Genomic DNA, 72089 nt, shown 5'->3' with positions numbered 1-72089 from the left:
ATGAATGAAAGGTACATAATTCAAAATATTCATATGATATAATTCTATTTATGTGAAGTTTAAAAGTAAGCAAAACTAAATACGTTGTTAGGGCCACATACATAAGATGCAAGATCATTTATTTTCACATTGGTAAAGATAGTAGTTATTCTTTGGACTAGGAAGAGAGGGATATGCCATGAAAGGCAACTGGATCAGGGACTTGTAAGTTACTGGGGATGCTTATTTCTTAATGAGAGTTTTGGCTACTTTGATATTGACTTCATTATCATTCTCTAAAATATGCATGTAGGTTTTATACACTCTTCTAATGTATGAATATATTTCTTTTTTAAATGCCTCTGTTTCAAGGCACTGTGTACCTAATAGCTACTGTACTCAAAGGCAACACCTTTTAAGGAGATCTACTTATCATTGACAAACCTTCAGTGAAAATGAAAAATTAATTCCTAACTGTTGTGCATACTACCTGCCGGGATAAATAATATTACATTCAATTATGCATTAAAGATTTTTAAGAATATTATATGCTGGATCCTGTGATGGTTATTTTTATAATAAACATGAATATATTATACATCTGATTATAAGAAGCACAAGGTCATGATGGAAAGAAATAGATACAAATATATTGGTAGAAGTTTCACAAGAACAATGATCTCCACCTTAAAATCTCCAATAATATATATTTTTTTAATTTAATTTTTTATCTTTTTATTGTTTAAAGTTTTACATATGTCTCCTTTTTCCCCCGATTGACCCCTCTGGCCTCTCCTCCCCACCCCCCACCCAGGGCAAGCCCTCACCACCTCAGTGTCTGTGTCCATTGGTTATGCTAATATGCATGCATACAAGTCCTTTGATTGATATCTAACCCACCCCTCCCCTGCCATTTGTCTCTGGATCTAGTTTTGTTCATCAGTTTATGTTGATCATTATATCCTACATATGAGTGAGATCATGTGATATTTCTCTTTCTCCGACTGGCTTATTTTGCTTAGCACAATGCTCTCCAGTTCCATCCATGCTGTTGCAAATGGTAAAAGTTCCTTCTTTTTATATAGCGGTGAAGTATTCCATTGTGTAGATGTACCATAGTTTTTTATATAATTTAAGGTTATGGGTTCTCCACAAAAAAATTCGCTTCCAAAGAGGAGGTCTTATTAAAGCTTTTTCATACAGATTAGAGTTGGTTTTCTAGGAACGGAGACTTTGAAGGACACAGATATCATGGTTATGTACTTTATTATGGCCTGTACCCCTCACTTTTCTGTTGCCCTTGTGATAAGTGTCAGGGTCTCTTTCATAATGTGAGTAAGAAGAGGTGGTGAAATGATAGAAATTGAGGTTACAAAGTAGTTGGAAACTAAACAGTGATAGGAATTTTATGCCATTCTGTGGTATTTTGACTCTAATTGAGTTATGGAAAACCATCAAACTATTTTAAATAGTAGGCACTGCCAAGGTGAATAGTCACATGTCTATGTAGCTTAGAGTTAAAGGAAGAGAAAAGGCAAGTACAGCCCTCCGCAAGAGGTCGAGTTTGAGAACAGAAAATATTGGGAAATTGTGAAAACACGGTTGATCAGTTGGAAATTAAAAATTAAACTTTCATCAAAATTTTGAACCTTTTAAAATTGAGTATATGATTTAGATATGGATAAGTAGACGTTTTTCTCTTCCTTCTTTCTATTTGACATAAGGATCTTTGAAGATAGCTTTGAATGAACTGAGGTACAGTAGAGGTTTTTGCCTAAGACACCATATTCTTACTGCGAAACTAAAGCAAATACTGGTATTCTCTGCCTGGCTTGTTTGCCTTTGGTGCCATGGTTCCTTAAGACATAATCCATAGTATCTAAGTCCATGGTACTGTGGTTCTATGTGCTTTAGAATGTCTTCTCCACAAGAATGTTATTTCAAATGGGAGATGACATTACCAGAATTAAGCTATGAAACCAGCAGTAAAAATATCATTACTGCTATTCCAGCTTGAAGATGCAAGGGCTGATCTGTTTATTTTTATTATCTTGCTTACATTTTCAATTTGAGTCACTGAAAACGTGGTTACAAAAAATAACAAGTTGAGGCATGTAGCTAGACATTGTAGTCTCAGCAAAGAAATCTGTGATTGGCAAACTCATAATTTGTCAGTTTCAGTGTTTTCACATGGGTCTCTCCAGTTACACTGAGAAGAGGGCCTTGATTCAAACTCTGTAAATGATTCCTTGGAGAAGACTACTCAGCGTTCAAAAAGTCTGAGATCAAACCTGTACATTTCTACCTAGTTTTGCAGAATTGGTGTTGCAAAATATTCTTAGCCTTGTAGAAATAACACTTCACTCTTGAATAATCTATAATAGTAAAAGCGTTATTTGCTAATTAGACTGGACAGCTGCACAACCTTCTGGATGGCTTTCCGGACAAAGTCTCAGTGGCAGGGGCTGAGGCAGAGTGGTTAGGGGTGATGAGGCAGGCAGGCAGGCAAGTGGTTAGGAGCCAACGGTTCCAGATTGCAAAAGGGTGCAGGCCCGGGCTGAGGAAGCCCCCCCCCCCCCCCATTGTGCACGAATTTTGTGCACCGGGCCTCTAGTAATAAATAATATGCTTAAAGTCAGACACCAGTCTGGGCCATTATATGCTATGAAAATCAGCATTCTACATTTAAATTTTGGGACCAAAGAAAAATATTTCTTAAATAACTCCGTATTTTTTGTATTACAAAGTAAACATTTTCTTTACTAGAGATATTTGTTTTTTTCATTCCTGCACTGAAGAGACTATACCAGCAGAATTTCTACCTGTAATATATACTGTTCTAAAAATTCCAAGTGAAATGCATCATTGACTTGATCTCTGAGTGCTAATGTGATAAAGAGATGTGACCCTATGGTGTTTTCTACTTTGTCACTTAACCTGCATTTTTCTTAGTTTCCAAATTGATATAGTCATATGTATCTTTGTACTATTAACTTATTTTGTGATCAACTTAAATAAGAAAAATGTAAAACTTTGCTATATTTTCAAAAATCAAACAGGAACTATCATTTAAATCCTCTAAAATTTCTAAAGTACAACAAAATATATTCTTTATCTCCTTGCTCCTCAATGCATGATCTGAAGATCAACAAGCATCAGCATTATCTGGAGCTTATTATAAATGCAAAATCCCAGGCCCCACCCCAGAGCTACTGAATCACAATCTGCATTTGAACATGGTTTCCAGGTGACTAGAAGGCACATCAAAGTTTGAGAAGCCCCTCTCTGGCTGAACTTTACAAGTGTACTACTGTAAAGATTTGGTCATATAAGTTGTAACTTTATACAAAGATTAGAATTCTAGTCATGTGAATATTTTGCAGGAAATATTATGACTGTAGTTTGACAATGATCTAATTTGTGATCTCTTAGACGAAATAACTTAGCTGAGATAAATTGTACATAAGTGGAGAAGTAATATCTATAGTAACCTAGGTCTCCTAGATGTTTAGAATTAGAAAATTGGAAAGTAATTATAGTGTCGCTAAAGCACAACCATAATGGATGAAACTCTTTGCCAAATGGCAAATGATTGAGTGGCTACCATTTGGCATCAAACTGAGATTCCTGCTGTTTTTTCAATGGTAACACATAAAGAACTTGCTACCAATTTTGAGATTGCTGTGACATAACAAAATATGAAAAGTCTTCTCAATATCTGAGAGAAAAATGTTATCCAAACCGTCCATATTTGTAGCACAAGGCTAAGAGTCTCCTGACACACAACTAATTTATAATGACCGAGAACCCCTAATGATGATATCCATCTTAAACATGCAAAAACAATGTTTAGAATAAAAAATATCCTAGGAAGAGATCAGTCATATCATTAAAATACCACTTAGAACTTTCATACTGTTAATCAGGATATAACCATATAGTAAGGTTGTATTGAAATATTTTATTGTTGCAGTGCTAATAGATTGATTTATGATTGAAAGTTATAGGCCAGTGTAAAAAAATCTCTACTGTTAGTTCAAAATGCTTAGGCTTAAGCAACTCCCTGGGTTGTTACCCTACTAGACACTAAACTCATTCAAAAGCTAAGGACACAATAAAAGGAATAAATTATTTTCAACATGTTGAAGGGATTGTTTCTCTAAAATATACATGTCCTTCCCAAAATGTTTTGTTGCTAGTGTTTTCAGTGGCTAAAACCCCAAAAGTGTTGAGTTACATTGAATTTGGAATGTCCTCACATGTTCTCTGATCACTAACAAAAATCCACTTGTCAAGCTTTCTTGAGTCCCTTGTATGTGCTGTTCTGGAGAGATAAATCAGAGTCCCTGCAAAGAAAGAATCTTAGCATTTGTCTCTGCTTCCCATGCATTCTCTGTATGTATTTAAATAGTCTGATGTCCAGGTAAATCAGCCATACTGCTGATACTTTCCAACTATTTGCAATATCAATTCTCCAAAATTGGGTTCTGTCCTTGAAATTTAGTTTAACAGGGTCTGAGATCTCCATCTACCTTTTAAACATTCCCATTTCACCTTTCAGTGCACCTATAAAAATCTTATTCTTCAAAGCATATTTTTAAAATTTCATTTCTTTCATGAAAAATTTTGTAATAACTTCCTTGAACATCCCTAAATTTTCAGTGTTATCTCCCGCATAGGTACTCCCATTACACCTTTCTCTTATGTCCCTCTATTAGTTTATTCCCTCCTTAGGGATAAAGTGTGTCCTATTCATCTTTGCATTTGCATTTCAGTTCCCAGTGGCTTGTACATAGTTACTTGTGAAATATCTATAGCAGCGACTTTCATCTGGTGTGCTGCAAAAGGCACACTGGTGTGCACAAGAATTTTTAAAACATGCAATTCCTATTTAGTCAGGGGCACTGACCTCTTTTCCCTTAGACTGTCAAATAAAAATACAACAACAGCCAACACAATAATTGCCACCCATGAATGAATCAAAATTATACCAATTTTATTTTGTCAGATCAGCAAAAATATGTATTTTGGTATTCCACTAAAGTTTAGTAATTAGTTTATGTGTGCCATAAGGTGAAAAAGGTTGAAAATCACTGATCTATAGGATATTATTTAACCTAATCTCCCAGTGTCCAACACCGTGCATCCCAATTGTTGGGTTACTGCACAGTTTTCATGCACGAAGCACCTCTGTTGATTCTGGGTTCTTTGGCTCCTGACACTGATTCCTATAATATCCTAATTCAGATTACTTAAAGAAAATAACTGCTTTTCACCTACCTGGTGAAATCTTTATCTCACTGTAACTTTATTTTGACTCATGACTTACACTTGAACTGAACTCTGGCCTTGAATCTATCTGAACTCACATCTCCCTTGCCTGTTCCTTAGCTGTGCTCTTGTCTCTGCCAATGTTCAAGACCTTAAATAACCTGGAACTGACTGATCTTCTTCCCCCATCCTAGTTATAATAGTGTGTCAAGGCCTAAAATTTAGGGAAAGAACCAAAATTCTATCTTTTCCTAGGCTGCCTTGGCTGATTATTTGATGAAGTATTTGAAGTAGATTATAGGAGAAAAAATGTACTGCCTCATACATGTAAGACACTCATAGTCCATTGTGTTCAATCAAGTGACCTTTTACAAAACCACTGTTCTAGAGTAGATGCTTTTCTAGAGGGTGGAGGTGGGAGCAATAGGAAGAGGATGAGATTGAAAGATGAATAAGATACTGACACTACCATCAATACATTTTTTAGCATCAATCAAATATCCTGGCTGTGCTACTTACTAGTTATGTGATTTTATTCAAGCTACTTAATCTGTTAACCAACTTTTTCTATTGTCAAAAGAGGATAATTATTCCTACCTCACAGTTATGTTTTAGAGAGTAGCATAGTGCATATGCATACATACATGTTTAATAAATGGTAGCAAAAAGCTTACCCAAGTCTTCTCTTCTTCATTTGATAATTCTACTGATATTTACCTTAACACACATTTTAGATATTACTTTTGTACATTTCTCAAAACTTGGTTTTCTACACTGATGGATCATTAGAATCACTTGGGAAGGTTTTCAGGTTCCCATCCCCCTAATTCTGATTTAATTTGTCTGGACTGGAAATGAAGAAAAAAGTCGGTAATTTTTCAAAGCTGTCAGGTAATTCAAATATACAGCCAAGGTAGAATAACTTTGATAAGACACTTAAGTTCAACTTCATTCTCTCGTTCTTGTCTGCAAATATTTAACTCACCTGTGTACTCTGTCACAAATCTTTCCTTATAACCTTTTCTCTGATTCAGGAGATGACACCAAACATGTCTACCACAGTATGATGCCACGGTCTAGAAAATCTGGATAATTACCATCAAGTACAACTGGATGACATTTTCCTTCCCAGAAACATTTTAAATTTTCTTTAGAACTAAGGGCCATGATTTCCCTGGTAACTGCGGTCGGGGGATGTTGGAACTTCTGATATAATAAAATTACCAACAAGGATCTAGATATAATTTTGAGGACCATATTGTATGAGTTCCTGACCCAGATATATTGACAATATGAGTATACTTATTGGGATAATGCAATAGAATATTTGAAATTCACCTGACCCTTAACACCTGGAATATATGATTACTATGCACAGATCTTTTAAATCTGTTGGTCTTACACATGGTCAATCAATCTCACTTTAATCTGAAAGGCAAAATCATTTTTTTACTCCTATGATGCCTGAATTTTCAGTACCATGAAGATTTCCCAGGTGTTTCTTTACAATCCATTGTCTGTCCAAAATTTTTGAGCTAATGTTCTTGAAGTAGTCCCTAAATCAGTCTCTGATTTCACTTAAATTACCAAAGACTGAACATGAAAAGATGCTATCAGGGTCCCAATAGAGATCAGTCAGAACCTGCACTAAACTACAATGTGATGACCTCGAAACCTATAAAGAGAGAAGTGATACAGTCAAGGGTAATACAAGGTCCTGTCACTTCCTGAGATTCTGTGTCTTCCTCCAAGTTTTGAGAAATGTTTTGAAATTTCTTTGAAAGCTACATTGCAGGAGATATCATTCAGTGGATGGCTCTGGGAGACATTTAATAAGTTTAATGGTGGAAAAGAGATAGGATGAACAGATGATAAAGAACATGTTTAAATAGAAGATAGCAAAAATTTTCCTTCCGAGTGAACATAAATTTTTAATTTAATAAGAGTCTCTTTTGATCAGCACCACTTTCTCATCTTTAATCTTTATAGTTCAGGTGGGGTTGACACCACTTACAGCTCCAGACACCAGCTCCATGATGAGCCAAAGTCCTCCCCAGGACTTCTTTTGGAATCATTGTAAAAGTGGCACTGTCTTCCTCTGGGATGGCTATCTGTAGGATGATACAACCTAAAGTTACCATGACTTTACTTTACATTGTGTGAGGAATTTTTATCCAAGAAAAAGTCTACCTAGAAGTAAGAAAAGCTCAGAGGTTGTAATAAATAAACAGTGTCATGATACCAGCTTCCTCTTGTTCTACTCTGTTTAAAAAACTTTGATTTCTTTATTAGATGGGAGATAAAGTTATTTATTTCAACGGTGAAAGCCTAGGTTTTCATTGTAACATTTACATTTTACCCTTAAACAACACAGGTTTGAACTGTGAGTTCACTTACGTACATGAAGATTTTTTTCAATGAATAACATAAATATATGTTCTCTTCCTTATGATTGTAACAATTTATTTTATCTAGCTTACTTTATTGTAAGAATACAGTATATAATACATGTAACATACAAAATATATGTTAATCAACTGTTTATGTTACAGATAAGGTTTCCAGTCAACAGTAGACCTTTAGGAGTTAGGGAATTAAAAGTTACATGGGGACTTTTGACTGTGTTGTTCAAGAGTCAATTTTATATAGCTATCTAGTCAATTAGTTGTCATCTAAAGTAGCTATCCCTACCCTACTGCAAAAAACATTTGAGATAGTCAGTACTAGTACTAAGTCTCCAAGATAATTCATTGAGATGGAGATGTAATCTCTTATAATTTATCAATGACTGAAATCATTTTTTGTTGATCTCCAACCTAATTTCAGGGAAATATTGATAGGTGAATAAAAAAATAGAAAGAAATCTTTCATACCTCTGGATACTGTTTTTCAAAAACTATCTCAAAATTTTTCTCCAAATAAAAGACTGTATCTGCTGCAATAATTGTCAGAGAGAGAGGTGTCAAGGGAAGATATGTTGAATAATAAAATAACAGCCATCTGTTTAAAGATGGCTTGGCAGTCTTACCCCATAAAGGAAACACTTATTTCCTGTGCCAGAATTGGTCCCAGGGAGTCAAACTAGACCTAGAAGTACTGTGGCTTTATTTCACACATTAGATGCAAAAGATCTAGCACTATTAAGGCTTCTGTATACCCAGATCCTTGTGTAATGCAATAAACTTAAACCCAGTCTTCATATTTGATGATTATGACCTTATTATAAATGTAACTGGCTTATTGAATTAACTGGACTTCATAGGAGTAGAAAGTAATTTTCCAATACAACTCCTTTAATCTACTCCTTCAATTTAAACCACCATTCATCAACTCCTAAGATAAAATCTCTGCCATTTCCCATAGATTTCCTTGTCAGCCCCTTCTACCCCCCCCATCTTTCATTGTGGGGGAACGGAAATACCCATTTTAGTCTCACTGAGAGACTGAGACCTAACCATAGGACTAGAGAAACATCTCTGCCCATATTCACACACACACACACACACACACACACACACACACACACAACACACACACACACACACATCCTATATAATAACAGGGTATTACAGCTTAAAAACTGCAAGCCTCAAATACTATTTAAGGAGTAGCTAGGGAAACTGATGGACAACCTTGGAAAACAGCATACTAGAGAAAATTTTAATTTCTGACACCAGCAAACAGGCACCTCTGGCTATAGCAAAGAGGAAACACAATCTAACTCACTAGAAAAAACATAAAACCCTCATACTAAAAGCCTATCTACCTCAATTCTTTTTACCTAATACATCATGTCTAGTTTTTAACAGCAAAATACAAGGCATGCTAAAAGGCAAAAAAAGCACAGTATCAGAACCCAACTTAGATACAATAGATATTTTGAAATTATTAGACTAGAAATTTAAAATGTCTATGTTTAATATATAAAGGCTTGTTGTAACTTTTAAAAATTAACATTTGTTAAGGGCACACAGGATACTGATGGTGAGCAGCAATTTAAAAAAAATGCTAGAAATAAAAAATACTGTAATAGAAATAAAGAAAGCCTTTAACAGAATTATCAGTAGACTGGACATAGCCGAGGAAAGACTCAATGACATGAAGATATGTCATTAGTAATTTCCAAAATAAAATGCAAAAAGAAAAGGAATAGAATAGATGGAACAAAATATCCAAGAACTGTGGAATAATTACTAAAGTGTAATGAGAATACTAAAAGGCGAAAAAGAAAGAAAGAGAGAAAAAAAATAAAGAAAGAGAAAAATACTTGAAGTTATAAGGACAGAATTTTTCCAAAGTAATGATAGAGCCAGGAAACTCAGACACAAGAACCTCAGAGAACATTAAGCTATAAAATATCAAAACATCTACACATAGGTATATCATATTTGAACTGCAATAAAAAAGAAAATCTTGAAAGAAGCCAGAAGAAAAAAAATACCCTACTTATAGAGAAACAAAGATAAGAATAACATTAGGCTTTTCATCAGAAATCATGCAACGGAGAATAGTGGATTGAAATATTTGAAGTGTTGAAAGAAAAAAAAACACCAACCTAGAATTCTGTATCCAGCATAATTGCCCTTCAAAGGTGAAAGAGAAATACTTTCTCAGACAAACAAAATTGAGGGAATTTAGCACCAGTAACACCAACCTTGTGAAAAACGTAAAATATTCAGAAAGAAGGAACATGTAATAGAAACTAGGATCTACATAAAGAAGCACATTATAGGAGTAATAAATGCAAGTAAAATAAAATCTTTTGTCTTTCTTATTCTTAATTGATCTAACAAATAAGATATACAAAAGAGCTTGTTCAACTCTTTGTGTCGCGACCCACAGGTTGAGAACCGCTGATTTAGGGAGTCCTGACCTACTTGGGTAAGGCTCAGGTCCCCCTTCCTAAGGGGGAGTTGGAGGTGAGGGACTGTCCCGCTGCTGGAGCAATGTGCACATGAGCGGCTGTGCTGTGGAAGCTTCTAGAGCAGCAGTTCTCTAACTGTGGGTCGCGACCCCTTTGGGGGTCGAACGACCCTTTCTCAGGGGTTGCCTAAGACCATTGGAAAACACATATATAATTACATATTGTTTTTGTGATTAATCACTATGCTTTAATTATGTTCAATTTGTAACAATGAAAATATATCCTGCATATCAGATATTTACATTAGGATTCATAACAGTAGCAAAATTACAGTTATGAAGTAGCAATGAAAATAATTTTATGGTTGGGGGTAACCACAACATGAGGAAATGTATTAAAGGGTTGCGGCATTAGGAAGGTTGAGAACCACTGGCTTAGAGGAAATATATAATTTGGAATGCATAATTTAAAAAGATTTAAGACCAATAATCTTAGCTTAGAAAACTAGAAAAAAAAGAAAATTAAATCCAAAGTAGACAGAAGAAAAGAAATAGAGCATTGTTGTATATTACATTTGTAAGAATTACCTTTATGGAGGAAATTCAGATGAAATTGAATGTTTACTATGTGTTATAAAAACAATGTCAAATTTTGTATCTAACATTTAATATCTGAGTAGCATCAAAATATTATCAAATATCTTCCCTGGCCAGTATGGCTTAGTTGGTTAAGTGTTGGGCTGTGCACCAAACATCATGGGTTCAATTCCCAGGTTGCAGGCTTGATTCCCAGTACAGTATGTTGCAGAAGGTAACTGATCAATGTTTCTCTCTCTCTACCTCCCCCTTCCTTTCTCTCTAAAAATCAATAAAAATATTTTTAAAAAATTTATCAGATCTCTCTGAGGCTCAATTTCTTCATGTAATAGAGACAATAACACCTATTTTATGTTTATTGTGAGGATTAGGTAAAATAATTAATAAAAAACATTTAGCACAGTAACCATTCAAAAACGGTAGGACTTGTCTTTGTCACCAACCTCATTATCACCATTACCACCACCACCATCATCATATCATCATCATCATCATCATCATCATCATCATCATTATCATCACAATCAAATGCATATTGATGAGAAATATTAACATACAAGGATAAATAAAGTCTGGTAAGATAAATAGACAAATTGTAGAATCCACAAAAGAAGCTTCCTCTTTGCTAGGGATCCTGTGTAAACACCAGACTTTTTTAGAATATATTCTTATGTGAATCCATCCTAATATTGATGACTTACCTTCTCCACAGTGACTGAACATTGAGGCACTTCATCTCTTCAAGTTCTGGTAAAACATTCCACTCATACACATTTCCTTATGGGAGATTTTGTAGAAGAAAGGAGAGGCTAGTTATCATACACCTCAAAGAAAACAATATGGAAATTCTTATTGACATTTCTTTCTGTTCTATCAAACCCTTCTTAGTAGCCCTGCCAACAGTGGTTTTGCTTTCTGTCTCCTTTCCCCCATAATGAGCCAATTCCCCTGCCTTCTCTCCCCCTCTTTCATTTCCCTTTATAAACTTCAAATTCCTCTCTCCCTGTTATACAGATTAATTCAACTCTCCTTGGCTATTCATCTCAAAACATGTATAACAGATCATATAACCTGGACTCACAGAGTTTTTTCTTTTTCAGGACAACTCATTTTATTCTGTTTTGTAGACTCCTCCTTGCCTGTCCATGGATGAAAGCCTAGGCCAGTCCCATAGCCTTTCCAGGGACTTAAGTTTTTGTTAGTTTATTTATACTTAGTCCAATTTAATATCAAAATTATTCTCATAAAAATTGAAGCTTCAACCTTCCCCCAATCTAAACCTAGCTCAGATTGGCAAAAACTTCAGTGGGGGAGGATTTTGTTGTGTGCTTCTTCATTATTTTCACTCTTCTCACTGTGCAACCTCTTGGTGGAGAGGGAAGCAAGACAAGGTTCATAAAAAGTCTGGAATGTATAATGGTAATCTGTTACTCATGCCCTCCTGGAGTGATGGATGCTCAATGGCCCTTTGTGTGGGTGCATGATAATCTGACGTCATCTCAGCAATCTCTATAGGGATCTTCCACCTGTGCTCCATGGTAGGTTGATGTTTCCTGTGCTGGTTACCTACGACTCTCCATATGGTCCTGGATTCCTTTCCTCCATCCTTGTAAGGGCTGTATCATACCTTCATGCATCCCTCACTGGCAAGGCCCCTCTGAAGTGACCCAAACCTCCACCCTTCTACTGGTTACAGATGTGGCCCATGGGAATGATAAGCTTCCTTGTTCAGTTAGACTCTGGGATATGTAGACTATTCCCAGAGCAGCACTGTTTCTTAGTTCAGCACAGTACTCTGATGATAAAACTCTCTAAGAAACCCTTTCTACCAATATACCTTTATCAGTCACAACCCTTTCTATATATCCTAAAGGTGGTAATAGTCTATGGCAGTGATTGCCAACCTTTTTTATCTCATGGCACACATAAACTAATAACTAAAATTCTGAGGCTCACCAAAAAATGTATTTTTTGCCGATTTTACAAAAAAAAGGTATAATTTTGATTCATGCACACCAGATGGCTATTGTGTTAGGTGTCATTGTTTAGTTGACAATCTAAGGAAAAAAAGAGCAGTGCTTCTGACTAAATAGTCAGGTATTACATAGTTTAAAAATTCTTGTGACACACCAGTGTCTGCTATGGCACACTGGTTGGATATCATTGGGTCAGATTTGGCATCATCCTTTAGCAAATTGTGCATAGATGTTTTGGCACCATTACTAAAAAATGTGTGAGCACCAAACACCATTTGATTTGACTTTATGGCTTTATTCAAAACTAAGACAACAGGGTAATTCCCATTTTAACATCATGTTTTATTTGCATATAGAAATTCTTTGGTATGTTCAGAAAAACTTAGGAGTTATAGATTAAAAAAATTCATATATACTAGTATATATAGCAATGTAATGCATTGAGTTCCTATTTTTAAAAGCATTTTTTGTATTATTTTTTTATTTCTTGTATTTTATGTTAAATTGGAAGAAGTTCTTTAAGGGTATGCTCAAGAGATATAACCAGTGAAAGAGTTGGAGAAGCCTATTGTAGTGTGAAGAACTTTTCCCTATGGTAAATTCTCAAGAAAAAGTTCTTTGTAATGCTGTCAGGGTGAGTAGGGTAGGGTGTGTCTCATATTTTAAATTTTTCTTAACTCTATTGTTTAATGTCTAGAGATATAGAAGATACTTCTATGCACATATACTACCTTCCAAAAATTGATATTCTTTAAAAATAACTATGTAATTGAAGTGTTAAAAGCCTTCCTTTAAAATAAAAAACCTCAAAGTTGAATTAACTTTTTAAAAAATAGCTTCATTCTCTCTTTATTTGCATCATAAAATTTGAACTTAATAAACCACCAGTGGTATAAGTACATTAGAAGCTAGCTTGCCAATTAACATATTTTTGGTTGTGCAGCAATAACCAAGCATAGAAAAAGTTAAACAAGCTTGACTTTGATGTAATTATGTAGGAGACAAATTTAATCAGATATTTATTAGATTTCTCCAAGGATTCTCTGAAGCAGCAGCATTAATATTGTTTTCCTAAATATTCACCCCAGCCAAATCTTCAATGAAAATAAACAAAGGAGCTCTCTTGCAAAGTTTCTAAACTCAGTTTCTTCTGCATCTTCTCACTCTGTGCAAGCATAAAACTCCTTTTCTGGCAATGGAGCTATTTGAGTTAAGTACATTGTCTGTTTATCTCAAGTTGACCAGCTAGTGTTGAGACTGCATTATAGTAATTGCTTGTCTTATTACTCAGAGAATCCCCTAACAATCCTAGTGAGATTAGGGAAACAGGAATGTAATGGAAGGTTTGCACTAGGGTGTTAGAGAGATATGTCATCTAGTTAAGAAGAGCCTTTAGTGATACAGGTGGAAAGCTGTCCTACGATCTATTTTTCTACTTACATTGCCTTTTCAGTCCATCTTAGACATGTGAACAGGGGTGCTTGAATCATAAACATTTGTGACCATTTTGTTTCTCAAGATCTCATGTGTTAGCATTCACATAGAGTAAACAAGTTTGTAATAAAAGGGATAGAAATAGAAACGCTTGACACTTTGCTTAAACAATTTATGTCCTAATGCTGGTTTTCACCTACTATCAAGATAATTCAAGTCTCTGAAATTTAATGCTAAATTATCATTTGAATGTTTTTAAGTTCAGCTCCAACTGCAGTTGTCTATAATAAATTCTTCTCTGGAGCCAGATTTTATTAACTTTTTCAAATGTTTCCTAAATATATTATGGAACATCTTATCCTTCTTTTATTCTTCATTAAGGTTTCAAATAAAAACATGATAAATGCTGCTTTGATTGCAGTATTACAGTTCACAAATCTTACACTAAGTGGTTAGGGAGTGTGAAGATAAATGGTGCTGGCTTCTCACTTACTAATTGTGCTTTAGTGTAAGGGAAAAACAAGATGCCATCTTTCCCTTGCTTTAAAAACATAAATGAACTAAGGGAAAAAAAGTTGGAAAGAAAATGGTGAATCTGGTAATTTCCAAAGATCACATTTCGGAAGGAGGTAAAATTGAGTTTGGGGGTTTGTTTACTTTTGCAGATTACTTTAAAACAAACTTGTTAAAAAGAGGAAATGTCTTATAAAAAATGTGCTTGGGTTTCTAATACAGCTAGATGCATGCTACTGAGTGGAAGAAACAGGACAGAAAAGAATAAGAAACACTGATTTAGTGGCTACAAATAACTTTTCACTTATGTCCAGTAATATTATTGGCCAACTTATTGACTGTAGTCATTGATCACCATTTCATTTTGTATGTGTGCATTCCAGTTTTTGAGGAAATGGTGTGCTATCTGATCAATTTTCTTGCTTTTAGAGGGAAAGAGAAACTGTAAATTATTACACAAGGACATAAACATTTCTTTGAGAAGCAAGAACAGACTTTAGTGCAATTTTCCCTTGTTTACAAGGTGGCTGAAATGTCTTTTTTCTAAATAGTGTTTTGAGTTTATACTTATTACATCTGTCTATCTGCTACATTACAGTCTCATGAAATCCAAGAAAGTCCTAGGATACCCAGGTTAAACAGAAATAAAAAAATCATACTCTTTCCTACTTCCCCAAAGAAAAAAACATTCTTTTCTCACTTCACCACTTATTCCCATTTTCCAATGGAACAGCAGCTTTGTTTAGCTTGATAGGTTTCAATAAGATATAACAGATGTTGGAGACACCTATGTTAATAATAATAATCATTATTATTATAATTATCAAGAATTTATGTTCTACAGATATAGTTCTAACTTTTTAACCATTCATAATTTAAACATTTGAACTAAAAAGGATGGGTAATTCCAATTAAGATGGGTAGATTGCATATGTTCTGCCAAAGATAATAGAAACACTTTAGGTTACATTGGTTGGGAGTGGGGGGAGGAGAGGAGAGACAGTACTTTAGATATGAATGATTGATGAAAATTTATTCCATATCCTTTCAAAAAGAAAGTAATTGAGTCAACAAATATGTAGATTCATGGACAAACAGGACATGTTTACATTTAAGTTGTAAACCTACTCGAACAGTGTACTAAAGATTGTGTTGAGGTTTGAGAAAGAAAGGTGGTCTGCAAGCAACTCTCCTTATAGTTATTGAGCTATAATCGTGTGCCTGACTCACTCTCTGTAAACAGAGCCAAATGCTCTTTTTGCTCCAACTCAGCCCTCTCTATTTGTTACTGTATTGCAGAAGAGAAGAAACTAACATTTAATGAATCCCTACTATGTGCCAAGCATTAAATTAGCACAAAACCTATTTTATTTAATTTAATTCTCATTTAAATCTGTGCCTGAGTAAACTGATCTGGGAGGGTTTATAATCTTGTCCAACTACCTGGCAAAATGCCTGCTTATTAAATCCTAATACTCCTACCCTTTTTCTGAGGCTTGGCTATACCATACTATCTTTTAAAGGATCGTATAGAGGAGAGCTCTGATCGCATACTATTTGGAAGATATGTTCAGGCATGTTGGTATTAAGCTAGACCTGCATATTTCTGTTTTATTTCAATATGACTTTACTCAAATTTGAAGCGTTCAGAGATTTATGGGGAAATATCCCAAATGTTCTATTTTAGCATATTTTCCCTCTTAAAGAATAATAATAATATTTATGCCTCTTGCTGTTTCATTCTACTATTCATAAACTTTTTGACTTTTCTGAAAATTTTAACTGTATAAATTCCTTAAAAAGAAGTATTTTTTCTTTATATTTGTTGTTGAGGGTATTACAGATGTCCCCCATTTCCCCCCATTTCCCCCTTCACCCAGTTCCCACCCTACCCCAGGCCTTCAACACACTATTGTCTCTGTCCATGGATTATGCATATATGCATAGAGATTAACCAAAAGAAGTATTTTTAAAAGATTTGGCATACATGGAAATTATAAGAATTGGTCATATACATGGTTTTATTTTGGTTTGACAACTTTTATTCTGAGAAATCTAAATGAATTTAAATAATCATTAAAACCTGAATTTTTCATAAGCTTTTACATCTTATAAAATATTCTGCTACACAACTAGAAGAACTTATAGTGTCAACACAGTGTATTCAATGCATGAGCTTACATTAAGGAGATTCTTAGCTTCCCTACAAATCAGAAATGTAAGAGTTAGGCTGATTTAACATGCTCACAGCTGGGAAGTGCACATGTTTTTGCTTATTTTGCTTCTATCAAAGTTTCTCAGTCCAGATGTTTAGTGACTATAACATCCTTTTTCACTCTTCATGCACTGTGAGCTATCACCCATTAGGAGCAAGGAGGGCCTATGTTCTCTGGGAATCCAAGTAGACCATGGACACTATTGGGGTTTTTAGTAGCACCAAATGTCTTATCCATCCAGTATTTATTTATTTAAAAAATTCATTTTATAGGCTTGAAAAGAGAAGAATATCTGTCATACTTTAAAAAAACTAATAATTCAGCCTGAATTTTCATTGCATGGGGGCATTCAACATATACTTCATATTTATATTAGAATAGCATCTTACATAGTTTCAGGATAGCAGGTTCAATTCCTTCTGTAAAGCAGATGGAAAGAATCTATGAAATTCATTTGTTCTCTCTTTCTTACTTGAAGAGAAATAACAGTTTAAAGCCTCTATGTTTAGTTTCGTTTTTCTTACTATATCCCCTTTGCTTGGAAATTGCTTCTAACTGTCTACTCTTTTTTATTGGGTGACATCCTATCTAATAAAGAGATAATATGCAAATTGACCATCACTCCAACACACAAGATGGCTCCCCCATGTGAACACAAGATGGCCAGCAGGGGAGGGCAGTTGTGGGCGATCAGGCCAGCAGGGGAGGGCAGTTGGGAGGAACCAGGCCTGCAGGGGAGGACAGTTAGGGGCAATTGGGCTGGCAGGGGAGCAGTTAGGCATCAATCAGGCTGGCTGGGGAGTTGTTAGGGGGTGATCAGGCTGGCAGGCAGAAGCGGTTAGGAGCAATCAGGCTGGCTGGCAGGCGAGAGGTTGGGAGCCAGCAGTTCTGGATTGTGAGAGGGATGTCCAACTGCCTGTTTAGGCCTGATCCTGGTAAAATTGGGCCTAAACGGGCATTCAGACATCCCTCAAGGGGTCCCAGATTGGAGAGGGTGCAGGCTGGGCTGAGGGACACCCCCCATGCACGAATTTCATGCACTGGGCTCTAGTCTATAATAATAAAAGCATAATATGCTAATTAGACCAGGCAGCTGAACGGCCTCCTCAACGTCATTCTGGACGTCCTTCTGGACAAAGCTGCAGCAGCGGGGGCTGAGGCAGAGGTGGTTAGGGGTGATCAGGCAGGCAGGCAGAATGGTTAGGGGATATCAGGCAGGTAGGCGAGTGATTAGGAGTGATCAGGCATTCAGGCAGAGGTGGTTAGGGGTGATCAGGCAGGCAGGCAAGCAGTTAGGGGTGATCAGGCAGGCATGCAGAATGGTTAGGGGTGATCAGACAGGCAGGCAGAGGCAGTTAGGGGTGATCTGGCAGGCAGGCAGGCAGGCAGAGGCAGTTAGGGGTGATCAGGCATGCAGGCAGACAAGTGGTTAGGAGCCAGCAGTCCCGGATTGTGAGAGGGATGTCCGACTGCCGGTTTAGGCCCGATCCCTGTGGCAGTCAGACATCCCCTGAGGGGTCCCGGATTGCAAGAGGGTGCAGGCCTGGCTGAGGGACCTTCCCCCCGTGCATGAATTTTGTGAACCAGGCCTCTATTTAGTTAATAAAATTCTATTAGTTTCAAATGCACAATTCTATGGTATCTCATTTGTATATTGCATTGTTGAACAAACTAGAAAAACAAACAATAACTCATAGACACAGATAACGGTATGGTGGTTACCAGAGAGAGGGGTTTTGGGGAGATAATAAAGGGTAAAGAGGGTCAAATATATTATACAGTGATGGAAGAAGTTTTAAATTTCTACTGTTAATGACTTCCTTCACTTCTTGAAATCATAGCAATTATTTAGAATCCAGTTTAAACACCAACTCCTGACTAAAACCTCTAATCTTAACCCTCTAAAACACACATATGGATGCCATCCTTCCTTCCTATTGCATTTTTACTCCACTTTTTTTAGAGCATTTACCATTCTTCCACAATTTACAGTCATTTCTATTCATATTTATCTCCTTCACTATAATTAACTTTCTTGTGAATGGAATTTTGACTTGTTTATTATTCTATTCCATGTATAGTATATTTCCAGGAGGAGTGATTCATACACAGTGCTTAAGAGTTGCAGTTTTTGTTGTTTAGTTCTTAGTGGAATTAAACCCAAAGAGAATATAGACTATCATACAAGAGGTTTTCACAATCTCTTATTCAGACTTAGTCCAGATTGTCATGAAATTTGAGCATCCATTTTCCCATATACATACACAGCTTTTCATTTATTTTTCATTTCTTATACAGAGAGGACAGTGGGCACAAGGGTTTCTCTTCTCATAAGCACTAATTGAGTCTTTGCTGGATTTCATGAAACAAATGGTTAGAATACTAACCCTGTACAGAACTGAGACAACTCATAATTTTAGTTGAGATGAGGCGAGAGAGGAATCACAGCAGACTGATAAGTGGAAATAGGCTACCCTGGTTTATTCAGAAAGGCTTGAGTGAAGGAGTTGTCAAAAACTCTGATAATATGAGCAACTTTGACTTCTATATCCCATCTTTTGTTTGAACAAACTCTCTAGGATTCAGTTGTGAATATCCTTTCCATTATTCTCTGAGTTAATATACTTTATTCTACTGTCAGAATCTGAGGAATACAAAAGCTTCAGTTCAATAATGTCTTCCTTGAACACATAGAAAAAAGGTCTCAAGCATATTATGTGCTTTTGGCATTTATTTAAAGGTTGATGAAGTCTGAGTAAACTGTAGCTGCATTTTAAAACTCATTTGACATAGAAGTTGCCTAATAAATGCAATGTGAATAGAGGATGAGTGACAAATGTCACCATACTTTCAGAATGAAAACTTTTAAGAAACAATCTTTTTAGAATGTTTTTTTTAAGTTCTAGAAATTATTCATGGTCAGTTAAACCCTTCTTGCTCAATAAACATTCTGAATTCTAAAAGTTATATGTATTTCCATCTACTATACAAAAATAAATGTGGGTTTTCTTAATTTCTAAATCAAAGCAATTATAAGCAAAAAATTATTTTCAAAAGTTTTCCTGACCCATTAACGTTTCTGCACAAAACCAATACATAAAAGAAGAATTTTTGTCAGGTTTAAACTAAAGTCATGGTAACACATGTGGGGCATGGTTTATTTACAGTCCACAAACACCCTTGAAGTCTCTTCGGAATGAATGTCAGGGTGAGCTGGTGTCATCCTAAACATAATGGCTATGAATAAACTCCTTCTTTATAAAATAAACTGGAGGCCTGGATCAGGCTGAAATCGGCTCTCCAACATCCCCCGAGGGGTTCCAGATTGCGAGAGGGCACAGGCCAGGCCGAGGGACCTAACCACTGCACAACTGGGTCTGGGGAGGGATGTGGGAGGTTGGCCAGCTAGAGAGGGACCACGAGAAAGCTCCAGGGCATGTCTGGCTCATCTCACTCAGTCCCGATTTACTGGACCTCAGCAGCAAGCTAACCTACCAGTCGGAGGGTCTGCCTCCTGGTGGTCAGTGCACATCATAGCAAGAGGTTGAGCAGCCTTAGCATATCATTAGCATATTATGCTTTGATTGGTTGAACGGACAACCAGACGACCAGACACTTAGCATATTAGGCTTTTATTATATAGGATTATATAGGATAATTAGACTAAGTTAATATCTATTCTCTAACTGGTCCACTATCGGTACCTTTGAAGATGGATGTCATTTTCTTTGCCTCTATGTCAGTAATACCTGCTCATTTTGATAGGCCGATAGCTTTCAGGACACCATTTTGGGATATGTCTCAAAAGCAAAAATCACTAACATGTTTGTGCCTTTTTTCTCTAGTTTGATGCAATTGTGCACTTTTATTGGAAACAGAATGTTGTAGAGGAGATTAGAGAGGGTGGGCTGTTGGATTTAAATAGGAATAGCATTTCCTACTGCTATTTGTTCTGAAATTCTAATATATTTGACTTACATCTATTGAGCATCCAGGATGTGCTCAACACTTTCTTAAAGGCCAGGCCATGGAGAAAAACATGAGAGTTATTATAAAAGAAAGCAATAATCTAGTGATGGAGACAAATAAGTTTTCTGCAAGTTGGAGTGTGATTCATGCTGGTAGAGGTATGCACAAAGTTTGAAGGGTATGGAAGAAGCAGTTTAGGTAACAATTTTAATTGCAACTGAAAAATCAGAAAGCCTTTCTGATAATGGGACACCTGCATTGTGTCTTGAAGAACGGGAAGGTTTCAATAGGCAGAGGTGGGAGATACAGGTTTGTGGGAAGATGAAACATAGGGGCAAATGTTTAGAAACAGAAGAGTGCATATTAGATTGTATATTGAATTCGTGGACATAAAAGAATGTCTATAATTATAATTTATAATTATAATGTAATATCATTGAAGACTGATGGAACGTTCTTCCTTTGTTTTGATTTCCCACATAGTCTTTTATAGAATACAATTAAGACAAGCTAAAGAAGTTTTAGACTGAGATTGTTTTATAGAAATGCATCTCATATTTCAGTGGTGGAGATGTGGAAGTAGGGGAACTAGGTAGGATGCCATTTCACTTATTGGAGTGAGAACCTTAGGTGATAGCAATGAGAATTCAAAGGAGGAAAGCAATGTTAAATATACTATGAAGACCAAATTGAGAGCACTGAAACACCACTTGGGTGTGGAATGAGAGGGATGGAGGTGACCCAAATGTTTCTGAATAGAAACTTTCTGAAGAGAATTCCAAGATGGGGAACTTAGGAGAATTGCACACATGGGGGCTATCATTGTCAGAATTTTCCACCTCCAGGCTTGTACTTGGGATTGGAATGGGAAGGGAAGACTGTCATTGAGACAGTGGTGTAGTAAAAAAACTGAGAAAGTACACAAAACTGATAATTATGCATGAAGTCAGGGTACACAACTGCAAAGTAGAGTGCCAAAGTACCATATGAAGGTGTCAAATCTAGAGTATAAAGTCAGGAATCTAGGTCCTAGGAGAGAGAGCAAATACATGTGAGCCAAGAGTAAAAAGGGGGAGTTTCTAGGGAAAAATACTGTAATTGAGTCTCAGTGGCCAGGGTGAGTATGTAGGTCCAGCTTAAAGGACCAAGACAGGAAAAGCAACTTTACCTCTTTCGAGAAAGTTTGAGGTGATTATATAGATAAACTGCTGAAAATTGTATTTGGGAATTAAGGGAAAAGTTGAAAGCTAAAAATGGAGAGAATTTGGATTCATCTTCATAGAGATGGAGTTCATATCATGGGGAAGCATAGACCACCAGAGAAAATACAGTGAAGGGAAAAATGACACCCAATGCAACTTTGGTGGAGTGCGTTCCAGAAAACTTGAATAGAGGAAGAGTTATAAGGCCACTAGGTATGAATTTTCCAGTCAAAAAACACCCCTAAGTTTACAAAAAATGTAACTACTCACTTTTCCATAACTAAACTTAAATACTCCCCCCCCACACCTCTTTTTTTGTTTCTGTAAGCAGAAACCTTACTCTGTTGAATAAATTTCAGGATTTGCCAGATTTGCACCCACTGTTTCCCAGTTCAGTAGTTGGCAGAGAATGTGACACATGAACTAGTGATAAAATTAGGAGTAAGACAAACTCACATTTATGAGAAAAGGAAGAAATCTCTATAAGAGAACCTTGTCTTCCTTTTAACACTCACCATTTCTAGAAAGAATGATAGTGAATAAAAACAACTCACAAAAGAACCCACCAAAATAAGAACATTTCTTAGCAGTTTTTAGTTCTTGGCTTTTCTATAAATCAGTGCATCATGTCAGTATGTATTTATTGATCATATATGATGTTGCTTGTTTGATCTACAAACTTATTTGCTCAGTGAAGTGGATTTCCCACATGGAATTCTCAACTTCCTTGTTATAATTATTCTAGAGGCCTGGTGCATGAAATTCGTTCAGTGGGCGGGGGGGGGGGGGGTCCCTCAGCCCAGACTGCACCCTCTCCAATCTGGGACCCCTCGGGGGATATCGGACATTCCCCTCACAATCCCGGACTGCAGGCTCCCAAACACTCGCCTGCCTGCCTGCCTGATTGCCCCTAACCGCTTCTGCCTGACAGCCTGGTCACCCCCTAACAACTCCCTTGCCAGCCTAAGTGATGCCTAACTGCTCCCCTTTCGGCCCAATTGCCCCCAACTGCCCTCCCCTGCCAACCCGGTTGCCCCCAACTGCCCTTCCCTGCCAGCCTGTTCCCCCCCAACTGCCCTCCCCTGCAGGTCTGGTTGCCCCCAACTTCCCTCCCCTGCTGGCCCAGTCGCCCCTAACTATCCTCCCCTGCTGGCCTGATCACCCACAACTTCCCTCCCCTGCTGGCCATCTTGTGGCTGTGGGTGCCGCCATCTTTGAAGGTGTGGCAGTCAATTAGCATATTCCCTCATTGGCTTGGGTGCTGCCATCTTTGAGGGTGGGGCAGCAATTAGCATGTTTCCTCCTTATTGGCTTGGGTGCCGCCATCTTTGAGGGCGGGGTAGCAATTAGCATATTCCCTCCTTATCTTTGAGGGTGGGGCAGTCAATTAGTATATTCCCTCCTTATTGGCTGTGGGCACCACCATCTTTGTGATGGCGTGAGGGTCAATTAGCATGTTCCCTCTTTATTAGATAGGATCTTTATTTTCTTCACTAAATTCTCTTGTAATATTTTTTATTTCTATGTATTGATACCCTAATGCTACTAAAAACCCTTTAAATGTCAGAAGACTTTCTACCAAAAAAATGGCATAATGCTAGGCTCATGGGGCTTAATTAGAATATTAGATTAGCTAATTATGAGAAACAAAGTGGTTGTATGGGAAAACATCAGGAAACTTTTTATTCTTTCTGAAGTTTATAGCAGAATATAAAAAAGAAATCTCATTAAAGATTGTATTTCATTAATCATATCCAGAAAGAAAATGTCACCATGGGCTGGGATTTGGAGGAGGAGTTCTTGAAGAACTTTTAAACTGAATTTCTCTTAACAGTCCTCTCAATCACTATGAAATTATAGGATACTCCAGTGGAGCACAAGCTGGTTAAAACCCTTTGAAAATAAGTTCTAGGCAGAAAAAAATAAAACAAACAAAAAACACTGTTTGTTTGTAGCATTGCAAAGATGAGTATGTTTCTATTCTGTTTATTTAGATCAGGGGATGGTAAACTATTACAAGTAGGCCAAATCCAACCACTGTCAGTTTTTATAAATAAAATTTTATTTGAAAACAGCCACACCCATTTGTTTACATGTTGGCTACTTTTGCAATAAAATGTGAGTTAAGTAGACCACAGAACTGAAAATATTGACTCTTTGACTCATTACAAAAAATGTATGTCAACCCTGATTTAGATGCTCTTACTGACTCTACTCTCAAGTATTGATATGTGCTCTGCACACAGTAGTTGATAAATAAATACGACTGCTTAATTAACTCATTCATTCATCTGGTGTTGAATCTGCCTTATTTGGATTACATAGCAGCTTCAATAATAAAAACACAAAATTTAATAAGGTTTCAAAATCTTCTTGTACATTTTCCAAATTCAAAATGACCAGAAATTATGGGGTGGGCATAAGAGAAACCAAAGCATTAATTTGAAAATTGTAATTGCTAGAATGGCCATGAGGAATGTTATTTTCTTACATTAACAAAACAAGTATTACTTGATTGATACCATCCTACTAAGTCCTATTGTGCTCATTTACCTGGAATCAATGGATCTTTTAATAAATAAATAATGTTTGCATAATTGTAACTTACCAAATCCTATAGAAATTATAAATCCTACAAATATATTTATCAGTTCAAATACAAAAAACAATGTGGGAATAGATTTCCCTGGGCAGTGTAATGTTGATAAAAAGTGACTTCTGCCGATGAATCCCTCTGCTTCCTTTTATTGGTTCCCTTTTGCTTTGGAAGTGAGTTTGATGACCAAATGCAGTAGTTATTTTAGCTTAGATTTGCAAATATGACCTTCCCATCATTATTTGGCTATTATTATTATTATTATTTAATCAAAAAGCATCAATGCAGTTTATCTCAGTGCTTCTAATCTATGAGAATAACTTCTTAATGCTACATCAGAAGTCAATTCATCAATATTTAATTTGGAAAGCATAAGCAATTTAGCACAGGACTAGGTAACATACTAGAACAAAAACAAAAGAACACAAAATTAAAGTATGAACAATAACGGATAGACATTCTTAAACTCCAGGAGGTCAATGAACCTCCCAAAACTGTATACAGGTCCAATATGGCTGCTGATGGGCTGCAGGCTGCTAGATATTGTGAGAGTGAGAGAACAAAAGGAGAGTGCGTGGATGTGCGGGGAGTTTCAGTATTTGTGAGTGAGGGACAGCAATACTCCAAGGGACTGTTGGGGACTGACGGACCGGCCCCTGGCCTCTTAGACTGGGCAGCCTCTACTGCGACTGAAATCTCTTCCAGAGCGGCCGGCTCTGCCACAGAGGCCACACCATCTTGAAGGGGAGAGTGGCTGTGATCATCCGAGACTGACTGTGATCGGAACCCCAGCCTTACCTTCAATTGGGGAGATCTCAGATGCCACCTGGGACCTTACAAGGACAACACCCAGGGACCAGTTACCTCAGCTGTGAATCCACTACCGCTGGAACTCCAACCTCCTGGGAGGTCTGCTCAGGGGGAGACAAACGCGCGAATTGGCAGATGGCCCTGCGCCTTCTCACAGGGCAGAAGGAACAGCTGAATCAAAGAGCACCCACCTGGAACTGGCGAATTAAACACAGCTGGCATTGAGAAAGGTGAGATTTGGGATCCAGGCTAGAGGGAGATACGTGCGCAGTGGGGACTAGAGCCTCAGAGAAAGACTGTCCCCCACAAAATTCGTGGCTGTTGGGATCAGTGTAGGCCTTGAATGTGGAAGGGGGTCCACAGGGCTGCTGGTAGAAGGGGATTCTAGATATTAACCCACCGCTGGACTGGACCCAGAAAGCCTGAAATACTGTACGGCTACACAGGATCCCGCACAGAGTTGCGCATAGAGTGTGCACAGAGCCAGAATAGAGATGCCTGTTCATAGCAGCACAATTCACCATAGCTAAGATTTGGAAACAGCCTAAATGCCCATCAGCAGATGAATGGATTAGAAAACTGTGGTAGCTCTACACAATGGAATACTACGCTGCTTTAAAAAAAGAAGGAATTCTCACCATTTGCAACAGCATGGATGGAACTGGAGAGCATTATACTAAGTGAAATAAGCCAATCAATGAAAGAAAAATACCACATGACCTCACTCATTAATGGATAATAAAGACCATTATAAACTGATGAACAAAAATAGATACAGAGGCAGAGCAGCATCAACCAGACTGTCAAACTACAGCAGGAAGGCCGGGGAGGTTGGGGGGGGGGGAGGTAAGAGATCAACCTAAGGACTTGTATGCATGCATATAAAGCATAACCAATGGACACAAGATACTGGGCGGTAGAGGAAACCAGGGGGAAAAGGAGACATATGTACTACTCTTTGTAATACTTTAAGCAATAAAATAAAATTTTAAAAAATCTGTATACAAAAAGTTGTGTAGTGCATGCACTTTTCTGGGAAGAGGTCCCACAACTCCAATCAACTTCTAAAGGGGCCAAACAGCACAGAGTAGAATTCTGATTGCCTTCCCTATATTTTCTGCAATGAAAGCTGTGGAAGTTTACTCTTGGACATTTAATAGTCAATTTTCATGGAAAGAGGATAAGAAGGAAAACAAATAAAAGTAACTTGCAAGGACTAGTCAGGGGAAAACGCCAAAGTGCTTTTTACCCTCGAAGTTTACTAGGTGTACCAGTTAATAATGCAGATTTTTTTCTTTTCTTTTTTTTTTCAATAGATGGAGTTACACATATGTTGATATATATGCGATTTGATATGTATGCTATTTTGTTGTATTGACAGCAAGCTTCAAAACTTCATATATCAAATTTGCTGAAGGTGTTAACATCATAGATATTTTTATGCTTAAAAGTGTCAAATTTCATGCCAAAAAAAGAGCATTTGTGGGAAATTTTAATTCATTACTTTATTTTGAAGAAAAAGTTATCGTATACTTTGGGAAGCTTATGGTGACCATGCTCCACCTCTAGATACTTGTGAATGCTGGTTTAAACGCTTTAAAAGTGATTGATGTGAAAGACAAAGAACATCTAGGTCAACCGAAAAAGTTTGATGACCAACAACTGCAAGCATTATTGGATGAAGATGCATGTCAAACTCAAAAACAACTTGCAGAAAGATTAAACATTGCTCAGCAAACAATTTCCAATCATTTACAAGCAATGGGAAAGATTTTAAAGGAGGGAAAATGTCAACTGAACAAAAGACAAATGGAAAACCGAAAAGTCATCAGTAAAATGTTGCTTCAATGGCATGAAAGAAAGTCTTTTTTTGCATCGAATTGTGACTGGCGTTGAAAAGTGGATTTATTTTGAGAATCCCAAATGCACAAAATCATGGGTTGATCCAGGTCAACCATCAACATCAACTGCAAGGCCAAATCTCTCTTCGGAAAGAAGACAATGCTCTGTGTTTGGTGGGATCAGGAAGGTGTGGTGTATTCTGAGCTTCTAAAACCAAGTGAAACCATTAATACTGATCACTACGAACAAAAAAATAGTCAATTTAAACCACGCTTTGATCGTGAAACAACCATAATGTGCCAGAAGACTCGGCCAAGTAATTTTGCTTCATGATGATGCACCATCACACACTTTAAAACCAGTTACAGACACATTAAAAGATCTTGCCTGGGAAATATTAACCCACCCGCTGTATTCAACAGACCTTGCTCCTTCAGATTACCACTAGTTCTGATCTATGGCACACGTATTTTCTGAGCAGCACTTCGAAACATACGAAGAAATACAAAATTGGGTCTCTGAATGGTTTGCCTCAAAACAAGAAAAGTTCTATTGGGACGGTATCCACAAATTTCCTGAAAGATGGGGAAATGTGTAGCTAGTGATGGACATTAGTTTGAATAAAGCACATTTGATGTTTCTCTTGAAATTATCATGCTTTCTTTGATTACAGAAATCCGCCATTATTAACTGGTAGACCTAGTAGTAACATGTTCTGACTTAGAGAGGAGAAATAGGGATCTAAGTGTTAATATAAGCTGGAAGCAAGGAGGCTTCCATAGGATTTTTTCAAATCCTTAGAAAACTAAACTTAGTAGGAATAAAGCAATAGCAACAATTTAAAATGCAATTTAACTCAGTTTTTAGTTTCTGCATGTTAACAACTTATTTTTATTTTTGACGATCACAAACTTCAATCAGAATACTTTAAAAAATATTCCTCATGCATTTAACAAATCTGACAAAGGACAAGTATTTAATTTACTTGCATTATACTATGAAGCTTTAACTGACTAGCTAATTAACATACATTTAAAATCATTAAGTAAAGGTAACAATGAAAAAGTCAATGCATTAATCTGATGGCACCCATTACTATGCAGTGTTCATTAACACTATTAGTAATTACCCTGGAGTGTAGGCAAAATGTAGATGGAGGAATTTCCCTCAAAAACAAGTTTAAGGGATTAAATATCATCATCATCAGTATCATCACTACTAAGGATAAAGCTGTTGCCTGTGGACAGGACCCCTTCTTTCTGAATATTCCTCAAACCACTCACAGTCCCTTTCTCATCAGAATCATCAAACAACTTCTTGGAATAATCGTCATCTTTGAACATGTTTTCACCTATACCTTCTTCATCCTCCTTTGCATCTATTTATCTTCCTTTTCATCTGAATATTCAAACATCTTTTTATCTGCATCATCTTCTTCCTCCTTTTCATCAGCATCTTCAAGACCCTTTTCATCTGTATCTTCTTTGTCCTCTTTTTTTAAATGTTTTTATTTATTTTTAGGTGGGGGGAGAGGGATAGAGAGATAGAAACATCAATGAGAGAAGAAAATCATTGATCAGCTGCCTCCTGCAAGGCCCCAACTGGGGATCGAGCCCACAACCAGTGACATCTTGGTTCCTGGGTCGAGGCTCAACCACTGAGCCACACCAGCAGGGCTTCTTTGTCTTCTTGTTCATCAGACTCATCATCAAAAACTTTTTTATATGCATCTTCATCTCCTTCCTTTTCATCTGATTCTTCCTCAAACTCTCTCAGAGCCTTCCTCGTTAGACACTTCTTCAGAGCTCTCATCTTCAAATTCTGATTTTTTTCAGAGTCATTTTCTTCTCTTCTTCAAGAATTTTTTCATTAAACCCCTTGTCAGAGCCAGTCACAGTAAACTCTGTTTTCTCCAAATTCTTTTTCAGAGCCATCTTTAAGCAGCTTTTCAGAAGCAGTCTTCTTCAGAGTCTCTTTCTTACTCGTCTTCTTCAGACTCCTTGTTGGGGGCTGTTCTCTTCTACAGACTCCTTTGCAAAGCCAGTCTCTTCAAAATCATTTTTTGACTCACTTCTTTTTGGATTCTCTTCTGGGGCCATTCACTTTAGACTCTTTCATTGGACTATCCTCTTCCAACTCTTTTTTGGGACTGCCTTCTCCAGACTCTTTCAAGGTGGAGTGTGGAAACCACACTCCGACCTTCTTTCAAGGCAGCCTTCTTCAGCCACTTTATGAGGCCACTCAGAATGCTCCTCCATCTTCTGTTTTTGCAAACTTCTTTTCATCTACAGGTTCTTCAGATTCCATTTGAGTTGCAGCTTCTTGAGCATTCATTTTAGATGTGTTAGGATGCTCTGGAAGGCCCTGCCCTTTCTGAAGCACAGATGGAATTTGAACGCCAGAGACCTGTATTGGCCTTAGGAGTATTGAGAAAAGCCTCCCATCTTTTCAGCCTTTCCTCCCTTTTTCTTGTGATCTCCACCTGATAATCTGTAGTTCCATCCCACACTTGGGCAGTGATTTGACAACTGAACCACCATCCATTGAGGGTTTGAATACAATAATCAACTCTCTCTGGATCCCTGAAAGACACAGAGGCCACACCATCTGGGTTTTTATCAAACAGAAAGAGCTTCCTAATTTATCTAAACTTTGAACACTCTATTCAAAGATTTTCTCTGATTTTCTCATTCAGCACCAACAGATCATCCTCAAAATACAGAGAATGAAACATATTTTTGATGATGACAACTCACTCATGGCACATTTGGGATGGCCCATCTCCATTCTCTCGGGTCTCTAATCCAACTGCTTTTGTTGCAGAGACGAATTTTTCTTGCAGTCCTAGCACTTCTTCTTCTTAGAGCCATCATATTCCCCCTTCAAAAGAAACTAGGCCACCTCGACATGTAATTCATAGCCTCTGATTTCATCTTCATCCAAAAGTTTTAATGTGAGATGTGCAGATTCCTTCTTCAAATAACAGCAAAGCCCGCCTCCTTTAAGATTTCCTTGGTTATCTTTGTAAAGCTCGACCTTAGATTTTTCTGTTTGAGGATCTTTCATAATGCCAGACTTGCACATAAACTGTATAAATTCATCCAGTGTAATGTTGGAGACAAACCAGACACAAATACACTTGCATTTCTGTCTTCTTCAACTTGAAACCATCCTGATTCTGCCTTTCTCTTTTCTCCCCTCTTTTTTGGGATCAATGGGTTCAGGGGTTTTTCTTTGAGGAGGTTCCTCTGCAGGCCCAGTACTAACATCTAGTACATTTGCAGTAGAGCTAGATGTACCATCATCATTAGAAAAGCCATAATTGGCCTGGTGTGTACCAATGAAATTTTCATTGATTTTGGAGAACCAAGCCTTCTTGTCCAGGTCCCACTCATAGGGGGTCTCATCTGGCTGCTGCCCAAAAGAATTGGGTTCTCTACCTGGATCTTTCTGGGTGTCTCTGTCCTTGGTGTCTCTGTACAATTGTTGCATTCGCAACTGTTCATCAAAGTCATCTTTCCCATCCAAGTTGTTGCCGCTCACATTGCCGACTTAGCCAAGAGGCAGAGCCCAGGTGAGCTGAGAGGCCAAGATGAGGCGAGTCTGAGGTGACTGCAGCTCTGAGGCAACATGGGGAAATAACTTGAGAACCACGGATGCCAGCTCAGACTGTGCAGTCGCCTTGGTTGGCACCTCTTCGGCTGTTATTTTTTTATCCTCTTCTAAGGATTCTGCTTCACATTTGACTTTTTATTGTATACTACCGTAATTTTACTTAGGAAATTAGTTTTTGAGAAGTATATATAAGAAACTAAAAATATATGATTGGTTGTCACATCCAGCATATGTATGAATTTATATAAAGTTTTATTAAATTAGTCAGTCCACTTGGGTTCATTGCTAAAAGCCAAAAGTAAGTGTCCCTAAGTGAGATAGGGGGAAATCATCTGGCTATTTCAGTCATGGGAGAGAAGATATTTAGCTTCATCCTGTAATTAGCATTTTCAGAAGGACCTTAATTACATATTACATTGCTTCTCCAGGCCATTGCACACAAAGGGGTCTTTTTGTGAGTTTAGAAGTAACTGTAATAACATGAATTTTAATGATTGACAGTCATGGGCTAAAATATAATCATGAACTGATGGCTTTTTCTGTCTGAAGAGGTTTCTTGACTTTCAAGTATGTTTCTTGGAATAAATACTCCTTACAGGCTAAGTGAAAATATAAACAATATTATTTATTTTCTTTAAAGAATATAAACAATAACAAAACTAAAACCACAAAAAGAAAAACACTAAAATATTTTATTGGATGAGAAGCCCTGTGCTTGCCAATCACTTACTTTGTACAGTTCATTCATAACCTTATGAATTCATGTGAATAGGCAGAAATTAAAGAAATAACTATTTTCTCTTACTCATTTTCAGGTAATACACAGAAGTAGCTTAAAGTTATGTTGTAAAGAAAAGAAACTAAGCTCAGACACAAACATGCAAGGTACTGTGATCAGGCTTTCCGAACACTTTGCTTTGTATTTTAAAATGTGCTCCTTATATGCAAAGTAACAAAAGCTAAATATACATGAGCTGCAATCCACAAATAGTTCCAGCTATATATCTAGAAGCACTGGTCAGGAGTGAGATGTATGCACCCCCAAAATAAGGCTGTAAAATCTACTTCAGTTGTAAGGATCAATAGTGTTTATTCAAAAGCTGAGCTGCGTGGTTTTAATGCAAAGCTGATTCTACCTTCAGAAAGACCAGCTTGTTTTGCACTGCCCTGGAAGTTTGATTCATAAAGTCGTTCCTAATGTTTACTGAATGTCTAATGGAGGCCATAAAACTCCCTGCACAGATCTTAGGTAGAAACTTCTCCTCTTTGACTGTTTTATTTCATCTCCCAGAATGGAGAGACATCCTCACTTGTTTTCATAATTTAATTTGAGAACGACAGGAAATTATTTTTTAAGTATATTCCCTTTCTGACTGGCTTAAAATGCCAAAATATATGCTGCATAAGAGGGGCCTTAAGCTTTACCTCTATACAATATCCCAAATCAATGTGGTAGAAACTCTATAGGAAAACAATTTTTAAAAACATTCTTTAGCAATTAGGTTCTATTTGTGGAGGAGGCAGTTTCAAAATACATCAGAAAGTCTCCGGCAGCTCTGACCACTACTCTAAGCTGTTATTTACTTTATAAGCATAAAACGCTCCATACACCCACCAAAACAAAACAGGAGCCCTGGGTGGGAAAATGCACTGTCTTCAATGAGCGTCTTTCAGTTGGATCCTCTTACTGCTGGGGCTGTGCATATAGATGGGGTATTACTCTCTCTGATTTGAACTGGTATTTTTCATGAGTGAGAATTATAAAATCAGGTAGCTAAAAGAATGCCTCTTTATACTCTGTAGGAAGGCCATTACATTTCCACTTAACCAAAATGTGTTTGTATGGATACAGTTGCCAACTTTTATAATTTGGTCAACTTTTATATAAGCAGTTTAACAAGTATTGTCAACAAATAAGAAAGGAGAAATCAATCACAGTATGCAAAAATACTTCATAAATATTTGAACATTTTTATTTTAAAATGAAAAGACTATGAGAACCTACTATAACTATGAAAGATTCATGATTTTTTAAATGAAAAAGAGTGATTCCATTCAGACACAATAATAATAAAAACATTTCAACATATATTCAATTTTATAGAGGGATATTTATTTGAGTGTTGGGAGAAGGAAGTATTAGACTAGTTTCCTGACCTTAAAGACACACAAAATATGTGTGTTTCTTTTCATTTTTCTTAGGTATTTTATTTTTATTTTTTAAAAAATTTTATATATGTTTTTATTAATTTAATATAGAGGAAGAGAGAGGGAGAGAGGGATAGAAACATCAATAATAAGAGAGAATCACTGATCGGCTGCCTCCTGCATGACCCCTACTGGTGATCAAGCCCACAGCCTGGGCATGTGCCCTGACCAGGGATTGAATCGTGACTTCCTTGTTCATAGATGGACACTCAACCACTGAGTTATGCCAGTCAACCTATAATTACTGTTTTTAATGAAAAACTTCACACACAAACGTTTCCAGCTTCAAGATTTAGTAGGCATTTTATATCATTACTAGAGGCCCGGTGCATGAATTTGTGCATGGGTGGGGTCCTCATATTTCAACAAATTATGTTGCTCACTTCCGCTGGACTAAAAACAATGAGCAACAATATATGTTAAACTTTACTAGATGTTCGATGCACGAAAATTTGTGCAAAGTAGGCCTTCCTTCCCCTAGGCTGCCGGCACCGGCTTCCCTCCGGGACCCGGGACCCGGGACCCGGGACCTGGGCTTCCCTCCTTCAGCTGCTGGCAGGCACCCGGGACCCAGGCTGGCTTCACCTAGGTCACTTGCAGGCACCTGGGACCACAGCTGGCTTCCCCCGGGCCTCCCACAGGCACCTGGAACCCGACTGGCTTCCCCCTGGCCCCTGCTTTGCCAGGAAGGACATCCAGAATGACATCCAGAAGACGTCTGGTCTAATTAGCATATTATTCTCTTATTATTATAGATGTAACACTCATTAATATAAACCAGGATCATGAATGAAAGCAATAACTACCACAGTGTCACTAATGAGAAAATATTTTTAAATGTTATGGATTTCATAGCACACAGACCTTGGCTGACGCAATTTAAAATGACACTAATTTAAAGACTAATATTTTACCTTTATGATCAATAAATTATTAGGACTCATGTCACATGGAGTCTAATCATTAATATATTTTTAAAAATTGGTACTAATGCAACACAGTTAACTCCTTCACCTTAAGCTATTTTTTATTTGAAGTAGTTACCCTACATTCAAAATGTATGTGAATGAATGGTTGCATTTTTGCTTCAAAATAAGCTTATTGGTATGTATACGTCAATTTATTTCATTATAACTCATTCTGCCCAAATATATATACATGAGTGCAGATGTATACTCCTGTATCTCTACAGAGAGATTATAGTAATAGTTATTTGCCACGTGATTATTATGCAAAGGCATCATATAAATCATATATATTCTGATCCCAAACCTTTTGAGGAGGTTTTATTATCATTGTTGCTCCCATTGTTATTATTATTACTGTTGTTATCTTGTAGAAGATCAAACTGAAACGGGAGATATAAAGTAACTTGCCAAAGATATTGTAACTAGTAATCAGCATGCAGGCCTATATTCCTTACCATTAAGCACACTGCCTTCCCTCTGCTTTTAACTATTTGTACTACCCTTTCACCAAAATCATACCTATAACCTCAATGACTGGGCTCTGGGTTTTGGCAAGGATACTAAGTATGAGAAAAAGAAAAAAAAACTTTTATTTAAAGGTTCCAATATTATTCAGTCCCTGGAGATCCCTAGGGCAGATGTCCTTTTCTTAGGGAAAAATCCCAGAATAAGCTCTGAAGTAAAGTATGTTTGGGAGGCAGGGGAACCCTACAAAATCACTGTGAATCTTAATGCAAATGTAAATATTGTGATTTGAAAAAGCAAATTGCTTCAAATATGATTGAGGTAGAACTATATCTCTAAAGCTTAAATGCCATTTACCTAGGGTGTTGAATTGAGGGTAGTAGAGAGATTTGAATAAATGCTTTTCTCCAGATTGAAAAATGTTGCTTGTTCGTGCGTGTGTGTGTCTGTGTGCGTGTGTGTGAAGAAACAAGTTTACATATCAGTACAAATAGAAAAAAAGGGAACTTCATGGGAGGGAGAATCATATCAATAGAATGAATGCCAATACTTCATGTTTCAGAGGTGAAAAAGGATCAATTGTGTAAATGGTTTGTATACATTATATAATCCTTGCTCAGACCTACAGTTGTTAGGAGGGGTACAACTTTCTGAGGATACAGGAATGCTACATATGTTACTAACCATTGAAATTTTGGGATGCTCCTGTGGTTCTGGAAGTGCTTCAACAATACTACTGAACTCAGCTTCTTGAATTGATATTAGAAACTGGGCAAAATAGCGGCTCTCATCCCTTCTATAGTCTTTGATGCACTGAGGGGAACACACCAAATAATCTGTTTCTTTCAGTCCTAATATTCTATAATTCTAGCTAAGTTGTCCCCTTTCAATGAAGTTGTGACTATCCAGCCATCATTCCTCCATCATTCCACCTTCATGTGCCATTCAAACTCTGTCTTCTTCTAATGCCTATCACTTCTTCTAAATTAACCTCATTATTTTAATTTTTTTGTCAACTATTATGTACAGTAGAATTTTAATGGTTGTTATGTTGATTACATTGTCCTACATATTTACTAGTACATCATGTTATTGTATTAAAGTAGCCTGATTCAGGTTGAGCTGCCTGGGAGTTACAGACTTATATGCCTCTAATCCAGCAAAGAGTGAGGAATTTCCCTGAGCTCTGCACAAGGGACAGATAGTAGTACTGAGATGTATAAACAAGAAAAGATGCATTTTACAGAATCAAATAAGTTGTCGGTCTGCAAAATAGAAAAATAGAATCAATAGAATGAGATAAAAAACATATCAACAGAGATAAAGAAAGCCGAATCTGACTACATGCTGAGGGGGGAATTGTCCTAGCTTTGGAACTTATGTCAGCTCTGCTTGGAACAATGTATGATACATGCTAATCTAACCTAATCTAATCCAAGTAATATGATGTGATTATATATATATATATACACACACATACAATCTATTCTGGCTAAAAATGTAGGTGCATACTGATTTTTTTTAAAACACTATAATAATTATGCAGAGAAGGCCTTTGGAAGATGTTTATATAGCTATTAGTTAATAGGTTTTTTAAAATTCTGAGTAATGGCTTATTTAGAGAAAAACATAGCCACAATAGAAGAAAAAAAACACACCACCAAAACCCAAGTATCTATTATAATGCCTTATAGCCTATAAGTCACAATTATATCAATCAATTCAGAAAATCAAGCCAAATAAAACTGATGTGATGAAAGAAATAGCAAGTACATTTTCAGGTAATGAATAATCTTTTATCACCATAGAATGTCAGCTGAGGTTGGTTGCAGCAGTTCTTCTGTACTTACCAAGATCTTACATGACTCTGCCTCTTCAACATGTCACTGCTAGTTTTTAGGTCTTTGACCATCCTGGATAGCATTGAACTCTGTACCAGAGGCCTGCACCTTAAACTCTATTTTCATAGGCTTCTAATTAATACTCAATGAAAGGTTTAGAAATGGAGAACATCTTGTTTAATCCAGTCAAGTCATATTTAGGAAACCAATGGAAATTTGCTCCTTCCTTTTCTTTCCATCTCTTCTCTCCTCCCCCTCCCTCCCTCCTTTTCTTTCTTTTTCTTTTCTTTCTCCCTCTTCCTTCCTTCCTCCCATTTTTACTTTCTTTTGTAAGCACATAGGCATACTAAAAATCTCTCCATATTAAATATTAAAACACTTTAAATAGTATTCCACTTCTGTCCTTCCCTGCCAACCTTTAGATGAGTTTTTCCCAGATGCCCTTTATTTGCTTTCTGTCTCCCAGCACTTTTTTTTCAGTGCCATGGCACATATAGAACATGATAGATGACTAAAGCTGACAATGGCTCTAGGGACTATCTCAGAGGATCCCGCGGTTCTGCCTATTCCAAAATGCTGAGAGGATCAATAACATGGTGCACCTGTAACCCCTCCAGGATTGCCATTGTGCTGAGGTACAGCTGAGGGGTGCTCTGCTCAATTTAATTCATACAAACCTGAGTTCTGCTTACAGTAAAAACCTGACCTGCTCCCACTCAAGGTCATTTGAGATTTTTTTGCTATTTAACATAACATATGATTTTGCTTACATTGTTTTATGTGAAATAAACAGTTTATTGGCCTCTTAAAAACATTGTACCCCCTTTTTTCTATAATTTTATTCCCTACTTTTCCATCTGCTTGCATTGGACATCTTTTGTGCACCACCTCTTGGTTCACTCTTACTTCAACAATTGCTGGTGTTATCAGCACCAGTTTCATGCCATGTGACCCAATAGTCTAGTGACCCTTATGGTAGACAGAATTCCTTATGCCTCTTTGGTAAGCCCCAGTAAGAGAGATCCCTAGGTTCTGAAGCAGGGCATGCTCTTGCTGCAGAGAATGACCCACGTGTTGAAAATCAGTTCTTGGCATGCTACTGGGATCCTTAAAGACTGAATGCCGGGCCATGGGAAACTGACTGTGAGATCAAAGGCACCATCATTAGTTGGATGTTATCAGATCCATCAATTCATAAGTTTTACTGTTGCAGCCATCTATCATATCCTGAGTGATTCATTTGGAAATGGACCTGAGCAGGCCTGGAGGACACATGTAAGTTTCAGGAGCATGGCCCAGACTCCTCTGGCAACTGCTATAGTCGCACTGAGGCTTTCGCTAATGTCTCCATCTCTCTCAATTTGCACCTCTGGCTTCGTGACAGGGATCCCTATAACCTATTAATAGAAAAGGAATCACATCAGGCTAATTCACAGGTGGATCATCCCCGATTTCGTGGCCTCATTACCACATGATAGCCCAACTGAGAGGTGATCCTGCAGGACAGTGGAAAGGGGAAATCCTTCCAGTGGAACAGAACTGTAAGCTGTGAAGTTGGTCATTCATTCACCTTGTATGAAGGTGAATGTGACGTGAGGTATAGCTATACAAAGTCTCCTGCACAGGGCTGAATGGCTTAGCTGGTTGATCCAGGGATAGGGAGGAGCAACATTGGAAGATCGGAAACAAGGACATTTGGGGGGAAAGCATGCAGATGGACAAATGGGAATGGGCCGAAAGTGTGGCAATTTTTGAATTTTATGTTAATATCTATCAGAAACTGTCCTCCACAGAGAGCCACTAAAAAGCCAGGTAAACAAAGGGGCTGTCTTTTGAATGCCAGCCTGCCTCCCCTCTGAGACACAGTGTTTATGCAGTGGGCCCATGAGCAGTGTGGTCACGTAGGCTGCCTATCCGTCTATTGCCTCTCAGCTCCCCTTTTTGCCTACTTTGTGGAAATAAATCTGGGTCTTTATAGATTTTTCCTTTGCCAGATGACACCGTTTTAAGCTTAGTTAGTAGAAGGAGTGGGAGCGGAGCTGCCAGAGGAAGCGGTGCTCCTCCCTGGTCCCAGTGCACTTGCTTGCCAGGTTCCTGTAGTTCCCTGGCTTTTCCAGCTCTGGCTGCTACCCTGCGGGCCTGTCAGCAGCATCTCCAGCCAGCAGCTTCCCTTCATTCTGGTTGTTTGTAGCCCAGTATTTGTGGGGCACCATGAACAACTTTAAGCAGCACCTTAGAGAGTTCTGCCACACAACACCGCAGCGACTTTAGTGCCTTCCAGGAAGTCACAGCTGTGACCTCTCCAACAAGGGCTTGGTCAAAGCCCTGGGGTTGGGGGATTTCTCCTTTGGGTGCTCTATTGTAGTCCTAGGGATAGTGGCTATTTCTTTTCTTCTTAAAAAAATGTATTTTTATTGATTTTCACAGAGAGAGGAAGGGCGAGGGAGAGAGAGAAACACTGATGTGAGAGCAAAACATTGATAGGCTGCCTACTGCAGGCCCCCTACCAGGGACTGAGCCCACAAGCCCCGTATGTGTCCTGACCAGGAAACCGACCAGCCACTTTTCCATGCATGGGACAGTGTCCAACCAACTGAGCAACACTGGCCAGGGCCATGGCTATTTCTTATATCTGCTATTCCTGTATTCTCTGAAGTTCTGTTTATTTCTTACTAGCCAATTCCTCGTTATTTAAATACTCAATTATAGTTAATAATCATTCCTCTTTGCAGCTTTTTAGACATATAATTGACAAATAAAAACTGTATGTATTTAATGTGTACACTGATATTCTGATACACAGGCATACCTTGGAGATATTGCAGATTTGATTCCAGACCACTGTAATAAAGTGAGTCATAATCTTTTTGCTGGTGGAGGGTCTTGACTTTAATTTTTACAAAACACAACATCTGTGAAACACTGTAAAGTGAAGTGTCAAAAAATGAGGTATGCTTGTATGTTTACATTGTGAAATGATCACTACAGTCAAGCTATAGTTAATAATTCTCTAACTAAACTTTTTATGTTCAAATGATGGTTTGCTCTATCTTCCCTGTTTGGACCCAGACTAATAACCATGGAAGCAGGCAAGAGAGATAGGCATGGGCTCTACTGAATGGGCTCCCATTCATGAACCTTGACCTTGCTACTGACATTGCCAAATGCTTTTCTCTCAGCAGCAGAAACCAGCGCTGAGGTCTTGTTCTGGCTCCATCTCTAGGATTCTAGTCCACCACCTGGTGGCAAGTGATAACTATAAATGAGCCATTTCAGGAATCATAGTGCAACAAGAATTAAACAACTGTGAGCTTCATCTTCTCATGGATGAAGTCACCCCATCAGGCGAGCAAGCAAGCTAAGCCCACTTAAGTGCCGACTGAAGATGAGCAAAATCTTGAGTGGGTGGTAGAAGAAAGCTGATGAATGTTAATGAAGTCATTAGGATGACATTAGCTGGGAGAGTAGCTTGTTCCATTCACCCTTGTATATTAAATATATTTTAGAGATTACCGGCAACTACTAAATCATCAAAGCATGCATGATGGATTGTGTTTAATATGGGACAGGAGCAGATATGAGTGATGTAAAGAATCCATGTATTTGTGCCTCACCTCTTACTTTCTGGACTCTCCTTTTTACCCCAGCAGTTACTGTGGCACCCAGGTGCACACTGCTCAAATGAAAGTATCCTCCTCATAGATCTCTCAATTTCTATCCCAGTGCTTCCCGCCCACCACTGTATGAGATATCTAAGGAAAACCTTTCAGTCATTCTGACATAAGCATAAACCTCAAAGTACAAGGGTCTTAACAACCCAATGGGCCTACCTTGACCACTTGGCACTAGAGCCTATGAATAAATGCTGCCCCTTTATGTCTCCTGGGGTGGACAACTTGGGGGTGTATTACACATGGTTCTTCAGAAGTCCCTAGCAGGACTGAAACCCCTGATACCCTTAGGGGGGGTGAGTTCAGCAAGACACCTCAGATTGTCTCTTGCTCCTTGTTCAACTCTTTGCAGCACCCCACTCCCATTCTCAGGAATAATTTATCAAAATAAAATGCCTGCACCAAAGTATTTTCTCAGATTCTGGTTTTGGGGGGACCTGGGCTAAGATAGATCGCTCTTATCTTTTACCTTCAACTTTCCAAATGTGTTCCTCTTCTGTTGGCTGTTCCATTAGGTGTTGATATTCCACAGGATTCCAACCTTGGTCTTCTCCATCCACTTCCCTGCTTTATTTCATAAGCACTTTAACTATGATTTAATTGTTGAAAATGCTCAATCTGTTCCACCTGTCCACTTCATTCTTCTGACCCACACAACCCCATCCCATACTCCATAAGACATTAAATGTTCTAACATAGGTTGAATGTAGCATTAAAAGGAAAACTGAGCTCACATTGGCCAGCCCCATTCCTTCTCTGCGTTTCCTGTTTGTGAATGACATCATAATACTCTGAGATGCACAAGCTAGGAAGCTGCAAATTATTTTTGTGTTTTTTGTGTGAATGAATCTTGATATCTCCCTTTCTACAAAGCCCCCTCCTGCCCCTGGCAAACAATAAGCAAGACATGTGATTTCTACCTTTTAGGGTACTCAATTTTCCATCTCTACTTGACATTGCTGCAGCTTTCTGTTTACTACCAACTCTCCTTTTCTCTTAATTTGTGTACCAACCATTATAAAGGGAGCTCAAAGTACAAGATGAGCCAGTGGGTGTAACAGAGGCAGTATGAGATGACTAGTTGTCTGCTGGCTGTTTGCCCAGGTCAGGGGACAGAGCTGGACTGGCTTAGTATCTAGTACATACTAAACACTCAATGGACAGTTGTTGAGGAACTAAATCTATATTTGACTATTGGAGCAAATGTTGTAGAGAAGAAGAAGGAGGAGGAGGAGGAGGAGGGGGAGGAGGAGAAGAAGAATTGCAATTGAAACGAGTGAGGAAGAAATGTTCTTACTAGAATACTTTAGGTTAGTGTTTTACACATCTTCAAAACACTATTTTGCAATTCATTTAAAATATATATAAAGAAATTTTATTTGTTAAGACCTTACCAATAACATAGTATTTTCATTCCTATGTGAATATTGTAATGCAGTTGGCTAATGATTTTGCTGGCATGTTATATATCTCTCATAGATCCAAAATCTCCAAAGATTTCTGAAGTTGGTAGGAACAAACATAAGGCTTGGTATATGTATTGTTTTGGTGGTGGGTGGCCATAGAATAGGGGGAAGGTACAGAATTGGGAGAGGAGCAAAGAGTAAATCAGTTCTGAAGCACAACTTTGAAATGTCTATTATCACCCTTCTGAATTTCTTCATCTGTTTACTTTTTATATTATGTACATATTTTTGTATACTTCCTTAGATACTTTTGTTAACAAAGTAAGAAGAGGGCCACATTCCCTCTTTACTTAAAAAATAAAATTAATTGTGTAAGTGAATTAGACATCCTGTATGACACAGGCAATTTATGGTTATGAGTCTAATAAAAATAATAATTTTCTATTAAGAAAAACTTTAGTTCATGTGTCATTAAGTTAGTAAAACAAGTGTAGCTACATATGTGTTGAATTACTCTCAAGTAACCCCGGCTGCACTGGAAATGCCTCATTTTCCAAGTGTAAACATACCTCTGTTTGCAACAGTTTATTATCTTACAGGTCAGTACAGTGGAAGTTGTGCTTGGCATCCTTTTGACCTAAATAATGTGACATTTTAAAATATTGCCAGAGAACCCTGATTTGGATGTTTCTAAAAAGAATAATCTGATTTCAAAATAATAGTGCAATATAATTATTACTAAAAGTATTTTTTCATCATAGTTCAAAATAAAACTCCATGCTGAAAATATTATTTCTCTAAAACTTCTCAGATCAACTGGAATATAGTTATCAGACCCAACATATTACACTCTTTCTTTTGCTCTGGAATGAGGCCAAATGACAATATGTGCTTCTATGCATTGCCCAGTGGCAGGTGACTCTGCCATCTGGACATGTGTCCTTCACTTCACTGAGCAGGGCTCTGAAAAAATGCTGTATTACTGGCCTCAGGGCAACGAATGGAAGGGGGAGCAAGCAGCCCTATAGATCCTGCTCATAACTTACCTTTCCCTGTGGTATTTATAGCCTGGTTGCATTTTATGAAGATTTTAAAGAAAAGGCCCAGGTTAAGGGAATTGAAATGTGGCTGTTGGCCCAGACATTCAAGCTTCTTTTGCCATTAAATGTTTCAGGATACTGGAGATTCTTTATCTTCTGGTTGTGATCCATAAAAGATTGCTGGGAAGCCTGCTGAATTGATCAGTGCGGGTTGTGAACGGGAAAGCTGAGTTGCCCACCTTGAGTTTCCTTTTTGATCACATCTAACCCAGTTGTTCTAGCAAGGACACAACAATGAGAGCCCTCCAAGTTGCCCCGACACAGGTTATTCATCTCCTTTGCACGTTTGGCTTACCGATTTATTTTGTAAAAATTCCTGCCCTTTCTCTTCTCAGATAAAAAGCAATACAATCTTGGTCTTGTCTCCTTTCTCTGTGACTTACATGCCTTTCCCCTTGATGTGTTATTTCTTAGTCCAGTTGGTTGGAATCACCTAAAATTCACTAGGAAGGCAGTCGCTGGTTGTCTTGTAGCCATTACTTGACAAGGCTGTAATTAGTTGGGCCATTTTACACCTGCTTTCCCAGCTGGGCATGGCATTTTGCTTTGCAGTGGTTTGTACCAGAACTGAAAGGACACAGATTCCACATTGCAGAGAACTCACAGAATCCACATTCATTCATTCATTCTTTTTTTATTGCAAGTGTCTTTCTTCTGCCATTTAACTGTTTTGATAGTGTTCAGTGGATAGCTTCTAACAAAGAAACCAAAATTGACTCCCACCTATGTTGGTAGCTCCTTATTTAATATTTCAGTTGACTTTTTTGAGAGATGCATCAGTTAGGGCTCGTTTTCATAGTAATCATAGTTACAAGTGAACCTTTAAGCCCTGGCTATATGCCTTTCAAATAATTCAGAAAACATAGTGGACAATGCCACTTGTGTAAATTAATTCTCATGCTAAATTAAACCCTTTTAAATGAAGAATACATAGATGTTTTAAATTTGATGCCGGCTATTTCTATCATTGCTCAAAAAGTGCTGGCCAGGAAGGAGCGTGGTCTAAGAAAATTAAACCAGTACTTTCCTAAAGACTCCTTGTTGTCAATGGAGAGCACTTCACCTTCTTCCCTCTGACCTCCATGATAATGTTTATTTTAGGCTTATTTACTGCGATTGTATGATGGTAATTGATGTTTGCCTTTGTGAGTGGTCCAGAAGAATCTTAGAAATGAGAGGAAGCTCCAGCAAGTATTCTATGAAGTCAGTGGTGCTCCATTGTCAACCCAGTGGGTCATCTCCTGAGCCAGTAATGGGTAGATATTTTACATAACTATTATGTAGCAATTAGTTATGCCTTTTCAATTAATTGTTTTTTTACTAAAAGCACCATTAATAGATCTCCATAGAGTGCTTATCCAAGAGCTGTAATGATCAACTTAATAATGTCAAAAGCTCCTCTCAGTTTGTTTTATTTAGAAGATAAAAAATATATATTTACCCTACCTTGTTCTTTTAGAGAATTAAGATGCTAAATCTTGCCCACAATTATTAATATTTTTTCCTTTGGAACTCTATCTGAAAAGAAGTCAAATCCCTCTCTCTCTCTCAACATTTTTCTCTTTTGGTTTCATGAGGAATAAAAAATAATTCCAGCATTTTTACAATGCTACATATAAAAGCCAGCGACCATAACGCCATAACGACTGGAATGACCAGTCTCTATGACACCCACTGTGGCCAGTGAACTGGCCCGATCAGGAGGTGGGGCCGGCTGGCCAACCTCCCACAGCCACTCCCCCAGCTGGCCCCACCCAATATGGACCCCCATCACCTTGATAGGCCTACAGCCCCTCCCCCTGGCCAGCCCCACCCATGATCAACCCCCCAACTCCCATCAGGGGCAGGGCCAGCCGGCCAACCACTCATGGCCCCTCCCCAAACCACTGGCCCCTGTTCAGCACCCCTACCCCATTCAGGGGCAGGGCCAGCCAGCCCACCACCCACAGCCCCTTCCTATGGCCAGCCCTGCCCCCAATTGGCTCCCCAATCACAATTGGGGGCGGGCCCAGCAGCTAATCAACCGAGGCTCCTCCCCCCAGCCAGCCCGACCCTGATCGAGCCCCTATTGGGGTGGGCTGGCCAACCAACCTTCCACCATCTCCTCCTCGACAGGCCCAGCCCCAATCCGCCCTGATTGGGGCCTGGCCAGCCGGACCCCACCTGTGCACGAATTTGTGTACTGGGCCTCTAGTTTCTAATAAAACACCAAGCTCTCCTTTCTTCTTTAATAAATGTATTTCATCTTCATACTCCCTTCTCTCTACTCATAACTGTTCAATCCAGTTGAGATCCTCAGCACATTAAGTTGGACTTTCTGTGCAATTCTCATCCAGTTTGTCTCCCTCCATACAGATGACTCGACTCTGATGCCAGAACTATTTCAGCTTTTACTCTCCTGCTGAATACCCTGAAGTGGTTCTCCCTTACCCACAGGCATTCAAATAGTTTCCATTGGTCCTCTATGAATATTCTCTACCATAGCAATATTAGCTTCACAGATTCTTTTTTTTCAATCCTCACCCACTTACTGATTCTTAGAGATAGGGGGAGAAAGATAAGAGAGAGAGAGAGAGAGAGAGAGAGAGAGAGAGAGAGAGAGAGAGAGAAAGAGAGAGAAAGAAACATAGATCGATTCAGTTGCCTCCTATACCCACCCAGACTGGGAATCAAACCTGCAAACTTTTGGTGCATAAGACAACACTCCAACCAACTGAGCCACCTGGCCAGGGCAGCTTTACAGATTCTTTTAAATGCATTGTGATCATTCCCTTTCCCACATTTGGAATGGCTATTTCTTTTTCTCTCCTAATTCTGTTCAACTCCTGTCATTCTTCCATCCCCACGATTATTTATTTATTTATTTATTTATTTATTTATTTATTTATTATATGAGGTCTTAGTAATCTCATGTCTTTGAATAGTAACATTTAACCTGAAAAACCTGGTATGTATATTTATTTATGTGTTAGATTGTATTTTTGTCCTGCTTATTCAACTTTATTTGCCTTTTCCTCCCCCTATAATTTACCCCACTTAATCACATGGAAAGTCTCTAAAAGCAGGGACCTCGTCTTAAACTTTGTATTCCTACAGCAACTGGTAAGTGTCAAGGTTGGAACATAAGCTCAATAAATGTATGTTGAGTATACTGTTTCCCTTAAATTTGAGAAATCCGATGTTTAGGAACCAAATCAAGAACTTCTGTTAAACTATTAAATAATCATCCTATAGAATAAAGAGGTAATATGCAAATTAACACTCACACCCTCACAAGATGGCTGCCTATGACCAGGTCAGCAGCAGGGTTAGTGAGGGATGACCAAACGACTGAACAGCAGGCTGTGTGGGGTGACCAGGCCGGCGGGGGGGTTAGTGAGGGATGACCAAAAGACTGAACAGCAGGCTGTGTGGGGCAACTAGGCAGGTGGGGGTGCCATGAGGGATAACCAGGCTGGTGGGGGGAGTAGTTGAGGGTGACCAGGCCAGCAGGGGGGGCAGTTAGGGGCAACCAGGCTGGCAGAGGGGGGCAGTTGGAGGTGACTAGGCCAGCAGGGGCTCAGTTAGAAGCAACCAGGCCAGTGGAGGGGGCAGTTAGGGGTGACCAGGCTGGTGGGGGGGTGCAGTTGGGGGCGACCAGGCCAGCAGGGGGTCAGTTGGGGGTGATTAGTCTGGCAGGGGCCTTTGAGGGGTAACTAGGCCAGTGGGGTGCAGTTGGGGGTGACCAGGCTGGCAGGGAGGGCAGTTAGGAGAGACCAGGCCAACAGGGGAGGCAGTAAGGGGTAACCAGGCTGGCAAGGGGGCCAGTTAGGAGCGACCAGGCTGGCAGGGAGGGGGCAGTTGGAGGCAACCTGGCCGGTAGTGGGGGGCAGTTAGAGGTGATCATGCCGGCACACAAAGGCAACGAGGGACAATCAGGCCAGCAGGGGGGGGACAGTTTGGGGCGACCAGGCAGGCAGGCAGGTGAGCAATTAGGAGCCAGCAGTCCAGGATTGTGAGAGGGATGTCCGACTGCTGGTTTAGGCCTGATCCCTGGAATCAGGAGTCAGACATCCCCCGAGGGGTCCCGGATTGGAGAGGGTGCAGGCTGGGCTGAGGGGACCACCCCCACCCCTGTGTACAAATTTTGTGCACCAGGCCCCTATTCTATAATAATAAAGGGATAATATACTAATTAGATTGGACATCATTCCAACGTCCTTCTGGAAGAAACCAGGGCCGGAGGGAAGCCTGGGTCCAGGGTGCCAGAGGGAAGCTGGTGCCGGCAGCCGGGGGAAGGAAGGTCTACTCTTGCACGAATTTCATGCATTAGGCCTCTAGTAAAATAACATTTTGTGTGTGTGAAGCAACCACCAGACTATATGAAAATAAATAAGTTCTTTCATCCTAAGAATATTTGGGAAGAACTGTCTTACATATCCTCTTCAGAAAATTGTTAAGTTTAAAAGGATATTTTTCTAACACTTTTACAGAAATATAAAATTCCTCATAAATTGGACTCTTTCTTGCCAGTTTCAAGTTGCCATAGTTATGCATCTTTGAATGTACCTATGATAACATTTGCTATGGTCACCTTTAGTTCTATACCATGTAGGCAGCCGACTTTGAATTTATTTTGGGAAGCAACTTGTTTTGATATATTTATCACACAAATTTTGTCAATTCATCCTTTATCACCAAAATGCTAAGAGCATCCAAATGCATGCCTAATTACTCATGTTATTTGTTTATAGAAAAATATCATAAAAATAACTGAAAAGGTTGATTCATTTAATCTATACTCATATTTCCTCTGAGTCCTAGAAGACATTTTGGCTTGTCGTGGTTTTTATTTTTAGGTATTACCTTCACTGGAAAGATCAAATGAGCCCAGCAGTGTTTCCCATGCTGCTCTAGTGATTATCATTTGTTTAATGCTGGCAGTTTCTATTTGTCAAGGCTGCTTCTGTCTAGGAGACTTTCCAGTCTTAATAAATCTTTTACTAAAATAATAAATAAAATTATCTCTCTGCTATTTTTGCTATTCGCATACAATACTTTCTAACCTTGTATTGATGGCTATTCTACATTAGACTCTAAGTACCTTGAAAGTTGGGCTTGGGTCTTATTTTGTCATGCATGCATTGCAGGCCCTAGGGCTGAAAGTAGGCATTAGATAAAATTTTGATTTATTTGTGAACTGACTAATTATAATAGCTGACATTTATTGTGTATTTAATATGTTCCAGGCACAACTCTAACCCAATTCACCCTCAGAAAACTCAATATGATATTCTTTTTTTTACCCTACTTTACTGATGAGGAAACTGAGGCACAGAGAGGCTGAAAAAATTACCAGTCATATAGCTAATGTGTTCTGGAGCCAGCCTGGTCTGCCAGCTGCTGCAGTTTCCACTGAATGAAAGCTGTGCTTCATCTTCTGAAACTATTCTTTTTCATGGCATTTTTTTCTACTGCTCTGTTCAAACTTCCATTTTAGCTATATTATTGTTTTCTATGCTTTGAAACTGTTAATTGGGGAAAATGTCTAATCTTAGAGTGACGTTGCATTAAATATGGCTTTCCAAGTTTTTGTGGCATTCTGTTTTAGGGACTTGGTTTCACCACGTTATGTGTGACTGGTGGGTGATAAGGAAACTAGTCAGACCTTACATATCCAATAAACTTGGATTGGTCTAATGCTTGATGCCATATTGTTTGAGCTTCTTATTTATTGGAAAGGATTTAAAATACTGAATTCAGTGGAGCATCATGTTTTGGGATAATTCTAAGCCATTTTATAGTAAATTGGGTGCCTTTATATAGTGTTGAGGCTGGAATGCTAAAATTAGATTTTCCAGAATCACTTGAAGCTAGCAATCTTAATGCACTTTAGATTCCACCAACCAGATGTAGCTCTGTGAGTCTTGAGTACCAAGCCATGTGGATTGGAAAAGAGGCAGGGTCAGAGATATCAACTTTGTTTACTTACATTATGTCAACCATAATCACCACCTTCCCCATCTCACTGGCAATTTTCTGATGCTACAGCTTCTTAAATCAAGGAAACATTTCCATGGCAGCCCAGTTTGTGTTCTTCCTGAAGTCTAGGTCTAAAGTCTGTTCCTTTAGCCCTCCTAACAATTCTTTAGTTGCTAAATATACTATTATAAATCCCTCTGTTTAAGTTTGGTAGAGTGAATTCTGTTCTCTGCAAGTGAATCTGACTGATGCAACTGTATCTAACTCTATGTTTGAGTTATTAAATATTAAGCCAGATTTTATAGCTGTGTCTTAGGATAGAGAAGTAACAAATCTTTGCTTTGCAGTAAAATGTTTTTGGGCATTTGTTATTTATTCTTGTTCTAATACTTTCATTACTCTCATAAAAAAGAAAACCTCTAAAATAATGTAGATAATTTAGTATTCAGGTTTACTGTTTTACTCAACATACATTTATTGAGTACCTTCTCTGTGCCAGCAACAGTTCCTTGTTGAGGGGGCTACTGCAGTGAGCAAAACAAAGTGTCTATTCACATGTAATGCAGAGTCTTCCCCATGAATTTACAGATTGAATGAACTTCCCACAAGTTCTTAGGTTACCAAATCAGTTGAAAATATTTCAAAAGCTTAAGATATAGTGATAATACCTCAAAATAGAAAGAGTTCAGTTTGGCATTGACATTACTAATTTAAAGAGTGGCCAGCTTACTAACCCATAAAATGGGGATTTATATTTCTTTCTCATGATGAGAATAGCAATAAATGGCTCATTGGAGAGATGGTTATGAATCACTTAGATGTGGAAAAAATAAATTTGAAAAAATCAATTTGGCAGTAGTGATGAGAATCATAGTCATTTTTAAATCTGAGTACTAGTAATAATATAGGAAACATGAAGAGAAGCAATAAAGGCTTTCTTTAACAATTTATATTAAATTAAACTGGGGTTATTAGGCAACATATATACCACTTAAATCACCACAAGTACAGGAGGCCCTATAAAAATGGTCTATCAATTTTTATCTACAATATGATCATATTTAAAAAGAGTACAAGGGAACTTTATGAAATTGTGTTAAATTAATTCCAGTTTCAAAAGCAGTGATTCCAAAAAGGACTATCCATGCAATTTTAGGTATTAAATTAGGAAGGGGTATGTTGATATTTTCAGCCATAAAGTAATTAGATTGCATTGGGATATTTTTTAAAGAAATTGTCAAGCTTGATATTGAGAAGGAAAATAAGGGGGCAACTTTGGGGGCTTATAGCCTAGTCCAGTATCTAGGTAAACAGTAATCTTCCCCATTCTAACTGACTTGGGTGGAGCTGCAAAGCCCACCCCGAGGGGCCAGCCACAAGAAGATATATTTATATCTCAAAACCTCCCCACATTGTCAGTTGAGGCTTTGGATCAGAGTTCCCTAGACTAGCAGCGCTGCTTAATAAAGGTTTACTTTCCTGATTCCTCTGGGTGCTGGCTGTCATTCTCCTGGGCCATTTGCCACAACAATATGATTTGTTTCAACTGATCATTATATACATATCTAACCAAAATTAGAATACATATTTTATGTTTATTTTGTAAAGCAGAAATAGAAAAGTATGATGCTAGCTCTTTCATTGGGGATAAAGGTTAATAAGGTTAATCCCAAAGCAAAAGTTTTCCATTGTAAAGGAGAAAATTGTTGCAGTTTTCAATGACATTAAAATATGCATGCCTTGTCCTAGCTCAGTGGTCGGCAAACTGCAGCTTGGCAAACCGCGGCTCACGAGCCACATGCGGCTCTTTGGCCCCTTGAGTGTGGCTCTTCCACAAAATACCAGCTCTTCCACAAAATACCGACTTCTGCGCATTGGCCACGAAGTTTCAATCGCACTGTACGTGCACGCCTGCACATAGTATTTTGTGGAAGAGCCACACTCAAGGGGCCAAAGAGCCACATGTGGCTCGTGAGCCGCAGTTTGCCGACCACGTCCTAGCTGGTTTGGCTCAGTGGATAGAGTGTCAGCCTGTGGACTGAAGGGTCCCAGGTTTGGTTCTGGTAGAGGGCACATGCCTGGGTTGGGGACTCAATCCCCAGGAGGCAGCCAATCAATGATTCTCTCTCATCATTGATGTTCTATCTCTCTCTCCCTCTCCCTTCCTCTCTGAAATCAATAAAATATATTTAAAACACACACATATGTGTGTGTGTGTGTGTGTGTGAGTGAGTGTGTGTCTGTGTTCATCTGTACATGTGGTTTTCCTAGGATTGAGTAAGGAATATTATTGAAGGTGATATGGGAAAATTGGACTGGAATGCATGGTGTTCCTCTGGGCAGGATGGTTCCAGGGGTTCTTTGTCCGGTGGAGTCGAATGAACCACAGATGAAAAATGGTATAGCAAAAGGTGGACATTTATTGAGAAATAAGCACAGACTCACACGTGGGGAGGGGGAAAGAGTCCCTCTAAGTCCCTTTTCCTTTGGTTATAAAGGCTGCAGATCTTTGTGCCTTGATATCCCCTCTGATTGGTCACTATCCCCCTTAGATTGGTTACTATAGCAACTCCAGAGCTACCTCACGAAGTACTTGAGGTTCCCTCCTTCTTCTCCCTTATTGTTTCCTATTCCCTCTGGGCTTTCTTCCTCCCTCTCTGACTGAGGGGCTGCCTTCCCTTTATTCTGTAAATGTGTACCATTCTGCTACTCCCAGCTCCCTTATCTTATGGAAATGAACCTTCTGCCACTCCCAGCTCCCTTATCTCCTAGAAATGTATCCTTTGCAGCTCTGTAGCCCTGTGCTTTTTCCATGGACCCCTTAATTCCTAAAATTTCCTAAACCTGCCTATTTCACACCTAAAAACTCCTTTAGTGGGATTAAATATTTTTTATTCAAAGATAAAGTACAATATGTAAGAACTGGAAGATATTTTATAAATTAGCAATTAAAACTGGTAATTATAAAAAGCACAAAAAGAATTCTCTCTGCCATATGAGTTACTGTCTAAGGACATATGGGAAGGGGTGAGCCATCTTAAATGTAGCTTTCAGCCTTGTGTGCCAGATTTCATCACTGGTGCTTGTCTTATTGTATTCTGTCTAATTTCTTACTTAGTAACCTAGTTTCTAGCCTATATTGATCATTCCATCCCTTTTTATCTCTTTCACCAAAACTGGTGTTCAGCCCCCAAGGCACAATCCTGCTATGAGCTGTTGAATGCTTCCTGAATTTTCACAGGATGTCTACTTCAAACCCCCCTGCTCCTGCCCACGTGTCCACATGCTAGCACCCTCTTGACCTCTTAGATGACATCTCTTCATTGTGTGAAACCAGTACACCATTCCTCATCTCAATGGTGTGTGTTCTCCAAGCTATAGTTTTTCCAAGTCCTGAGGCACAGATTCTGACATGAGAGGATTTGAATCACAATGTGATAGGGAGAAATGTAAATAAACAACAAATAAATGGGGGGCGGGGGGAGAACAGAAACAGTAGAACACATGCTTGGTGGTTTTCTTGGTATTGCAGAGGATGCTGGATAAAAACCTTTGAACTGTCAATATCAGCCACAGGGAAGGAATCCTTCTAAATATATATGTTAAGTATTTTATTCCATGAGCTAAATTAAAACTAACCTTTTTTTTAAAAAAAAAATCTTGTTTTCTTTAGAACCTATTGTTTTTCTTTCCTGAAAATAATACAAGAATTAATTGTTATGTTCTGTCACTTTGGACTTTTAGGGTTTTTTGTTTTTTTTAGAGAGACTTTTATTTGTTTTGTTTCCTGGAGGCATATTTCTTATATTCACCTTGGATTGCATTTTAATTCCCATTATGTCAAAACGAGTGATATTTGAGTGCTTGCCTGGTCACCTGAAATTCACAAACCAAGGCAATCTAAAGAAACTTGTCATCTCTCTGGTGACCTTAATCACCTCTATAAAACCAAGTTTGCTTTAGAGCTCAATATCCAGTGGAAATAAAGAGCTGTGATATCTAAATGTAGCTTTTTTACTTATACTAGCTAAATAGTGAGCTTGAATAAATCATTTAACTTATCTGAGAGCCTGTTTTCCTATTTATACTTACTATTATATGATAGAGCTCAGTGATGGCGAACCTTTTGAGCTCGGCGTGTCAGCATTTTGAAAAACCCTAACTTAACTCTGGTGCCGTGTCACATATAGAAATTTTTTGATATTTGCAACCATAGTAAAACAAAGACTTATATTTTTGATATTTATTTTATATATTTAAATGCATTTAACAAAGAAAAATCAACCCAAAAAATGAGTTCGCGTGTCACCTCTGACATGCGTGTCATAGGTTCGCCATCACTGATTATAGCTCATTAGAAAATGTATGCAGGAACATGTAAACTTCAGCTTTTTGCTTTGTTGCACATTTGAAAGCAAGATGGGTCTCAGGATTCTCTGCTGCAGCCACCTGTGAAAATTGGGCCAGGGTTTCCCTTCTTGCCACATGTGCTCAAACCAAAAATCAATAAAATATATTTAAAAAAAAAAAAAAAAAAAAAAAAGTAAGCAAAGGGTATGGGCTTAATCAAGTTGAACTAAGTGATCTCTGTGAATGGATCTTCAAAGACATTTATCCATCAAAATAAACAATGCTGGCTCTTTCTAAGTTAAAAAACAAAACACTTTTATTATGAGTGTTTTAATGCAAATTAGTTAATTGGTTATGGAAATCTCCTTTTAAAAACTTATCTTCTCAAAGAATTCATCTTCAAATTGCAAATGCATGGCTTATTTTCCTCTGTTATATAAATGTATTCATGCTAACAAAATAAAGTTCAAATCACTTTGATTCCTTATATATATTCAATGTATTACCACCCAACAAAGACCTAAGGCCACCAGAGATCATCAGATTATTCTTATTCTTCTGTCTTCTACTTACTAGTTTTCCAATTATTTTCAATAAATTTTTTATTGTTCTGATCATAAAATTAATGCATATTCCTTGTAGGAAAAGTTCAAAGAGAATAAAGAACAAAAATGTCCATAAGCCTAGTACCAAGCAGTAACCAATGTTAACAGACTTGAACTGATTTTTTAAGCTGCAAAATTCTATTTGAAGATTGTAAAGTGGTACATTGTGCTTTTCACTTTTATTTATCCTAGGGCTTATTGATTTTTTTCCTTAACCTTACCTTTGAATGTTAATTATTTCTAATGAGAATACCAAGCATTTGTCAAATAAACCATTTAGTTGAAAGAATTAATTTACTTTCATCCTGCTATACCAATGAATAATAATAGACTTTAGTCATGACATCTATTCAGCCTAATAAGTGCAAATATAAGCTATGATAAAATAACTAAAAATTTACAAAACTAAGAAATAACTTACATTCAACAATATTTTCTTCGCTATAATTTTACCTGCAATTCATTATTTTTCATCTTTTGTCCCTTTTTGTGTTTAACACTTATTATTAATTTAGTGGCTTAGCCTCACTCCTTCTATTTACAGAGGAGGAAATTAAGACTTAGTGACATAAAGATTCACCATGGATGATAAATATCTGTATATTTGGACAAAGAAAGGGCTTCTATGGAAAGTACTCTCATAGGGTGATCTGATTATAAATTCCAAACTGGGCAGGTTATGGTGGGCAGTCATGCCTCAAACATATAAGCTGCTTTAGTAAAAGGTTTATCTTTCCCTTAAGTAAGCCCTGTTCATCTGTGCTATACATCAGGGTCAACACACCTTTGAAATAAACCATAACAATCCTCAAGAGAGCACATATCTTGTTAACTATCCTGTAATTCAGTTCCAGCCTTGCTTTCTCCTACCTCCATGTAATTTTCCTTACACTCCCTCCCTAATTTCAAATGCATAACTAAAGCTCTAAAACTGTTATTCTCCAGAGCATTTGAGATCTGGCTCCTCAAAATATGTTGTCAGTTTGGCTCAACTAAACTAAACTTTTATAAACATTCTCTACAGGTTTGGACCTTTCTTACATAGACTTCTTTTTCCTTCTGATAATACTTCCTATCTTCACCACTCCCCTCTTTCATACATCTTTGCCCCTTACTCACCACCCTTCCTCACAGACTAGGGATGATATTCCATTATCACGATGAACATACAGATTGTTAATAATTTACATTGGCTGATTTACAGCGTTTTCCTTGAGCTCTCAAGTGCCATTCCATCCTGCCTAGCCCCTTTACAATGCTGCTCCATGATCCAGCAATTAAAGGGTTGATGCCAAACGAAAGGGGAACTCCAAGACTGTCCCAGTGTTTACATCTATTCTGATCATCTGGTGCCATACCATGCTGCTGATAGATACTTTTAATAGCACACTGGCTACACCAATATGTTTCCATAAGAACATCTGGGGGGACAGTAAGGTTGGATCTTGAAAATACCATGCTAAGTGAAATAAGACAGATATAAAACTGAAATCAACAAATAAACAAAGAAGAAAAACAAACAAACTCATACCAAACATACTGTTGGTAATCAGATATAAGGGGGTGGGGGGAGTAAAGTGTGTCAAATATATGGTGATGGAAGGAGATTTGACTTGGGGTGGTGGGCACACAATGCAATATACAGATGATGTGTCATAGAAATGTACACTTGAAATATATCATTTTATTAACAAACTAGAGGCCTGGTGCATGGATTAATGCACCAGTTGGGTCCCTCGATGTGGTCTGCGGTGATCGGGCTGAAACCGGCATCCAACATCTCCCGAGGGATGTAGTAGTGCATGAAGCAACAGGTGGCTGGGGAGGAGCCTGAGCCTGGGCTGGGCACCGTGCTGCTCCCGCTCATCCTGGCCCTGCTGTGAGCTGCTGCTGCTTGGTAGGCTTGCTGCCTCTCCACTGCGGTCTCCACGCACTTGTGACTGAGAAGCAGCCACAGGCTCACGCCCAGTCAGTCCTGATGCCAGTCCCAATCCAGGTCCTGGTCTGGATGGGGGAGGGGCGTGTAGGGGGAGTGTCCCCGGGAGAGGTTTGTCTGGCACTTTTCAGTCAGCTGAGTGGTGCTCCCACTGTGGGAGCGCACTGACCACCAGGGGGCAGTTCCTGCATTGAGTGTTTGTCCCCTGGTGGTCAGTGTGCATCATAGTGACCGGTTGACCAGTCACTTAGGCTTTTATATATATAGATATCACCCCAATAAATTCAATTTAAAAAATAAGGGAAAGAAAAAAGGATGGAGAGGTGGAATAGTGTCTGCCATGCAGAGACAGAGATAGAACAGAAGCTAATGTTATCCTGCCAAGTGGACTTTGCGGGGAAAGCAGAGCTGCTTTAAGGACCTGGTTATGGAATATGGCACAGAGTTGGGGATGATGGCCTTCTGCACATGGGCTATTGTTTAGGAAGTTAAGAGGATCAATTATGCACTTAAATAGTGATAAACTGACTACTGATCCTATTAGCAGCTTGATTTTCCTAGGAAAAGTTTACCAGTCTCACTTCCCCCCACCTCCCTGCCCTGCTCTCTCATAGATTTTCTTCAGCAGGACTTGTCTTTGGGATAAGAGTTGTAGAGGCCACTCATTCAGTTCAACTGTGTTGGATCACCTCCATAGCATACCTAACACCTATCAACAAGTTTAAAAGGGAAGGAAAGTAACACTATCTATTGCACACTTGCTGTGAATCTAGACACTCTGCTATGTGCCTGACATACACTATCTCTTCATGTGAGCCTTTGAGGTAGAGTAGAGAGCAGGGGAGTGTATTTCGTCACAGCTATAGGTCAGGCCTCTGGTGCAGGCCCACCTTCCTCAGGGACATAAGCTGCACCGAAGTTACCCTGTCATTCTGGACTCTGAGTGACACTGCCTTGAGCTGAACCAGTAGATACTTTGCTAACCTGATGGCCCACTGAAGAATGGCTACCCTGAAGAAACACTGGTGGAGATAATTCTACACCAAGTAAAGCCAATGTATTTGGGAAGTTGAACACACCCACACTCCTGCTGGCTATTACAACCCATGTTTGTTTGACTCCTCATCGTCACACAGATAATGTTACAGTAGGGGCTACTTTACATAAATTTTAGAAGATTCCCTCTCACTCCAGCTAAGGGCCACACATCCCCCCAGCTTTACTGAAATGTAATTGACATATAACATTGTGTAAGTTTAAGATGCACAACATGTTGACTTGATACACTTATATATTGCAGAATGATGACCACCACAGAGTTCACTACTACCTCCATCATGTTACATAATTACCATTTCTTTTTTGTGGTGAGAACCTTTAAGATCAACTCTCTCACAATTTTCAAGTATTTAATACAGTATTATAAACTATAATTACCATGCTATACATTAGATTAAAACTGGAAGTCTGTACTCTGACCAACATCTCCCCATTTTCTCCACCCTTCAGCTCCCAGTAATCAAACTGAAATAGCTCTTATTTTGCCTTCTTATTTGGTCTTATTTTTATTCCTTAGGGTTTTACAGAGAAATCTAATTCTTCCATAAGGTTATTCTTCAGACGATTAAAGAGTACAGTCTCCTGTCCACCAACTTCTCTTTTGTGGGTCAACACTGTCAATTTATCTCATTATTTCATGTATGACATGGTTTCTAGTGTCTTTCTCATCCTGTATCTTGGCTTTGAATTTCTTTTAAATTCATCTTAAATGCAGTCCCAAGAACTTGGCACCATACCACTTAAAATGGCCAGCTCAAAATAGAAACCACCATCTTCTATATACTAGACATTTAAAGAAGCTAAAATTATATGGATTTTATTTTTAATGCTTTTTAGTAACAAAATACCATTTTGTCATATAGTACAAAATATAAGTAAAAATAGCTGTTAGTTCAAAAGCTATTAAGTCCTGTTTTGCTCTCTGCCCATATACTTCTTCTTAAACTTTTTATTTTGAGATAATTCACATGCTGTAATAAAAAATAAATAATACAGAGAGATCATGTGCACTCTTAGCTCAGTTTCCTCCAATGATAAAAACTTATAATAACACAGCCAGGATATTGACATTAATGCATTTAGTAGGCACAACATTATAGTCACAATAGAGGCCTGATGCATAGGCCTTCCTTCCCCCAGATGCCAGCTCTAGCTTCCCTCTGGCACCTGGGACCAGCTCCAGCTTCCCTCCGGCACCCGGGACCCGGACTTCCCTCGGTCTAATTAGCATATTATGCTTTTATTATTATAGATCTTCTTCCTTCCTACTCCCAATCCCTTCTTAAACCCTGGCAACCACTAAACTGTTCTCCATTTTGGTAATGTTGTCATTTTAAGAATGTTATATAAATAAAAACATATAGCATGCAATATTTGGGACTGCTTTTTTTACAATCAGCATAATTCCCAGGAGATTCATATAGGTTGTTGCATTAATCAATAGATCATTTCTTTTTACTGCTGAGTAGTAATCCACAGGATGGATGTATCATAGTGTATTTAACCATTCACCCATTGAAGGACATCTGTGTTGTTTCCAGTTTGATGCTATTATGAATAAAGCTGCCATAAACATTTGTGCACAGGTTTTTGTGTAAACATAAGTTTTTCATTTCTCTGGGATAAATTCCCAGGAGAGCAATTGCTGGGTTGTGTGGTAGCATGTCTACATTTTTTTTCTATTAAGAATAGCAGTTATATTTGACATTCCCACCAGCAATGCATGTATGATCCAGTTTCTCTGCATCCTGACCAGCACTTGATTTATATTTTATTTAACAGTATGCAGTATCTCACTGTGGCCTTAATCTGCTTTTCCTTAATGTCTAATGATATGGACCATCTTTTTATGAACTTGTCATCTATATATCCTTCTTGCTAAAATTTCTTTCCATGTCTTTTACCCATTTTCTAATTGGATTATTTATTTTTATTATTGAGTTTCCTATATATTCTATATATTAGTCCTTCATTGAATATGTGGCTTGCAAATATTTTTTCTCAATCTGTAGCTTGTTTTTTAATATTCTCAAGATTTTTTTCACAGAGAAAACATTATTAATTTTGCTAAAGTCTACTTTATCAATTTTTATTTTATTTTATAGTTAATACTTTTGCTGTCAAATCTAATAACTCTTTTTTTGGGGTCTATTCTTAAATCCCTTAGATTTTCTGTTGTTGTTTTTGTTTGTTTTGTTTTGTTTTTTCTAAAAGTTTTATATTTAAGCATGTAAGATTTAGGTTAAGGTTGATTTAAAAATATACATATGATATCCAATTGCTAAAGAACTATTTGTTGAAAAAATTATCTTTCCTCCATTTAATTGTTTTTGAGTCTCTTTTAATAATGAGTTGGGCATATTTATGTTGCTCTATTTTGGATTCTCAATTCTATTCCATTGATCTTGGTTTCTATACCTTTGGGTAAACTTCACTCTCCTTTTTAAAAAATATATTTTTACTGATTTCAGAGAGTAAGGGAGAGGTAGAGAGAGATAGAAACATCAATGATAAGAGAAAATCATTGATCACCTGCCTCCTGCAGGGCCCTTACTGGAGACCAATCCTGCAACCCAGAAATGTGCCCTTGATCAGAATTGAACCCGGGACCCTTCAGTCTACAGGCCAATGCTCCATCCACTGAGCCAAACCAGCTAGGGCTGCACTTTCTTGATTATGGTAGCAATTCAGTTGATGGATAGACTGATTCCTCCCATTTTAATCTTTTTTTCCAAAAAAAATGTTTCAGCTAGTTCCTTTGCCATCCCATATAAATTTTAACATAATCTTCTCTATATCTATGAATGAAATTTTGATAGTAATTGTATTCTATGTGTATAGTCATGCACCACAAGCAATATTTCTGTCAACAATGGTCCACGTACACAACAGTGGTTTTATAAGATTACTAGAGGCCCAGTGCATGAAATTCATGCACAGGAGGTGGGGGGCTGAGCCAGCCTGCACTCTATCCAATCTGGGACCCCTCGGGGGATGTCCAACTGCCTCTTTCAATCTGGGACTGCTGGCTCCTAACCGCTCACCTGCCTGATCACCCCTAACCCCTCTGCCTGCCTGCCTGATCGCCCCTAACCACCCCCTGCCTCCCTGCCTGATTGCCCCTAACTGCTCCCATACTGGCCTGATTGCCCCTAAATGCTCCCCTGCTGGCCTGATCACCCCTAACCACCTCTGCCTTGCCCTGCACCCAGGACCCAGGATTCCCTCCTCTGGCCAGTCGCAGGCACCTGGGACCTAGGTTTCTCTTCCTCTGGCCAGCCGCAGGCACCCAGGACCAAGGCCAGCTTCACCCTGGGCCAGCCACAGATGCAGGGGATCGTGGGCAGGCAGCTTCACCCGGGCCACTGCTGGAGGCACCCAGGACAGTGGGCGGGCGGGTTATCCCTCTCCCGGGGCCACAGCTGCAGGCACTGGTGCCCAGGACCGCAGGGCGTGCAGCATGTCCCTCTCCTGGGCCGCAGCCTGGCTGGTCCTCATTCCTCTCTCCCCAGTGTTGAGTGTCTGAGCTGTTACAGCGTGATGGTGTGTGGGCGTGATGACCGTTTGCATATTAGCTCTTCATTATATAAGAGTTGAAAAATTCTTATCACTTGGTGACATTGTAGGCATCATAATGTTGTAGCATAACACATTGCTAACATGTTTGTGGTGATACCTGTGTAAGTAAACCTACTGCACTGCCAGTCTATATAAGTATAGCACATGCAATTAGGTACAGTACATAATAGTTGATGATAAGTGACTATGCTACTATTTATTTATTTACTGTACTATACTTTCTATCATTATGTTAGAGTGTACTCTTTCTAGTTATTTAAAAAATTGGTGTAAAACAGTATGCTGTGTTATGTCAACAGCAGCCTCATACATCTTGTACTTACTGTGTCTCTATTTTCCTTCATTTTATTTTATTTTTTTTTCTATCACTGTTTATTCCCCCTATACCCTCTTCCATCTCCCCCCACAGCCCTTGCCCCTGTGTTTCTGGATTGAATCTTTTTTACTGCACTTAATTAATCAATTAATCATTTGTTTTAAAAATAATTAATTAATTTTATTGATTTTTTTACAGAGAGGAAGGGAGAGGGATAGAGAGTTAGAAACATCGATGAGAGAGAAACATTAATCAGCTGCCTCCTGCACACCCCCTACTGGGGATGTGCCCACAACCAAGGTACATGCCCTTGACCAAAATCGAACCTGAGACCCTTCAGTCCCCAGGCCGACACTCTATCCACTGAGCCAAACCAGTTAGGGCTACTGCACTTAATTTAATCTCATGTAGTTTTACATATCATAGCCCCTAAGCCTTTGCACAGGGACAAAATTGCCTAATGGCACTTTTCTCAGAAGACATCTCTGTCATTAAGGACATGTGACTGTCTATCGATGTGAGAGAATGAACATCTTCAGTATGTTGAGTCTTCCAAACCATGACTATGCCATATCTATCTATTTATTTAGATATTTGATTTATTTTTATCAGAATTTTATAGTTTTCAGCATATAGATACTGTACATGTTGTTTTGCTAGATTTACACCTAAGTATCCCATTTCTTTTTAAATAATTGTAAATGATATTTTTAATTTCAGTATCCAAGTATTTATTGCTAGTGTATAGAAATACAATTCACTTTTGTAATGTTTCTCTTATATTCTGTGTTTAGTGTGAGGCCTGCAGTAGTGCCTGTACCCCTGCATTATGGGAAGGGTCTACATTTACTCTTTGCCCCTCCCCCCATGGCAGACCACTGTTGATCCTGCTAGGCTCTTCCCACACCTCTACCTGAGGCAGGGTGGCTTCACTTATTCCCTTTACCTTGGTGTCCTTGGGTGCCAGAGCGGCTTACTGTGTTAGCTTCCAATGTGAGTGAGTAGTCTAGGGAAGTGGCAATGTTTCACACTTGTCCCCTAGTAGCAGCAATTTCTCACCTCTTTCCTGTAAGCTCCTAGTGGAGACTCAAGGGAAAGAGCCAGCGAGTGAATGCAAACTCCCTGTCTGTCTGGGCTCCCAGATGCTCTAAAATGACATGTGAGTTCATGTTCAACACTTAGAAATTTGCTAAAGTTCCAGATGACTTCTTCTTACTTGTTTTCCTCTGGTGCTGTGTCAAACTGGAAACAGTTTGGTTTTCCTGATTTCCCTCAAAGAGGCTTGTCACTCTGAAATTAAGTTCACTTGCTTGATTTGCAGCCTCAGATCTCCAGTGGGTTCAAGAAAATGTATGATTTTTATAAATTATTCAACTTTCTCTTTTTGTTAGGATGGATGCAATGTTATCTTGAAGCTTCCTAGTTACTAAGTGGAAATGGGACTCTTCAGGAAGCATAATCAGTTTAAAAATAACACTAACCAGAAAGAAGAAAAAATATATTGGACTTTATAATTAATGATGTTTTATTCATTTGTACACACCATTATGAGCATGAATAAACAAGCCAAATAGTGGGAGATAATATTTCCTACATCTATAACCAACAAAAGGCTCAAACCCAAAATACATAAAGAAATCCCACAAATTAATAACAAATAAAAAAAGATAAATATGAGCAAGAGTGAATAAGCATTTGACCAGTTTATCCAAAGAGCCAATAAACATATCAAAGGAACATAACCTTATCTGTCATTAGGGAAGTGCAAAAGAAAAGCATAAGGTACTACTATGCACAGAGAGAAATTGCTAAAGTTAGAAAGATAATATATTGATATAACCACTTTGGAAAAGTGACATCATGTAGTAATGCTGGACATATGCATCTGAAATCAATAAAAATAGTTTAAAAAAATAAAAGGTAGTTACTAGAAATATATTGCAGATATTTGTAACAATTAACCAAAAATTTGAAGTTAAGATTTTCTATTACTTCAAATTCACTTGACAATTTATTCCAAATCAAGAATCAACTTATGCGCAGAAATTCTTTTTCAAACTATTTTCTGGAAATATATATATATATATATATATATATATATATTTAATTAAATCTTTATTGTTCAGATTATTACAGTTGTTTCTCTTTTTTCCCCCCATAGCTCCCCTCCACCCGGTTCCCACCCCACCCTCTGCCCTCACCCCCCCCACTGTCCTCATCCATAGGTGCACGATTTTTGTCCAGTCTCTTCCCGCATCCCCCACACCCCTTTCCCCCCCAAGAATAGTCAGTCCACTCCCTTTCTATGCCCCTGATTCTATTATAATCACCAGTTTATTCTGTTCATCAGATTATTTATTCACTTAATTTTTAGATTCACTTGTTGATAGATGTGTATTTGTTGTTCATAATTTGTATCTTTACTTTTTTCTTCTTCTTCCTCTTCTTAAAGGATACCTTTCAGCATTTCATATAATACTGGTTTGGTTGTGATGAACTCCTTTAGCTTTTCCTTATCTGTGAAGCTCTTTATCTGACCTTCAATTCTGAATGATAGCTTTGCTGGATAAAGTAATCTTTGTTGTAGGTTCTTGGCATTCATCACTTTGAATATTTCTTGCCACTCCCTTCTGGCCTGCAAAGTTTCTGTTGCGAAATCAGCTGACAGTCGTATGGGTACTCCCTTGTAGGTAACTGACTGTCTTTCTCTTGCTGCTTTTAGGATACTCTCTTTGTCTTTTGCTCTTGGCATTTTAATTATGTTGTGTCTTGGTGTGGTCCTCTTTGGATTCCTTTTGTTTGGGGTTCTCTGCGCTTCCTGGACTTGTAAGTCTATTTCTTTCACCAGGTAGGGGAAGTTTTCTGTCATTATTTCTTCAAATAGGTTTTCAATATCTTGCTCTCTCTCTTCTTCAGGCACCCCTGTAATTCAGATGTTGGTATGCTTGAAGCTGTCCAAGAGGCTCCTTACACTATCTTCGTAGTTTTGGATTCTTTTTTCATTTTTTTTTTTTCCGGTTGGGTGTTTTTTGCTTCTTCCTATTTCAAATCTTTGACTTGATTCTTGCAATCCTCTAGTCTGCTGTTTTAACTCTGCATAATATCCTTTATTTCAGTCAGAGTATGCTTAATTTCTAGTTGGGCCTTTTTCATAACCTCGAGGGTCTCACTAGATTTCTTGAGGATCTCACTACATTTATCGGCGGTCTCACCAGACTTTTTGAGGGTCTTACTAAATTTATCAGCGGTTTCTAGAAAGTTCTTGAAAAACCTTAAAAGTGTGGTTTTGAACCCTATATCCAGTAGTTTGCTTTCCTCCATTTCTGTCATTTTTGTCCTGTTTCTTTGTCTCCACATTTTTTATGCTTCCCTGCGTTGATAGAGTGGCTTTCTGTGCTAGGTGTCCTATAGGGCCCAGTGGCTCAGCCTCCCCAATTACCTGAGGTGGACACTCTTGGTGCACTCCCTTGTGGGTTGTGTGCACAGTCTTGTTGTAGTTAAGCCTTGATTGTTGTTGGTATCACTGGGAGGAATTGACCTCCAGGCCAATTGTCTGTGAGAATCAGCTGTGTCTACAGTGGGAAAACTTCTGTGCTGGAGACACCCCTCCGGGGCAAGACTTGCTTCAGTGGGGCTTTGGTGCTCACTGAGTTTGCCCCCTGAGTGTGTCCTTTATGGATCTGAGGAGCTGCAATCTGGATGGTCTCACTCTGACCACCAGGCACACTGGCTCCTGGATCTCTAAGGAGGTGCTAATTTAGCCTCTGCCTGAGGCTATCCAGCAGGAGCTCAGCTGTGAAGCAATGCGAGTTGCCCTGGGGCCTTGGGCCAACTGCAGTTTGTTAGGTAATTTTAAGATTGCAAAGGGCCAGGCCTTTCATATGCAAAGCCGGCGCACAGCTAGGGAGGGGCGGGGGTCCCAGGGGATCAACAGGGCGGAGCAAGCAGCTATGGCTACCCTCAGAGGCCCCACTTCTCAGTGTCCCAGCAAGCGCTGCAAGCACCTCCAAGAGAAAGCTGCCCTCGAGTTCTGACCGATGCCAGACAGTCTAGTTTCTCCCATATGAGTCTGGGTCCCCAGAGACTCTCCCAGAACTGGAGCTCAGAGCTTGACATACTTACCGATTGAAAAAGACAACCGTGTCCTCAGCCACCAGCCCTCTGCGTGTGCCACTGTACCTCTGTACTTTACTTCTGCACCGCACCTTCTCTGAGTCTCGGTATGCTTTTCTCTTTCCTTCTAGTTGTAGAATTTTCACTCAGCCAGCCTTCCTGTGGTTCTGGATGATGTCCGTTCTGTCTTTTAGTTGTATTCTTGAAGTGGTTGAGCTAAGCAGCAAACTCCGGTGTTTACCTATGCCGCCATCTTGCCGAAACCGGTTTGGCTCAGTGGATAGAGTGTTGGCCTGTGGACTGAAAGGTCCCAGGTTCGATTCCGGTCAAGGGCATGTACCTGGGTTGTGGGCACATCCCCAGTGGGAGATGTGCAGGAGGCAGCTGATCGATGTTTCTCTCTCATTGATGTTTCTAACTCTCTATCTCTTTCCCTTCCTCTCTGTAAAAAATCAATAAAATATATTTAAAAAAGAAAAAAATTCTGGAACTATATTAATCAGCTCAAAATAATCATTTTTTGTGTACTAACTAAATGGCACCCTTCTTACCAGATGCTCAGTTTTACATGCTTCTTCTGGCTTAATCTTTGCAACTCTGTAAAGTAGTGATTATCATACTTAACCTAAAGATGAAAAACATGAGGTCAAAAAACTTTATCAATTTTGTTTTATGTTACATAGTTAATTAAACCCTGAAGCAGGATTAGAAATCAGTCATTCCAATATTAAATATTCTTAAAACTTCCACACACTGCCATCTCTTGTGGATTCATCAATGATAACAATTACCCTATGAGTATCATGATATATTCCCTCTCAACTCTTCAGGTAAAATTTCAGTTGATAGAATAATTACCTCGAGCATTGTTGTCACTATGAATAAAGTTAACCGAAATGCCCCTTGAAAAACCTTATATTGATATATGTATAATAAGAGTTATAAAGAGAACACACTCATTTATGAAGCATTTTTGCTTGACACTCCCGAGCTAGGCACTATAGCTACAATAATAAACAGATTCCTGTCCTCAAAAGATTGATAATCTGGTAGCTGGAGGGTTAAGTAGCAATTCAATTATTTTACATTTAAAATAATTTAACTATTGAGTGATAATTAAAATAAATGGATTATAACAAAGAATCCTACTTCCTCTGGTTCTGTATTTCCCCCTCCCCTCCATGTTTTGAAAATAAGTACCTTTATATAAGTAAAGCAAAAGCATTTCCCTGCTAAGTATAAAAGTACACGTTTTAAACAAAGGTGTTGCAGGTACCCTGAGATTCTGGCCCATTAAACTGCATCCTTTTGAGGAGGAATGGATTCTCCCCTGTCACCTCAGAGGTACAGACAACCTGGAGATGTCTTCATGTAATGTGACTTATCTGATATGGAGGCCCTAGTAAAGAATTCGATTTGGAAATGACATTTTTGGATTTTTTTTTTTTTTTTTACTTGTGGGAGTAAGAGAGGTAAGGATACAGAGTCAAGTAAAGGGTGGGTGTCTGCAGATGCATTGCCCCTCCACAACCTATTACTTATGATATTAACTTGCCAGAGTGATTAACCAAGTTTATCTTCTGAAATAAAGGGTAATCCTTAACATGAAATTAATAAACAACTTTAAAGTTTGGGGACAGAAGGTTTCCATATATATGCTCATTTTTCAATTAAAATACCTGAGAGCCTTGCCCTTTTAATGCAACATATGGGAGAATTAAAAGTGAACCCATTATAATACCAGGTAATTGACTGAGTAGCTCTCTCTCTCTCTCTCTCTCGTCCAGTTCAGTATTAGGGAAAGAATATCCAAAATCATTATAAAAGCTGAAGCAAACTCTAAGTAAAACATAGTAATTTCATCTACAAACTAACACCATTATTAACTTCTTTCTCTGGCTAAGGAAATATCAGTTAGAGTTCTGATCTTGGTACTATATTTCTAAAGTACCAACAAGAAGTACATTGTAGAATGAATTCATCTGTGGCAATTATTTTACTATTTAGAACAACCTGGCAGTAAATGTCTTGTTGAATTAAGTTACTGATGAATAGTTAAGTGTGTGTTTGGGCCAGATTTAAATATTGTCACTGGTGAATATTGACAAAAAGCCTCAAAGTAAATATTAAACAAAGATAAATAAAGCCTAAAAATATCCTCAACAATCATAATACTTATTATTCCTGGACTTTTATTATTGGATTTCCAATACAAATACTACATGTCTATTATGTGGATCCAAACATCAATTGTCTTTTATAATTTTTTTAATTACAATTTACATTCAATATTATTTTGTATTAGTTTCAGGTATACAGCATAGTGGTTACACAATAATATATTTTACAGAATGTTCCCCCAGTATTTCCAGTACCCACCTGGCATCACACATAGTTATCACAATATTATTGACTATATCCCTATGCAATACTTTGCACGCATGACTATTCTGTAACTACAGATTTGTACTTCTTAATCCCTTCACCTTTTTCACCCAGTGTCCCAACTTCCCTACCCGCTGGCAACCGTCAGTCTGTTCTCTGTATCTATGGATCTGTTTCTGTTTTGTTTGTTTATTTAGATTGTTTAGATTCCACATATTAGTACAGTCATATGGTATTTCTCTTTCTCTGGCTGACTTATTTCACTTAGCCTGATACCTTCAGCCGTGGGCAAACTACGGCCCGCGGGCTGGATCCGGCCCGTTTGAAATGAATAAAACTAAAAAAAAAAAAAAGACCGTACCCTTTTATGTAATGATGTTTACTTTGAATTTATATTAGTTCACACAAACACTCCATCCATGCTTTTGTTCCGGCCCTCCGGTCCAGTTTAAGAACCCATTGTGGCCCTCGAGTCAAAAAGTTTGCCCACCCCGTAGGTCCATCCATGCTGTCACAAATGGTAAGATTTCATTGATTTCATAGCCAAATAATATTTTCTTGTATACATGTACCACCACTTTTTTATCCACTCGTCTATTGATGGGCACTTGGGGTGCTTCCATATCATGGCTATTGTAAATAATGCTGCAAAGAACATAGGGATGCATATATTCTTTCAAAGTAGTGTTTTGAGTTTCTTATATATATCTAGAAGTGGAATCAGTGGGTCATAAGGAAGTTTCTTTTGTTGTTGTTGTTAATCCTCATCTGAGCATTTTTTTTTCATTGATTTTTAGAGAGAGTAGAAGGGAAAGGGAGAGAGAAAAATATTGATAGGAGAGAGACACATTGACTGGTTGCCTTCCACATGTGCCCCGACCAGGGCTGGGGATTGAGCCTGCAAGTGAGGTACATGCCCTTGATCGGAATGGACTCTGGGCACCTTCAGTCCATGGGCCAAAGCTCTATCCATTGAGCAAAACTGGCTAGGGCCATTTTTAATTTTTTGAGGTAACTTCATACTGCTTTCCACAGTGGCTGCGCCAACCTGCATTCCCATCAATAGTGCACAAGGGTTCCCTTTTCTCCACATTTTTCCAATACTTGTTCTTTGTTGATTTATTGATAGCCATTTGAGAGGTATAAGGTGATTATCTCATTGTGGTTTTAATTTTAATTTCTTGGATGCTTTGTGATGTTGAGCATCTTTTCATATGTCTATTGGCCATCTCTATGTCCTCTTTGGAGAAGTGTTTATTTAGGTCCTCTGCCCATGTTTTAATTGGATTGTTTGTTTTATTGGTATTGAGTTGTATGAGTTCTTTATGAATTTTGGATATTAACCCCTTATCTAAACATCAACTGTCTTTAAGTGCCACTAAATTTAGAATGAGTGAAATATTAAGTTTTTCAGCACGCAACTGAACTCATGAAATGTTCTTGTAACACTTGCTGAATGACTAAATTAATTTGACTGAAGAACATTTAATGCTCTACCAAATGGTATATTTCCAGATACAATAAAATGTTCTGTTCTTCATTATAAAATGAGCATTTTCTTATAGGAAGCAATTTGTTATTGTGTCTGCACTAGAACACATTATTTATTGACCTCCAAGTACTCTATAGCAAAAAGAATACTACACTTTAAAACAGACTTGAATGTGATATAAGCTCTTATTCCTTCTAAATCATAACTTAGAACAGTTTTTCCTTGAGGTGAATTTATGGAAAATAATAGTTAAAGGCTGAATTTTTTTAATGCCCAACCAGAATTACCATTAGTTTCAGTAGGAAAAAATGTTTTGCATCTCACTCCCCATTCCCCCCCCCAAAAAAACACACACCAAACAAACAAAAAACCACATTTTTGCTAATTCAACAAAACACTAGGTTTTATTCAGCTGGAAGAACTACTTCAATGGTTAACATGAGTTACAATGCAACTTAATATAGCAGTCTGTCTTCATTAATGTGATTTAACTAATATAATTAAATTGCTTTAACTTGATATAGCTGCTTACCTGCTCTAATTTGTCCTTTGGGAGCTACTAAGAAACTTAGACTTAACCTATACTTATAAACAAAACACATATATGATACCCTGAATTTCTGTAGTGCCTTATATTGCAACATTTCCCAAATGAAGTAGTAAAGAAAAAAATAAATCAATAAGCAATAGAAATTATGTCAGACCCAATGAACAAGTTGTCATCCAGGAGATCTGAAATAATAATATATGTGTCTATAAATTAAAGCACTGGACTCTGAGAACTTAAAGCTTGCAACAGCTCCACACTCGTGAAAATGACCAGGCTCTAGTTTTGAGCTACTTTTATGTTGAGGTAAGGGAAATTCTAAAGGCCTCTCACTCAAATTCTCATAGCCCCCATACATTGTACTGCATGACTATACTCAGCCAGGTGTGTTTATTTTTAAAGTTGTGCTTGTTATACTGAGTGTTAATCTCCCTAATTATCCAATTTAAAGAATCAGCTATATTTCTCTTTCACATTAAAATCCTATGAATAATATTATTTAAAGAAATAACCTGAAGAAAATTTATTACTCACAATTTGTATTGTTTTTTTCTAAATTATCATCATATGTAACTTGGGAGAGAGTGGTGGGAAAGTTCAAATTCTATGTGTAAATTCTAATTCAAAATAATATTCATAACCCTGTCTTTCTCCAGTTACCGTGCTCTCTCCAATAGCCTTAACAGCCAAAATTAAAAATATTTTCTACATTTATTGGTTTCATCTTCCTTTCCATCCTCAACCTATTCCAATGTGACTTTGTTCCCATCACACTATGAAAAAATTATCTTGTTCATATGACTAATGACTATTCATGTCACTCTCTGCTCCCAACTTGCTTTACCTCTAGCAGTTATCCCCTCATTTGAGCCTTCCCTCCTTCTTGAAATCCTCACACGTTTTGCTTTCCAGAACACTATACTCTTCTAATTTTTTTCTTTCCATGCTGTCTGCTCCTTCTTCTCTATCCAAATTTATAGGTAAATAGCCTATACTTCTCTCTTGAAGATTCAACAATTTCCACTGTCTACCTTATAAATATCTTTCCAATCTGTCCATTTCTCTCCTTCCCCATTTTTGTCACATCAGTAAAAATCTAATGTACTCTCCTACCTGGGCAAATGGAGCTTCCTTATGGTACTGCCATATCAGCTTTAATTCCCTTCCAATTCATTCTTCACATTACTAGTACATTAAACTTTAAAATGTCAATCTGATTATGTCACTCCTGTTCTTAAAATCTTTCATTGATGTCTCAGTGTCCTTAAGAATTCCAAAACCCTCAACATAATCCACCAGATATTCCATAATATGATGGTCTCTTCTTTCCCATTTGATTTGTTATATGTGCTTGCTATATGGCTTTAAAATAATACAAATAAAGTGCAGGAGATGATATCTTTCAGGTAGAAAGAACACTGTGTGTAAAATTTTTGTGGTAAGAGAATAATTTCATATGAAGAACTGACAATTAAGTATCAGTGTTCAAGTACTAGGTTCTGAAATACTTGATACTTCAGCCTAGACTCTTGTTAAGTCTTGTGGATGAATGATGCTTTCAGGTCACAAAGAATTGGGGTCATGGAAAATTATAGACTGGGTGAATATGAAACATATGCAGTATAATGGTTAATTTAAAGTATCAATTTGCCTGGGCCAAGGGGTGTCCAAACATTTGTTCAAACAGTATTCTAGATGTGTCTGCAAGGGTATTTCTGGACGAGATTAATATTTAAATCAGTAGCCTGAATAAAGCATTATTCACCCCAATGTGTGTGGGACTCAACTTGTCAATTGAAGGCCTAAATAGAAGAAAAAGGCTGAGTGAGAGGAATTCTTCTGCTTTACTGCTTGAGCTAGGACATCAGTCTTTCCCTGTCTTTGAACTCAAACTAAAAAACATTGGCTCTTCTTGCATCTTGACACTGTCAACTTGGAAATTATACCATTGATTTTCCTGTTTCTGAGGCCTTTGGACTTGGACTGTGGCTACATCATTGGCTGTCCAGGCTTTCCACCTTATGAACTGCAAATCTTGAAACTTCTCAGCTTCTATAGTCATGTGAGCCATGTTGTTATAATCTCTCTCTTTCTCTCTCTTTGGGTGATGATAGATGATAGATAGATAGATACATAGATAGATAGATGATAGATAGATAGATAGATAGATAGATAGATAGATAGATAGATAGAGATAGATAGCTGATAGATAAATAGGTATATATAGATAGGTAGATGATTGATAGATGGATAGATGATAGATAGATAGATAGATAGATAGATAGATAGATAATAGATGGTCATGTACCTCATAATGACATTTCAGTCAACAATAGGCCACATATATGATGATGGTCCTATAAGATTATAATGGAGCTAAAAAATTCATATTGCCTGCCTAGTGATATCTTAGCCATCATAACATCATAGCACAGTGCATTAGATTACTGTAATATTCAGCACAGTAACATGTTACATTGGTTTGCAGCCTAGGAGCAATAAGATATACCATATAGCCTAGGTGTATAATAGGCTATACTATTTAGGTTTATGTAAGTGTACTCTATGATGTTCACAAAACAACGGAGTCGCCTAATAACACACTTCTTAGAATATGTCCTTGTCATTAATTGATGAACGACTGTATCTAGATATATCTTAAGCCTTATTGAAAATTATTTTTGAGTCTTAAGATCTAATAGAATTTTTCTGTCTAGGTTTTGGACTTGCTTGGGTCCCATCACCCCTGTCTTTCTAATTTATCTAGTTCTAGATCTCTCTGTTATCTATCTATCTATCTATCTATCTATCTATCTATCTATCTATCTATCATCTATCAGCTATCCATTCATCCTTTTGGGTTTTTTTTCTCTGAAGAACCCTGACTAATACAGATTTTGGTATCAAGAAATGAGGTGCTTCTGTCACAAATATCTAAACATGTGGAAGCAATTTTGGAATGGGATAATGGTTAGAGCCTGGAAAAGTTTGCTAGTAATATGAATGTAAAGGACTTATTCTAATGAGATCTCAGACAGGCATGAGGAACATGTTATTGGAAACTAAAAAAAAAAACACAACAAAACAACAACACAGACAAACCTTGTTTTGAAAAGAACACTAAAGGTGTGGCTAAGCAACCATTTGATGAAGAGATCATGGATGTAACTCATGGACTTAATCAGCCATCTCAAGAGAAGCCAG

General features: G+C 38.2%; 1 pseudogene; it reads right to left on the bottom strand.

Annotated features, from left to right (window-relative positions):
- Nucleotides 1-28455: 28455 nt before the first annotated feature.
- LOC102422733 lies at nt 28456-36436 on the bottom strand (annotated as a pseudogene).
- Nucleotides 36437-72089: the final 35653 nt, after the last annotated feature.

The sequence above is a fragment of the Myotis lucifugus genome, unplaced genomic scaffold (assembly GCF_000147115.1).
Source record: "Myotis lucifugus unplaced genomic scaffold, Myoluc2.0 scaffold_443, whole genome shotgun sequence".
Taxonomy (NCBI): Eukaryota; Metazoa; Chordata; class Mammalia; order Chiroptera; family Vespertilionidae; genus Myotis; species Myotis lucifugus.
The sequence above is the reverse complement of the archived record's forward strand: the minus strand, read 5'-3'. Positions and strand labels throughout refer to the sequence as shown.